This window comes from Panicum hallii, chromosome 9 (genome assembly GCF_002211085.1).
Source record: "Panicum hallii strain FIL2 chromosome 9, PHallii_v3.1, whole genome shotgun sequence".
Taxonomy (NCBI): domain Eukaryota; kingdom Viridiplantae; phylum Streptophyta; class Magnoliopsida; order Poales; family Poaceae; genus Panicum; species Panicum hallii.
The window spans coordinates 40,871,053-40,941,683 of record NC_038050.1 but is presented as its reverse complement, the minus strand read 5'-3'; the positions used below and the strand labels follow the sequence as shown (position 1 = coordinate 40,941,683).

Genomic DNA, 70,631 nt, shown 5'->3' with positions numbered 1-70,631 from the left:
GCTAAAGTTTATAATTAATTAGCCAAGACCAGAGCCATGTAGTTTTTTGGTTTCACTATTTTCCTAGGTGGTTCTCCATGTTCCAATTAATGCGATGATCTTGCAGTTATTACCAATAAAGTATTCCAGAATATGAAGTTAAACAAGTGTAGCATGATTTTCAATTTATCCAACCAAAGTCTAAGTAAAAGCAACTAGCGTAGCTACAACATAAATATAACAACCCAGGTGTAATCAAGGAAGTTCAAAAGAAACTAGGCACATCCTTAGTTTAGGATCCATCATATTATAGACACATGCATGCATATAAAATAAATGTGTGTATTTATAATGTTATTAGGACTGAAATATGATCAAGAACCACTTGCCTTCCTCAAGGAACTGCTGCTGCTCGGGAATGTTATCGGAGGATTTCTCCAGCCGGGTGGCGGAGTGCACCCGGCTAATCCTAATTTAGGATGAGTTTGGGGCGAGTCAAAGAATGCTCGATCTAAAGGCAAATGATCACGAGAAGCACACAAGGATTTAGAGTGGTTCAGGCCACCGGAGCGTAAAACGCTACATCCACTGTGTGATGTATTGCTCGTTTTGGTGAGGAACGACTAACCCTTTATGAGTGTCAACTTCCTTGTGGGTGTGAACTCTTCCGAGTGTCTGTGAAACTTGTGGTGTGTGTGTAAGCTTGTGAGTTCGTGGACTCATGAAAACTTGTTTTCTAACGTGTGCGCTCTCCCTTTTATAGGATCAAGGGGAGCGCGTACACTGAGCGGGGTCCCAACAGGTGGACCCGGCGACATATTAAATAACGTATACATTGGAGCCTTAAATGCCTCAAATCCTGAGATCTTTCTCATCAGCCTCCATGTGTATCCTCCATCTGGATATGGTCTTGTGCCGTCTTGTTAGCATAGGGTCCGCTGCCGCTGACATGCGTAGAGGGAGTCATGCTGTCGCTGTAGTGTCAGCTCCCGCTGACTGGTGAAGGGGCTATACTGACCTGCCGTGCTATAGCCTCCGGGCATTGTAGCAATGCATGCCGTGGCCTTCCTGTTGCAGGTCATAATAACCCTTCGCCCATGCACGCGGCGCTGTGATGTGACCATTCGTCCCTCACCCGCTCACACGGCGCTGTGACATGACGAGCCGCCTATGTAACTGGCGGGCTTACCTGATGTCGGCCATACCTGCCCAACGTATCAGAGGGCAGCCCATGCCCTGTCTCAGACCCGCGCACCCCAACCACCCGCATTTAATGCGGTAGTTGGGCTGAGCTTCCCGCAGAAGACTAGAATCCTCCGGACACGTGGCAACGCTGGTTTAGCGGCTGCTTCCTCAGGGGCACGTGGCGGCACCGGATCTCCTCCCCGGAGGGATGGGAGGTCCGGGCCCCCCTGGCTGGCCCAGGCGCTCAGGCCCCCTGGGGGTCCGGCTTCCACACGCGGGAGCCTGTGGTAGCCATTCCTGAGCACCTTATCCTTGCGGGCACGTGGAGGCGCCAGACCTGCTAGTGCGTGGGGGGAGGTCTGGAGACCGTGCCCCCAGCTATCAGGCCCGGGCCGTACGCCCTGTCGCCCAGAAGCTTAGTGTGAGGTTATGGATAACCTCGCGCCCCTCGGGCTGGACATAGTAGTAGGAGGTACCCCTGTCTGTACGTACCGATAGAGGCCCCCGGGCCCACATCGGGTGAGGTACGAACCTGCAGGTGGGGCCATAATCTTATCTTGCGCTGGGTGGACAGCTTGCTCCTATTGCGAAGGGGCAAGAAGGACTTTCCCCTCCGGCGAGATCTCCGAGGCATCGTCCTCTACCCGTGTTCCGTGCGCCTGACGGTTCAGTTTTTGTCTTATTCGTGCACGTCCCGCAGTGCTGGCGGTTCAGATTCCACCTTTTCCTCCCGCCTTCAGCGATTGCGCCTTTGACTGGCGGGCCCAGGCCCACCGGTCAGAGGGGGTTAGAGGCGGGCGCTTGGTGCGTACGACTCTTCGGATTCCCCTCGGTCTCCATGGAAGCCAAAGGGGGAACATCCTTATTTAAAGGCATGTGCTGCAGTGATTAGCTACCTTTTCGCACTTGCTTTCTCCAGACATTGCAGCACCCTTTCATCTTCTCCTGCTCTTTGCGATTTGCTCTTTGCGCCCGGCGCCTTTCCTCTTCCTGCTTCCACACGATCCTTTCCCTTGCATCCGCGGCAATCTCCACCATGTCTTCTCTTAGCCATCCTCGCCACTTCCAGCGTCAGGAGCAGCTCGACTTGGTGCGCCGCCTACTGGGTTGGACCGCGCCGGACCTTGCCGGGAAGATCCGGGTAGGCTCGAGCTCCCTCAATGACCTGGTCGCGGGGGAATTCATCCTCTTCAATGTGTACATCTCCTGCGGGCTAGCCCCTCCGATCTCCTCCTCCTTCCTTTTGCTCCTGGAGGAGTTCGGTCTTAAACTGTAGCACCTCACCCCCCACTCCATCCTCCTCGTGTCTGTGTTCGTCCACTTCATGGAGATGCTCATGGGGGTCCACCCCTGCATCACCATCTTCAAGCACTTCTACGCCCTGATCACTAATATTGAATTGAAGGGAGGGACTGGAATCTTACAAATTCTTACAAATTTCTAAAGATCACTGATTTTGAATTGAAGGGAGGGACTGGAATCTTGCAGCCAGGCCCTCAGAAAGATTTAAATCAATGCAATCAAGTCCTTGGCTCATCAGGGAAGAGAGCCGAGACTCGCCGGCCAAATTTCGGCGACGGTGGTCGCCGGCGGCGAGGGGGAACCGGCCAAGGAGGATTAGGGGACTAGGGGGAACCTTGCTGGGGGTGATGTGATGGTCGGGGTTGACCGGAGGGGTGGAACGACGGTGACCCGAGGCGGCGGCGATGGAGCTTGACTACAGCGGTGGTGTTCCGGCGTGGGGGCTCACCGGCGTTGGATCGGAGGTGGGGGGATAGCTCCAGGGGGTCAAGGCGGTTCTTCCGAGCTACTGGGCGGGAGCTAAGACGGCCGGAAGGACGGGTCCCCACAGCGACCCGGGACGGCGGCGAGGGGGGGAGCTCTTCGGCGAGGTGGATGCGGTGCTCAAGGGCGGTGATGGAGGGGCTGGCGAGCTTCACGGGATCACGGCGAAGCTGCTGGAGGTGATGGTGTGGCTTGAGAAGGGGCGGGGCGAGCTGATGACAGCGGACAGGGGCTGCGGCGGAGGTCCGGTGAAGTAGTCGAACAGATGAAGAAGAAAGCAATAGCGGGCGCGTGAGGGGTAAAAGAAGTCGAGGAGTGTCCTCGAGCATGCTTTAAGACCAGGAGAGGGCACGGCGAGCAGTAGCAGCTACTGGCGGCCGACAGCGTGCGTGGCGGCCGCGGGCGATGCTCGGGCAGAGGCAGGGCGGCGTGGCACGCGCAGGAGAAGGTCAGAGAAGAGGAGCTAGGGCGGCGGCCGGCCTCGGGGCAACGCGTGGGAGCTGCCAGAGCAGGAGGTGGCATCAACAGAGCTGTAGCGGCGGTGAGCGGCGGCGGCGGCCTGCGACGGCAAGGTGTCGGCTCGGTCAGGCGGCAGAACGGTGTGGCGTGCTCGGGGAAAGACAGCAGGAAGGAGGTGAGGCGGTGGGCGAGCTCGGGGACGACGCGTGGAGGCCAGGAGAGGCAGGGGGCCTCGGGCAGCACGGCACGGCGGCCAGCAGCGGCGCTGCTGCGCGGTAGAGGGGGAGCAGAGGAAGAAGAAAGGGGGGCGCCAGGGGCTGAGCTGTAAACTTCAAAAACTCCAGGGACCTCATGGTAACACAAAATTTCCCACTATTCTAAAACTCAAATGAGAAAATGGTCAAAATAAAAGTTGTAGAACTTTTCAAACCCTACAACTTTTATTTAGGGTGCAAATTCAAAAACTCAAAGGATAGTGCTTTATTTTAAAACCTTGGACTTAATTCAAACTTTTAAAGTTTTTGTCCTTATTAAGGTAAATTTCATGTATTTTTGGATTGAATTGCAAGTTTTATGTACTGCAATGATGACTAACACTCTTACACTTTAACCCTTAGTAAAAATTGGAAGTTATATTTGTAATTCAACTATTTGCATAAAAGGTCTCATATTTTTGAAAAATCACACATAAGTCCTTATTTCCACATATTCACTCAATTTCACTCAATTCAATACATACATTACACACTCTTTCTTAATATTTTACAATTTTGACACCTAGTAATCTTGGGTGTTGCATTTATATTTCCGCAGGGAAGGCTGCAGTTATAAAATAAGTTCATGATCAAATCTTGATTGAGTATTCGATTATATAAATAGGGGTAAGATATATATTGATAATGAGATAGTATGACACACAAGTTACTCAAGCTCAAACTCAAGCATAGGCATAGGCTGGGAGAAAGGAAAAAGAAAGCTACTCGGAACTTATGTACTTCTATCTAGATATACAGCTTCTACTATACATTCATACACATGATTATCCTTAGCTCTAGGCTCCCAGGCTTTACCAGGAGAACCGCACATGACTGGCAGTGGAGCCACCAGACAACTCGGCTACTTTATGGACCTCCTACAGCCACTATCCAAATGGGGAGGGTTACGCTTAACGGATAGGGTTGTCACCACCTGCCACCTACCTCATCAAACCATGGGATAGGACCGCATCCAGCAACACTGACTAGCCCAGACAATCTACGCTAATGATCGATACTCTAGCATCCCGCGTGGAGCCCCCATCCTTCGGATGGACAAACATCACACTAGAGCAACATATGAATATCGAAACTGTTATCGTGGCACTAGATTTACTCTTCTAACTATGCAAGGCATAAGGTATGAATACAAACTAATTATAGCATACATATCTGACACTGCAGTATATAAACTATGCAAGTATATAAATTTAGAAGATAACTCTATTAAAGATATCTGAGAATTACAAAGGCGAGGAAGAGACAAACCCATACCGAACACTCCTAGGCACCCTCGGGAACCCGAAGAGAGCTACTTCAGCCTAAACTCCACTAACTTATGGACTAAGCAACAGAGGAACTTGAGAGAGTGCAACTTAAGGTGTGTCTTAATTCTAAACCCCCCCCTCCCATCATATTTATAGGTGTGCACAAGGGTGTTCTGAGCGTACAAATAGCTGAATGGAGAACCGACGTTAGGGGTCAATGGGGAGGCGCCACATTGAAGAACTAAGTCGGTGGAGTTGGTCCTAGTTTGGCCGACCCAAGCCTAGCTCCAACCGGCCTGATTTGATGAGCCCTCATGCCAATGGTGCACGGCTTGGTGCTGTTCTAAGGCGGTTGCATGTTCTGGTGAGCCCTTTGATCCATGTGAAGCTGAACAGTGCGTTCTGATTGGTCGATAGCTTTTGCCTTAGATTTAAGGGTGTGTTTTGCCTCCATTTTTGCTCAAATCCCTGCATAGCAATATTTTCCAATGGACATGTGGAAATGACATTATTCTAGATAAATATGCGTGTAAGAAATGCTAGTGCTCTCAATTTTCTGATCAAATTGATGGTCAAAATTGAGCCGTAACGAGCGTCAACACCGTTGTTGCATTCTATCTCTTTAAAACCCACTCGCGCACGCTTCATCTCTTTCCTCTCGCCATTCTATCTCTCTGCCAAGAAACCTCCACCGGCGGTTCTTGTTCGAGCTCCTCGTCGCCGAGCGTCTCCACATTCATTCCCCCTGCTTGCCGCTTGTCAACCCAGCCCCCACAAATGAGCACTAGTGGTAGGCTGATCAAGTATTGCCCAATAACCAAGAAGCCCTGATCGGCCACAAAGCTCCACCCGTGCGGAAGTTTCTAAAAGAGAAATGACCAGTCACCACCAAGACCACCTCCAGAAAGGAGAGACAAAGAACAATTGATAATTCTACATCGGCCAGCACAGCCCCTGCCCCGGACATATCTGTCATAGCCTCTAGCTTGATTCAAGTTGTCCAGGTATCCCTCTGACTAATTTCAATAATCTTTACTCACTTGAAGTGATACATCGTCTTCTCATTCTCATAGGAATCAGACATTTCACTTCCTCAACCAAGTTTGGCCATCAATCCACTGGAGCAACTTCCACTAATCTCGGAAGAGCATGTTCCATCCCCAGCCCCGGCACTCAACGCAGAGAGAGAGAGGTATTCATAGCAACTGAACTCGAGAAGTCCCAAGAAAGATTAAACCAAGGGTTTGCAAAATACCTCTATGCTAAGCCAACTGAACAGGCGTCGGCATCGGCATCGGCACTTCGCAACATCCCCTCTACTGATCAAGATGTGCCATCGAATATGGAGGATGACGTCACACAACCCCGCCCCCAAAATATTTTTCTATTTTATTCTGAAAATTTATTTAAATCTTTAAATATAGTGAAACAAATCAAAACGTGAAACTTCAACACTATGGTTATTGTGAACTATAGATACTGAAAAAAAATATGGCAAGTATATTTTAGTGTATATAAAGGTTAAGATTGTGGAAACCTCAAAGTATGATTTGAGTTGTATGAGATACCACGTAGTTATAGCCATGTGTAAGGCACAACTATTAAATGATCTTATGATTCTAAAAGATCTTAAATGAATAATATATAAACTATAACAATTTAGATCTTACCACTGCAACTTTAATATGAAGCTACTCTACAACCGTGGGTGTTTAGAAAAATCAAAACTTCTAGATTTTAAAATTAAAGAAATTATAATAATATTATGGACTACTAAATAACCTTAAATGAAAACGTTATCAACTACAAACTTTTAGGTCTCATCAACCTCTATAATTTTGATATAAAGTTTAACTTCATCTAAGATCATATGAAAAAGTTATAAATTTTTTTGCGTGGGACCATTTTTAGGGGCGGGTCATGACATCACCCATCCCTAAAAATGCATTTTTAGGGGGCGGGTGATGGCATGACCCACCCCTGAAAATGGTGGCGTTTCTAGGGGCGGGTGACGCCATCACCCTTCCCTAAAAATGCATTTCCAGAGGCGGGTCGGATGCTACACTAATCCTGCTACATTTGTAGGAGCGGATTACCTTTTGGACCACTCTAGAAAAAACTAGGCGTTCCTAAAAATTATTTTTGTAGTAGTGGGATCAATGACGTAAGAAAAAAAAGATTGTAGGGAGAGAGGGGTCAATGGCTATATGGCTGAAAAGGGGTTACCCACCCCAGTCAGAGTATTGATTCATCGAGTACTATTGTAGTTTTCATATACGTTGGAGCAACGGCTTCTTTAAGTTGGTGGGTTATTTATATACCCTCTACTCGCCTATTTGAGATTGTTGGAGCCCAGAGGAAGCTCGTAATCATGGAAGAAGAGATCCAAACCACCATAGTGCTAAGTAATCACATCAAATGGCTTTAGCATATGCTTAGTGAGTGTTAGTGCTACGTTAGGTGAAGGGAAAGTGAGAGAGCAAGTTGTAGCTGCTTTGTGTTTGGTTCTTGAGTAAACCATCACTATAATCTTGGTGTGTCGGTCCCTTGAAGTCTTAGATAGCGTTTGCTTAAAGAGTGAGATAGGATAGACCGGCTCATTTCAGATTTTAGGAAGAAGATGATTCTATATTGTATGTTTGGTTGGAGAGATGGAGTAGTTCTATTTGTTGTTTAGTTCTAGGGATGGCATGGAATAGGTACATGGTCCGCTAGCAACCGTTTAATATGGGACCCATCCTGTCGGTCAAAGCATCAACTTCTTCCTTCCCTGGTCCCTCATTGATCGGCAGCACCCCGCATGTTGGTGCCAGTGCCACCGCTGCTGCCCCTCACGGAGCTTGGGCCATCGCTGCTCGCACCTGCGTTGCTACTCCGCACGCTCACACGCCAAACTTGTGGCGCTGCTCCCGCTGCTGCAGCAAGCCCCCACGCCGAACTCGCGCTGCGGCCCCGCGCCTCGCCGGCGTGCACCGCTGCCGCCCGCCGCATGAGGAGTTCGCGCCGCCCCGCCCCCATGCGGAACTCGTGCTGCTATCCCGCGCCCCGGCAGCGTGCGCTGCTGCCGCCCCTGCGTCCCATGTGGCGCTCGCGCCGCTGCTGCTCGCCCCCGCGTCGCGCTTGCGCTACTGCTCCGCAAGCTCCGGCTGTTGTAGGCTTCAGTGAGCCGCCGCGCCGAACTCGTGCCGCCACTCCACCCTGCTTGCTCTCACCGCTCTCTCCTGCCCCCATGCGGGGTTCGCGCCGCCGCCGAGACGCTCGCTCATCACGATGCAAGACGCCATCAAACTGGGACAGCTTGGTTCACTCTATTTTGCAAAATCGAGCCATCCCGAATATAGAGCAAATATTCTCTCGAAGGAATCATGTTGTTCCTATGCTTGCGAAGCAAACACGGCGCCCCTCCTAAACCAAACACCACCTTAGTGTCTCATCGGTAAGTTATCGACCCTCTAAGTTATCGACCCTCTAGCTTGGTGTGCAGCGTGATGACAGCCGTGTTAGAGGATGAGGAGACCTCTTCGTTGATAAAAAGCTTCACAGTGAAGATGACATCAAGGTGACCGGTGAAAGGAAGTGGTTAGCCTTGCCTTAGCAACGAACTTCTCATCCAGCATGGTGCGAACTTTAGTGGCAAGTCTAAGATCTTGTCCAGGAGAGACTTGGTGACCGGGAGCATATCTTTGGTGGAGCTCCAACATAGACTAGTGGTAGTATTTCCTACCGATACCACGGGAAAAAATCGTCGTGATGAGTTTGCATCTCTCTAACCCACTGCTTTACGTTTTCGCATTTCATATTTGGAATTTGTGTACTTTTACATTCATAGAGCAGTTTTGCTAGGATTGACTCTAGGTTACAAAACTCCTTTTTTGGTGGGTTAACATATTAGTTGAATCTTACTTGCACATCTAGATAGCATATTTTAATTTATATTTTGTGCAATTTAGGAGACCATAGGTTACGGTTTTAAGTTGACTAATTCACCACCTCCTCCTCTTTGGCTAAGAGCAGCGACTCCTTTTCACGGTTCTTGTGCAGCGAAAACTCCACACCCATCTGCTGGGGTCCTTGACCTTCCATGGGTACACGGAAGCCTCCTGCTTCTCCATTGTTTCATACACTTCTTGAACTTGGATGATACTGGTTGTTGGCCATTGCCGTAGTTTGATGAGTGTTCTCCATTTGGCGCCTGTGCTCCGACAGCGCTCTTCCTGTTGTTGGTGTCATCAAATCTTATGCCAGGCGGTGTTTCTACTTCTTCCACCGTTCCTCTTCAAGGCTCCATCCCCCTGTATGGTGTTGGACGGCGGGACGTGGAGCCTGGATATGTTTTGAAAGGTGTTACCATCAGTTTCAAAGGGGAGATCATAGTATCCGGTGAGCTTTGATTTGCATGCCTCTCGCCAGCTTTAGTCCCCATTCCATTGGCCTGACCCTTAGATGGATATGCAATGGCCGAAAGCATAATTGGTGAGTATGTTGTTCGGTGGTGGCTCTCATCAACGATCGCGTATTTCTAGCTTGTATTATGACCGTCTATCTGTCTTTTGAATTGTACGCATGTTGTTCTATTCCTATTCTAAGTGTTGTGTTGGGTTATTGTAGAATTGTTGAACCATATATATGTTTTTTGAGCTTGCAAGAAGCTCCATGCTGAATGACAAGGTGGCATGCTCTCCCCCCGTTCTCCTCAAAAGTTTAAGTGTCATGCATACCAGTACCAAGGATGAGGGGGAAAGATAGAGAAACCTCCTGAAATTTTATCATACCTGTTCTTTAGCTGTTTTATGCCATAATGTTCTAGCACATTATACAGATGGTGTCGAATTTACAATAGGCTCCACATTCTTGTGTTGAGACTTTTGTTGATTTAGTTTTTAAGTACATAATAGCGTAGGAACATGTCGCTGTTAAGTATCGGTGATGTCATTTTTGACAGGCTACAGATTGGTCATATCTTTGAGAGAGAGTTGCTTTACACTGGTATGTCCGAAGTTATTTTTTCTACCATTTCCTCTTCTTTTTTATAAACTCAATATATATTTTGTGCATCGTTCATCAATATAATATAAAAGCAACAATTTGTTCGACTAAGTGAGCTATTATCTGACTAGGTGCCAGACATTCCGGTCTCTAAAGTGTAACCCCTAGAATGATTAGCCATGATGCCCTATGTATATATTCTTTTTTGATGATGCCCTATGTATATATTCTTGTTCGACTAAGCAAGGGTTTGGAATGAGTTCTGGGTACTTTTTTATCATAACTTGTCTAATTTGTATAACTACTATCTATTTGATTCATTTATAAGTTGTCTAACAAATTTATTTTCCTTTTTTAGGAGAGGTATTGTTTGCCGGAGGGGGAGGAGCAGTGCCTACAAGATAGGGCTCGTTCTGTGTTCGACAAGGCAGCGACGAAGGTGGTAAGGGACATGATGTCCAATACTCGTATACAGTGCGTTTGTTTGTACTATAAGAAAATAAAGCTGCAAGACATGAACAAGAAACTGGACGCTTCTGAGATATATCTCCGAGAGGATGAGTACCTTCAAGTTGATATTAGCGGTTTGCCTTGGTTGAGAAAGTGTCCAGATGCTTGGCGAGCACTTTGTGCTTATTGAGCTTCACCTAGCTTTGTGGAAAAATCCAGGATGAAGAGAGCTAATCGTCAAGCAGGACCACGGGTTACACAAAGACATGGGGCTGATGGACACCTTCGTTTGGCTCGTCGAATGGTAGGTGTTTATTATTTCAATTTGATTATTATGTACGTACTTGCAATATCACAATTTCTTCTTTACCAGGAGGCACAAAGTGGGGTGGCCCCAAGACATACATTCGAGGCCACCATGGCGCAAATCCTACACAGCCATAGTTGCTTTGTAATGAGAATGCCACACAGACTCTGGTTAGTAAAATAATTTGATTTCAATTAAGCGATGGTCTGAATATTATTTTATTATTGGTTGCCTGAATGGTAGGCGAGATATGGTGATGAAATGGTGGCACGTCATGGGGAGGAGTACGATTGGAGGAGTGATGCGGATGTCGGTGCCTTATACTCAAGCGGGGGAGGGAAGAAACATGGCAGGTTCAGCATGTTGAATGGTGTTATTGATACAAGTGGTGCTTTGAGTGAGGCAAGGTGTTCTCAGTCCTCTCAGAATTCTCGGAGCTACCAACGGGAAAGTGAAAGGGAAAGTGACTGCAGAAGGAGATAAGGCAGCATAGAGAGGCGATGCAGAGGCAAGAGGAGTGGGCAAGGCAACAACACGAGTACATGCAAGATTTTTTCGCTCAGCAACGACAGATTCAGGTACTATGCAAGTTTGATATTTTTTCAAGTCCTTGTGCACTTTTCATTGCTATAAGATACTTGATCTACTATCAATTTTTAGAAAATGCTAGCGGCTACCCTTGGCTCACAATTTAATTTGCCACCTCTTCCTTCGCCTCCTCCTCCACCGCCGACTTTTGTACCATATGTGCATCTGTCGTCTCCACAAGTGGTAATTCTATCGTATAACTAGCAATGCTCAAATTTTCTTATATATACGTATTAAATAGATTTAATTTTGTCTATAATCAGGATTCGACGAGTACTCATCCTCGAGGAGTTTCTGACAGCCCGTCCACGCCACCATCGACAGCGCGTAATATTTCTAGAGGTGACTGCGGCAGCGGACATAATATTACCCCTCCTTGATTTGTGTTTTCGCGTTTCATTGACATATATATGTCATTTAGACTATGGATTTTATGATTGTACATATTGGATGTATTTGATGATTTGGTGATGATGTATTTCATAATTCTGCTTATGGATATGTTAATTAAGTGCTTATGGATGATTGTGTTTCGTAATTGCTATTATATGCAGCTGTTTTTTTAGCAGGGCCCACGAAAATACTACAGCGTGTCCAGTATGAGCCGACGAAAAAAACGAAAATGATTTTCGTCGGCCTGGTGAGCCGATGAAAATACTGGACAGGTTTTCGTCGGCCTGCATAGTCAACGAAAATATTACCATTATTTTCGTCGGCTACACGGGCCAACGAAAATGTGAACATATTTTCATCGGCCGTGCTGGCCGACGAAAATAGCTTTATTTTCGTTGGTTGACGATGAAAAAGCGCTTATTTTCGTCTACTTTATTCCGTCGGCCTAATTTTGACGGCCGACCGACGAAAATAGCTATTTTCGACGGCTTTCGGGCTATTTTTGTCGGTTTCTGGCCGACGAAATTACACTTTTTTCCTGTAGTATAAGTTGCAAGATTGTTGCACCTGAAAGATGGCATATTTACCCATTCTTTCCGTACTGTCACTGTTGGGCATGTTAGTGAATTCTCTGCACTACTAAGATGGAAGAAGAAATCTTCTCTACGGGTGAAGCGTACCAAGTGATCAAGAACAAAGTCAATATATAACTTCAGAAAATCCATTTCTTGTTTTGCATTGGAAATTAAGAGTATTTTTTTCATATATTTTAATTATATGCCACTGTTTGTCTAGGAGTTGTGCAGTAAGGGTCTCCTTTGAACATAAGTTAGCGTGATAGGGAGAACACCTACGCAACAAGTTTGGAATCATTTCAGCAGCATGGCTACTTTACAAAAGCTCTTGCAAATCTATATGCTCCGAGTCCCAAGCCAAGCAAAGCACGCAGTAGCAGTTAACCAGATTGTTCCTTTCAGGCGTCTCTCTTTATATATACTGGATGTGCCCGGATTAGAGCTACTCATCAGTTGCACCAGAGAAGTAAGCTAGTCACTAGTGAAATTATTGAACTGGAAAAAATGTCGACAGTTACTTCTCACACCCTACTGAGCCGGCCGGCAAGATCTTCAGCTGGTTTATCCTTTGGTTGTGTGAAACCAGCAGTGGTAGGCCTCCCTTGTGCCTCTGCTGGGAAGAACAGGCCTCGTTCCATCTGTTACTCTGTGGATACCAAGAGCACCGACCATCAATTTAACATCTCACCTGTCGGTAAGTTCTTGCCAGTTTACATTTATCGATTGTGCTTCATTTGTTTCACGTATTATTAGTGCATAACTTTAATGAGCAAAACGTAAGACTAATTATCAGTGGAAATTCCTATTCAGTCTGTTATCTGTTGAGTAAACTGTGAGTTGAAATGTGGCAAGTAAACTTTATTCTCTCTTTATCATGGACCGAAGCCCTTGTGCATCCATACATGCCGCCCACGTCGACCCCGCGATGGGAGATCAAGGATGACAGCAAGAATGTCAAGCTGACATTATTCAACATGCCGGAGGGTGCCATGCCGGGCGATTTCCAGGTCGCCATTGAGGACGACGTACTCGTGATCAAGACAAAGCCTAAGCTGCCAGTGGAGCAGCAAGCAGTACCCGACGGCAGCATCTCGTTCCACATCCGGCTGCTGGTGCCCAAGGGGTATGACAAGGAAAACGTCCGCGCCGAACTCCAGCTCCGGGCACTAGTCGTCACCATCCCCAAGATTAATCCTGCGTTCACCAAGGAGGTTGCTATCGACGGAAAATAGGAATGCAAGAACCCTGTTTTCTGGCAATGATGTCACGTCCATTTTCATTGCAACAGGTGTGTCAGTATGTGGTTCATCTATTATTATGAGGCAGGTCGATAAATGAAATATCAGCATGTTTCTGTTGCTGCAATGACATTGAAAATACGGGCTTACTAGCGCAATGTCATTGCTCTATTTTCAATGTCGTATCTGATGGAAACTTTCTCATCAGATGCTCTATTACAATATCAAAACAATATCAAAACAAGATATCTGCAACATCGAAAATATACAGGTGCAACACTGAAAATATGCGGAAAAACTAATTAAGTCGTTTGACTCTCGGATACGAAAATTTCCACCGCAATATGTACACTATATTTCATGTAACATAGACACTATATTTCATGCAACATTCACCATGAAACATGCGGAAATAATAGTTGCAATATCGAAGATCAACTATTGAAACATATGTCGAAGCGTCTGATTTTTATTTCCTATCCGGACGTCTGTGTCTTAGCATTTCCATTAAAAATATCAGCATGTACTGTTTGGGTCAAGATGGGAATGGGCTGACCCAGACCCAGCCCTATGGCCTCAGGGCCAATTTCTCTGAGGTCCCGGGTAGACCTGGCTTACAGCAACAACAGAATGATATTATGTTATTGGCACGTAAACACCATTTAATTCAGTTACGGGTCATCAACGTTATTACAGCAACAATTAGGATGGTACTGATACATAAATAAGATTCGATTCAGTGTTTTCACTACTTTATTACTGCTGGACGTACTGAATCGCTTGCTGGATGGATGCTACCGAATCAAGCAGCTCCTCACCGCCTGCTCTATGAGCATGCCTTAGCAGCCTCCTCACCTGCATGTTCATTATTAGAAGATCAGATCAGAGAAGGCTAATCTTAAGCGCCATGAAAGCTGCTATATACCGGTCATGATATTATCTAAGGGCCAAAAGCAGTTCACGGGCTACAGCACGAACCTTAGCGTAATCCCATATGTTAATGATGCATACTACCCAACGTGTTAGGCTACAGATCATGCTAGATCGTAACACCCTAATTTTCAAATTAGCAATCTAAATAAATTTTTGCTTGATTATAGGGCGTTGAATGAGGTTACCATCAAGAACAAGTATCCGTTGCCTCGTATAGAAGACCTGTTTGATCAGTTGAAGGGAGCCACAGTACTTTCCAAGATTGATTTGAGGTCAGGATATCATCAGCTGAGGATACGACCCTCAGATATTGTCAAGACAGCTTTTACTACCAGATATGGGCTTTATGAATATACAATAATATCATTTGGGTTGACTAGTGCTCCAGCTTATTTCATATATCTGATGAATAAAGTGTCCATGGAGTATCTTGACAAGTTCGTGGTAGTATTCATTGATGATATTTTGGTGTACTCCAGGAATGAGGAGGAACACAAGGAACATTGTGAATTCTAGTTAAAAGAGGTCTCGTTCCTTGGTCATATTATCATAGGCGGAGGTATTGCAGTGGATCCAAGGAAGGTCAGAGATGTGTTGAATTGGGAATCGCCAACGAGAGTGTCAGAGATCCGGAGTTTCTTAGGACTCGCGGGATATTACAGGAGGTTTATAGAAGACTTCTCTAAGATAGTGAAACCCCTTACATCACTATTAGAGAAAGAAAAGAAGTTTATATGGTCAGAGGCATGTCAGAACAGCTTTGATGAGTTGAGAAAAAGGTTGACTACCGCACCAGTATTGGTTATGCCTGATATTCACAAGAGTTTCAACATCTACTGTGATGCTTCTAAACAAGATCTTGGGTGTGTATTGATGCGCTAGAATGTAATTAAACCTTAGATCTAGGGTTTAGATTGAAAAATAGAGGAGCTAAGGACGGTGGGTTCTATTTTAGAAAAAGATAGGGGCTTAAACAGAAGAAAAAGGATCTACTCGTGAATACTTTAAACTATCGTGGACTGCGGGTTAATTTTGATAGAACTTAGGGGCTAAAGTGCAAAATATCCTAGGGTTGACCGGTATCGGGTTATTTGACTCCGGTCTAGATCTAATCTAGACCGTCGGATCTGGATTGTAAGATTGCGCGGGGTTGAGGCGGCACAGGCGGCGAAGCTGGCGACGGCGGTGAGGGTTTGTGCTGGCTAGGGCTACGAGGCAAGAGGCGGCGGCTGCGGGTCTTGCGGATCTGAGGAAACAGTGCAACCACAATACTAGATGGCTCTGGTCTTGACTAATTAATTAGAAACTTTAGCTTGTAATGGTCTTACCGAAAGGGCAAGAGCAGAGTGCGTTGGTGGGGTATAGCTCAGTCCTCTTGAGGCGTAGATATGTTCATGGTTAAGGCGTCTTCCTCGTTAGGGAGGATTATGACCACTGCGGCCTGAAACCTTAGCGGACCGTTGCAAGTTAGGGCATCTTTGTAAAGGCCTCGTAGTGAATCCCTGCCACTCAACTTGGAAGTGTCTAAGGGCCTTGCAAACCCCGACATTAAGGGAAACACGAGTTGTGGGTAAAGTGTACAACCTCTACAAAGTGAAAATTGATATATCAGCCGTGTTCACGGTTAAGAGCGGCTTGGACCCTCATATGATAATTGAACTTAAAGATGATCTAAATTAATATTCTTTATTCATGATGTTGTTACTTATCTCTTTTATTTATTTAAGGGTTGGTATATACTTACATTTAGTTAATGCTTGCTAAATAAAATTTGGTCAACTAAAATGCTTATCGCAGTCAAACCATATCAGCTTTTCCTTGATTTTAGCCTTGCATGTCATATAATTTACTCCACTTGCTGAGTACCAACCATAAATGTACTCACGCTTGCTTTATTAAACCAATGCCGCTCAGAACAAGATAATTGTCCGGAGTTTCCTGAAGATCTTGAAGAGTTCTAGGCGTATGTCTCCCAGTCATCTGCCTGTAAAGTTGAAGTCCGATGCTAGTTATAAATATTTATTTATTCATTTAAGATTAAGACTTTCGGTCACATAATAAAGTACTATGATACTCTCTTTTATTATGATATTGTTTTGGGTATACACTTGTATCGTCTATTATATATGTGGAACTTGATCCTGCCGCACATATGAGATACATTCGGTTTTCTTTCTAAAACCGGGTGTCATATAGCTACTACTGCCATGCATGTATACTAATTTCACACATTAACGAATCAATACTACAATAACCTGAAAAGAGACCAGCACTACTGCACAGACCCTAACACCGTCGGGTCAAAGATACCGTCACTGCCGGCTCAAATATCCATTGGATCAAGATCGGCAATGATATTTGGGTCATCAATGCGGTGATGCCATTTTCAAAAAATAAAAATACATGATACCGCTGAGCCACCCCGCTCGTGCCATGGCTCTGCGTCGACGCCGCCCGTCACCGTGGTTGTGCGTCCCCGCGCGAACGGTAGCAGGGGAGGGGAGGGGCGGTGGGAGAGGGGAGGAACGACGGAGGAGGGACGGCGGGGGAGGGGAGGTGGCAGCAGGAGAGGGGAGGGAGAGCAGCGAGGGAGAGAGAAGGAGATGGGAGACGAGGGAGAGGGTGAAGAAAAAATAATACGAGGGTAGTGTTTGTATTACTGCCGGATCGTAATATAAAACGGCCGTGATAGATTCGATGAGCATAATACCATCCAGTGGTGATGGGGCGTTTGAGATGTATTGTTCTATGGCAATGTAGGATAGATAGAGCTAATGTGGCAACCAAGAGCAAGCTCAAATGTGAATGTTAAAACTGACATAGTGGCATTACCGAAATGATACCAGCTTAACCCACCTGTCGCCCTCAGTGCCGCTCCACCGGCCATTTCCTTAGCCAGGGCCGCGAGTTGATTAGGAATAGATAATTGCACGTAGGTATTTCATTAAAAAGACAAATTTTCTTTCAAAAATTGAAACAAAAATCTTGAAAAGATGTCTTTCAATAAGGGAGACTAAAATTGGCACATCTATACTATAAAGAACGAATACTTTTGAGTACACGTTCTACCGGTCAAAAACAAAGTTACCCCTCTAAACGGATCCACCTGACAGCTCCGGGATCGGCCTGGCGGAGTGCACACCGATAAAAATTGATCGTTCTAAAATGATTCCGCCAAAAGTTAAAAATTTTCCTCTCCACGTGCGATGGCTTACCCGCCCACATGTACCTGCATTCGTCTTTCCCAAATCTCGCAAAAATCACGGCTCCTCAATACTCAATCCCATCTCTTTCCTTCTGCACGCCACCCTTTCCCTCATCCATCCATCCTCACCGCCGCTCCCTGCCTAGCCCAGCAAGGCGGCGCCCCCCTTTCCATGGTAGATGCAGTGGCGGCAACAGCTCACCCCGATGCTTTCGTTCCATCGACGACATCCTGCCCCCTGGAGTCGTGGGTGGCCGCCGCTGCTGGCATGTGGAAAATGAAGCCCAAGGCACGCCCTTCCCCTTAATTGCCTTCGAGCAAGAATGGTTCATTCTCGACTCTCCTAGCCAATTGCATCTCAGCAACGGGCAGCCGCTGCCCTATCTACCCACGTACTGATCCCTTCGTCCATGCCTCGAACGCCGCCGCAGCGCCCGCCGGCGAGGGCGGAGGCTGGGGGTGGGGACATGGAGTCAGCCTCCGCTAGGTGGCCGCAGTCAATCGTGCTATCTGGGGTGGAGCTCCAAGCGCGGGGCCGTGTGGTGGAGCTCTCCCTGCAGACGCCGCACGCGTCACGACCGTGGTGCCCAACAAGGTCCCCGCATCCACGGGCGGCGCCTACATCATGCTTCTCGACATCCAGCGGGACTAACTCACCCGTGTCGCTGCTGAGCACTGGGGCACACCTGCCGCCGCCTCGGCCTTCAATGTGGACCTCATCAGGGAGATCTACGCCACGGAGCTCCGGATCGAGGGCTGTGGCCGGAAGACCGTGCCGCTGCACCGCGTCATGATCCTTGAGGTCAGCCAGTACCTCAAGAACTACCTGTGGCCGCACTTCGACCTGGCGGACACCTCCTTGGAGCACGTCATGTCCATCATCCTAACGAGAAGGTCAGCCTCTGCTCTAAATTAGATTGGAGCTCTTGCTGCTAGCTCGGGCGATTTCTAGGGTTTCTGACATGATTTGGGCCTTATGTGCAGTTTCAGGAGAATGTGGCGGCATGGACATGCTTCTATGACCGTAAGGATGCTTTCAAGGGGTTGCTGTGGCGAGTTCTCAAGCTCAATGAAGAGGTTTGTGTTGATTTTTCTAGACTTATGTATGTGATTTTTCCCAGTAAAACAAATCATCATGCGAGATCTTACTTAGGATACAATTGATTTTGAAGCTGGCTATTTATATGTCCACTTTGAAGTTTATGTTATTCAGTGGAGCTATTTGGGATGTAACATCTGGGGTGGATGTTAATTGTTTTAAAGCATCATTGGCTCTGTTTAATTAGGATGCACTGCAGCGATTAGGATCTACAAATGTACGCATCTCACTTTAGCCAAAATGTAATAGGTAGTGACTACTGAGATGTAGTTACTGGCCTGTAGCCACTATTGTTGGTGGTATAGTTGAGAACTCAGATCGTATTACAGAAGCTTGAGAAGTTTGGTGGTTTATATAGATTATATTGTGACAATGATAGTTTGCTCAGTTTGCAGTTTAGTTGTTTTGAGCTCCAGTTATAATCATGGTGGCATGCTTTGAAGTTGGAGGTTCAGGTGGTACTCCCAGACATAATTCAACTGAGCCAAACTCCTCGAAAGAATCATTGGCAAGGGTACACTGTTGAAGAGTATAAGTGAATTGCCCACCTCTCCTCGTCAGCTTAAACTTTTGGGTTGAATTGATTGGTGCATGCAACTCAATATGGTATCAAAGCTAGAGGCCTCGAGTTCAAATCCTGGTAGGCGCAATTAATTAAAATAATTGCAGCCAACTCCTAATTTCCACTTGAGGCCGGAGGGAGCCTACACGTGAGGGGGAGTGTTGAAATATAAGTGAATTGCCCACCTCTCCCCGTCACCTCAAACATGCATGCAACTCAATATACACGTCTGCCTATCAGATTTCATTTTCTTGGTTCTCCCCCCTTATCATACCGGGGAACTCATTGGCTTTCTACCAATCATTTATTTTAGGCTTGCCATTTCTTTTCTTTCTAGCAATGGATTAGATCATATTTCATAAATAAATGACTGGAAAAAGAATCCGCTTGCCAAACATAATTAGGACACTGTTTTATACTTCAGAGCAAAAATTCTTAAACTGGTCTTAATAGAAGGGTTTTCTATTTTTGTTCCCCTCATGAATTCTTTTGAGAAAAAAAGGAAATGAAATTTTTTGCCACTTACTTTTGGCATATGTTTTTTTATTTTGTGAATTCTCTAGAACATTTCATTAAGTGCCAACATGTTCTTCAGAGATTGTATTATCGTTGTCACAAGGAATTAGTATCCATACAATGTTGATTTTGATACACTTTCTTCTTAGGCCTTGGAATTCACTTTAGTGTTGTGCTTGAGATGCGTATTTGCCACATCTAAAGATTTTTTTCCTCCTCTTAGAAGTTTGAATATTCTGTTGAATATCCTACAGCCTGCTTGGTGAATTGTACCACTGATGTATTGAGTGATGTTTGCATCTGTGTGTGTGGATGCATAGCCATGAAGAGTTGATAGGAGAATGTGTTGCTCTACAATTGCAGGTACATGTGAGTAGAAGAAACAAGCAGGTGCCATCATCGGCAGCTGCACCGCATGTGACAGGAATCATAACTGTTGTAGTCCATTGCAGCCCCTGAAGTTGTGTGCACCCTTCAAATTGTGTTTTTTCATAGACCTGACAAATTGTGGATTTTTCTACAACAATTCAAAGGAAGCACAAATCCAAGTTCATTGTTTTGTTTACTTAATTTCTCACCTTATCGTTTTCTTCTTTCAGGTGATTTTTACCATTCATCTAGAAATTGCTCAATAATTGTAGTCATGGGCACCGAAGAATGCTATAACAATGGAAGTTACGTAGCAAAATGTTAGCATATGGATCTAAGCGTCAATGATTCTGTCACTAATACCTTTTTATTGATTCGCCAGGTGCACTGATGCAAGATTCGTTGACATGCACATCCTGCTCCACAACCCATAAGGTAATAATTAATCTGATATCCCTGTATGTTGTTCTCATGTCCTCTTATGCTACAACTTGCATCATGTAAATAAACATGACAAAGTAGACATGGCAAGATCCATTATCCATTTTTTATTTATAGAATTTTAAAATATTTACTTTGCAGCACGGCTAGCATTACTTATGTCATCTATAGAATTGTGAATATGTTCATCTTATCGGTGTCAAGTGGTAATGGAAAAACACTTAAATTATTGTGTGCCAAATGAGAGGTTTTAGATGAACAAAGTTTTATGCTAACCAAGTAAATGGTATCTAGGTTCCCACCATACTTACAAGCTATATGCAGGATAGTTGGTACATTCGTTTTTGTTGAGAGGCTATTTAAAAAAAATGATTCATTTCTGATGCAAGTAGGATTGAGGAATGCTAGAATAATGAAAATAACATAGAAAATGTGGAGAACTCGTTGATTTAGCGACGACGGCGATGGCTGCTCGAGCACAGAGAACTCAACGGCGGTAGGCGCTGCTCGAGAACGGAAATATCATTCGCTGCTCACCGGAAAGTTTGCCGGTGGTGCCACCGCGCTGGGGTGCCATCGACCAGAGGAAAATCTAAAAAGAACTAAGAGAGGGAGGGAGAGAGATAACTCAACGGCGGTGACGGCAGCAAGCACGGGGGCGATGGCTGCTCGAGCACAGAGGACTCGACAGCGGCGGGCGCTCGCACACGGCAACCTAGGAAGCGATGGAGAGAGAGGCACGGACAGCCGAAAATGGCGGGGGCTGCTCGACGCAAAGTTCGCTGGCGATGGCCATCGCCGCCGGTGATGGTCGTGCCGAGAGAGAAGCAGAGCATGATGAAAAGATAACAAAAACGTTGTTCGCTGCTCGCCGGAAAGTTCGCCGGCGGTGGCAGTACCATCGGCCAGATGGAAGTCGAAAAGGACACGCCGCGCCGCGCCCATGTGGGCCAAAGATTCCGTGGGCCCGCAAAACAACAAATACGCGCGGCCGGAAAAATAGAATACCAGGGAATACAAACGTTGGAAAAACAACGCACGAATCACGGCGCACAAACGTGCGGTCCGGGATAAAGAACGCCCAGCGCACGTACGCTGTGTGGTATTTTCGCTATCTATCCGTTTTCGTCGTTCTCTTCGGGCACGGCCGCGAAAACAGAACAAAATTGCCCAGCCGGCCGCCGACCGTTTCGCGTCCTGCTAGAGCGCCGCCTCACCTTTGACGCCGGCAGTCAACGCCGGGATCTCCTCGCTGCCACCCAATCGCCCCAAGCGTACAAGCTCCACCGCCGGTCGCATCCGCATTCTCACCGCTGCTCAAGCGCCATGGGCGAGCCCTGTCTGCTTGCGTTCCGCCATGTGCAAGCACGGCTGGCCAACGCCTCGGGCCGTGGGCGACCTTCGACCGACGGCCGCCGATGCAGCCTTTTTGTCTAGAAATAGCTTCTAATCAGATTGATCTCTAGCCTTTTTTCTAGAAATAGCTGCTATCTAGATTGATCCCTAGCTGCTATCTAGAAAACTCCTAACGAGTAAACATGCCCTCACTCTGAACACTTGTTTCGATCTGAAATTCTAGCAAAACTGAGAAGCCATGACATGCATTTTGCGGAAGAACACATTTGAAATTAGATCTTGAATTTTGCTCCATGTCCCGTCCTGCTGCCTCTCTACGTCACGGCCGCTGCCGAGCCGGTGGTGATGACGGTGGCCGCGGTCAACGTGGTGCCCGTGCCGCCGGTGCCCCAGTGAGATGTCACTTCCGCCGTACCACAGTCCTGCCGACGCGCCCATCTCGCCCTCGAGCTCGCCGCGCTGCACTACTTAAAAATGCATTTCTAAGAATGGATAAAAATATATTTTTTAAAAACGGGTAGCGTAGTTGTTGCTAGTTTTCGCAGCTTAAAGTAGAAAAAAATAAGCATCCGTCCTTTTTTTTATTATGTCCTATCCATATCTGAAAAGATAAAAAAATTAAATTAAATTATTTTCTCGCAATAAATATATACTTCTATATATATATATATATGTATATAGGTGTTGGAAAAAGTCAATTTAACTAATACTAAATAAAAAAATCGATTTTAAATCTATTATTGTACCACTAAATATTAGAAAAAAATATAACATGTATGTATATAAATATAGTAAAAAAATCAAATCTTTTTCTCAAAAGAAATAGTGCCCTGAATTGATATAAATGTACTTCTATATATTCATAGGGAAAAAATCAATTTAACTTGTACTAGATAAAAATAAAAAAAAACTCAACATATTATTTTACCACTGAATGTTAGGAAAAACCTAACATGCATCTTTGAAAAATAGGAAAAAACAAATCTTCTTCTCTCTCCTCCATAGATCTAGGGCATTATTTATTTAAAAATGATGCTAAAAACTATAGATCGAGTTAAAATGATTATATAATCATGTTTCTTCTACTAAAATAGCACAACTTCATCCAAAAGTTCGAGATAAATAGTTTAGAGGCAAAGAGAGCTCCATTTAATTTATAAATCTAACAAAAGAGCTTAGAAATGATAAGGAATTAGCGTGAATTTAACTTTTAGAACCCCGACTCGAAAAAAATCAAGTTGAAAAGTTTCCCCCTTTTTCTTTTTTTCGGCTCTTGGAGGGCTCTTCTCCCAAGCAAACAATAAGAGGTTGGGAGGAGGAACAAGGTGCCCAGATACTAGATTTTTATAGATATTTTTAAATACAGGTTAGGGGTGAGCCACCCCTATAGATCCATTTGTAGGGGCAGCTCAGCCGTCCCTACAAATTGGCGCCTTTTGTAGGGGCTGCCAAGGGGCGAGTCACCCCTACAAATATATTATAGAGATGATTCGGTTGCTACAATACCCGCGTCTTATAACAGATGACATTTTTATCCGCCCTTAAAAAAAGTTCGAGGTATTGGCGCAAATGTTTTTTTGCAGTAGTGTTGGGTGTGCCCGCCCGACCATGAGTAGGACGAGTCCCCGCCGCCCGGCAGGAAGCGCCTCATGATGCCGACAAGCTCGGCAACCCGGCCTCTCTCCGCACTGCAGAGTGCCAGCTTCGTAGTGGAGACGAGGATGTGACCGTTGTTGCGGCGGCCGTCGCTGCGAGGTAGAGAAGCATCCAGAAGCAAAGAGCCTACGCTGCTCCATTTGCAGGAACCGCTACTCGACGGCTCGCATTGGCAGCTGCTTTATGCGCCTCTCCCAAATCAATTCCTGATGCTGGACGGAGGAGCTAACTCGGCTTCGTGCGTGTTCTTATCCCTAGCTGCAACACGCCAGCAGCTCGTCATGGCGGCAGATATAAGGATGCCTGGGAGCAGCAACTGGACGTAGGAGATGAACATCCGCTCTTTGGATGGAAGGTAATATGTGGCCAAGCAGAAAATGACAAAAACTACTATATGGCCCGTGAGCATGCTTTTGCATGCGGGAGATGCTTTTGCATTTTGACGCCGTTAGTCTCCACTAAAAAATCCGAATGTATCTCCGCCGCTCGTGTGCATCCAAAGGGAAGCTATGTGGGTGGGCAAGTGCCCACGTGGGCACAGAATCCACGCTCATGATGTATTCGAGAGACAGAATGACAAAAAAACACACGAAATGATTAAATTGTTTCTTTTTTATGTGCTTACAATATTTTGGGTTCTTGATGCGTGGCACCAAGAAGTTACTATTAAATGGTGCGATGAGCCACATGTCTTCTGTAACATGACGGATTTCATCTAAATAATGCCATTATTGGCTATAGGCAATAGCAATGCCTTGTGTTTGTTTTGTAGACAATAAATATATAATCTGGAGGATCTAGACAAAATACTCAAACCAATGGGTAAACCAATGGGTGTAAGTAACAAGCAGGTTGTGCTGAAACTGAGATATAGTGTTGTGAACCAGCATTTCCAATATTCCTAGAAGGACTAATATACTTTAATTTGGTAGGATCACCCTTTCAATCAAGAGGATTTTTCAAACATTTTAGGATGGGTATGCACCCTATCTTTTGGTGCATATGTTGATCACTGTAAAATCATAAATACAATATTATTAATAATCTTAATTATTACCGTATCAAAGAACATCTAGCTACGCGCGGGCACGGGCCACCTCGCTAGTACCCTATAAAGGTAATACAATGGCCTGGTAATACAATGTCCACACAGTAATCCTAATAACTATCGCTAAAAGATAAAGCTGATGATGTCCAGTGCTCCATCTATTGAGTAAAGGAAAAAAGAACAAAATATACACAGAAAAATAGCAGTGGTATGTTTTTCAAACCGAGCAGAAAGGACTGTTGGAAAAATTAACTCGGTGCATGATTCATATACAATTGATAAACAGATAATCAACAGTAAATTGTGTTCTCCACACTTGAACTCTGGAATCTAATTCTGATCTTTGAGCAGACTGATCTGATTCTTGTGAATGAACGAGAATGGTTTCAATGTGTGAAGTACAACAAGAGATCCTATGGGTCATGTATCGCTACCTACATCAAACCCAGCACCCGTCCATCCTGACCCAGAACTCAATCTTCCCTTGGGAAGGATCATCACACCACCCCTCCCTCTTGTGTTTGATGGTCTTCTCTTCTTTTCTGACTCTGCAGGTCTTTGCTGCTGTCCAATAGAGGCGAGCTCTGTACCATTATTCAGAGGGCCAGTTGGAGTGGCAGAATTTTGTGGCATGGGCAGCTGGGGTACTGAAGTTGTTGTAGCATGCTGTATAGTATTAACACCCTGATATAATAATAAAGCGGTGAGCCAAGCATTAAACCATGCAAGTATGCACTCAGTCGAGACCAAAAATAAACATAATCTGCCTCCACAGCACCAAAACAAAGCTACTGTCTACTGAAAATCGGGAAGCTTGTAACCAAATGGGACTGATCCTTATTGACAACGCTAAAACAGAAATACTGACAGTGAGGAAATAATGATTTCACAGGGACTGATTAATGAGTTGACTTACTGAAACATCGACAGAAGCCCTGCTGGGATTTAAAGATTCTAAACGCTTCTTCAGTTCCTCTAATCTTGTATATTGGGTAGCAGCACTCTCCTGGACCTAGTAGTCAAATAAATCAAACAAGATCTCAACAACATATATTGCAATGGTGAACATATCTTCATAAAAGAAAATCTGGAAATTTTAAAAGCATACCAGATGGTTCAGATCATCACATAGTTTCTGCTTAGCATCTTCTTCATCTTTAACAACTTGTGCAGCAGCTTCCCAGGCCTAGAATACCAAATACAACTTAAGATATCAATATAGCATATAAAACATGACATTGTTAAATTAAGAGAAGAATGAAAGAGAAGCACGAGAATTTACAAAGAAAATAGGGAAAGAACAGTAGAGGTCTGATCATCTACACATGAGAATGACATTATAACTGCGGTTTCCAAAATAACAGAAAGTGCAGTACAATAATTGTGGATATAGGAAATGGAAACACAAATATAGAGACATGCGGTTAATTGTTAAAGACACAATGTCCATTATTCATCTCAAAATGTGCCTTCTTCTTAATACAAAGATATGTAGTTCTTGCGTGTTCGAGGAAAAAAAACTGGTCGCAATGGTTTGTAATTCAACCTAGCAAAAATATGAGCTTACATAATTTTGTAGCAATAGTAACTTTAGAATGTGCTCCATGTATGTTTGATATTGCTTCAGATGAACATAAATTCGACATACGAGATTTATTGAAACCTCCATACAGGCACTAATATTACAGTTTGCCTTACGGTGCTATTACAGCACTGAGAAATTTGCTTATGTCCTTGGAAAGAGAATTGCACCTTTATATTCAGAACATGGGCAGCCAGTAAATAGACATGTTAAAGAACAGAGACTTTATGAACAAGGAGCAAGTAAACTGTATCAGATAATGCTAAAATAATTAAACATTAATATCAAATTCCAACTTAAAATGTCCAACCTTCTTTGCCTGTTCCTCTTTCACCTTGGCTAAACGTATTTTCTCTGTTGACATTTCAATCTTTTTCCTCAAATGCTCAAGTGCTGAAGAATAAGAACAAACGAAAAGCAGGAACAAGAAATAGGTGAGAGTACACAGTACATAGATTGTAGAAGGTGAATCAAAGGCACTAAAGGTAAGAATATTCTGTGTATAGAGGTCAAATATATTTGCCATGTGAAAACCCGTCAGATACCTGCTTTCTTTGGTCCAGCTGTTAGTTTCATTTCAAAAGTCAGGTTCTCTAACTCCTTTTCTACTTCACGAATTTTGGAATAGTTCTCCTGAATGTATCTGAGACATAGAAATAAGCTTCATTACAAAAAGAAAATTGCATGTGCACATATGCACCATATAATGCATTACTAAACATACATTGGCCAATATGCTACAGTTATCAGTTCCTGGTTTTCCAAAGTAAATGGTCCCTAGAGATTATTACATTGCCAATAAACACTTCCCTGTGAACCTGGCTGTGACAAAGATGTGGCTCTAAAGACTGAAGTAACACATTACAGGGCTCCAAAGACCGATAAAGCTTCCAAGGTAAGCACCTTAGTGGACAACGAAAATAGATATTACACTATAAGACATATACAGAAGCAAAAATTTGGGCATGCGCCTAATATAATCATTATATTCATGTGCGATACATTGCAAGCATAGCACTTAACAATAATTGGAGGCTAGGGAACTCCATATATGTAAAATAAAGCAAATTAAAAAACAGTGTGAATAATTTTATATCAGACAGTCACACAGCAGTGATGCCAAATGTACAGAAGATGAGAACATAACTGAACATATCAAGCAAAACAGAGTAATACAAAATGAGTGATTGGTGTCACATGGAATAGAGTAGCAAGTTCAGGCACACCTCCGTTCCCATGATTATGATGCAGGTATTGAGTATGATCCCACGTGTTCAAGGAAATGCAACATTGATAACCTTTTTTCGGTGAAAAGAAAGAATAACTGAACTTCTTAACAATCATTAATTTGTTGAAGGGCATGAGCTGGCACTCACTTATCATGAATGGCATGTCTCATTCTTTCATGGAATAGCAATAGTGTAAGTTTGTACTAGTAAAGCTACTAAAACCCTCAACGAATAAAAATTGTACTCCCTCTATTCCAAAATATAAGAGTTTTTAGTTTTGTCTTATGTCAAACTTATCTAACTTTGACTAACTTTATAGGAAAATACACCGACATCAAGAACATCAAATGAGTTTCACTAAATTCACCATGCAATATGTCTTGATAGTGCATTTATTAATTATTAGGTAATGTAGATGTTAATATATTTTCCTATAAAGTTGGTAAAAGAGAAAGTATATCAGGATTAGCAAATACTCCCTCCTTTCCAAAATAAGTGTTCATTTAGCCTTCAAATTTTATCCCACAAAGAGTGTTCTTTTATATTGTAGTGAAGTTCATCTAATTAAAGCAATGTCAAATATTAAGAAAAAATTATCTAGAGAAGAGCATGGAGCCAATCAAATGCTTACGTAGATGCTACTTTTCTGGTTCCAATGCATTTGCATTCATTGAGGATATAGGGAACCAAATAAACAGCGCGGTTTTCAATCACAATTGCTATAGTTAATTAGGGGTAACATGGTCATTTCTCACTACTAGTAATGCGTCTGAAATTTTCTAAATGAACACTTATTTTGGGACGGAGGAAGTAAACAACATTGGAAAACAGATGTCAGCGAGGCACTGATAACTTTACATGAAATCTTTTATTGGACTATAGACTGTACAGAGAACATTAGCATTAACAGTACTTCAGTGCCCCCATTGTGCTTTTTTTTGTCTAATTGAGTCGCAAGGTAGTGGCAGTTCTAGTAATTCGAACAGTTCAACATGTTAATTTCAATTCCTAAGCTGACTCCTTTCCTGCAATGCAAACATCTATCTCATTTTCCTCTTATCCTGAAGGACTGAGGAGCAAATGCTTCGTAATGGGCTGCCCCCTCATGAGTTGAAGGTCAAGAAGAATTGTCCTGTTACATTGCTTCGTAATCTCGATCCTCATAATGGCCTCTGCAACGGTACTCGGCTGGTGGTACGGGGTTTTCAGAATAATTCAATTGATGCTGAGATTGTTAATGGCCAGCATGCTGGAAAAAGGGTGTTCATACCGAGGATACCAATATCTCCTTCCGAAGACCTCACTCTTCCGTTCAAGTTCAAGAGGAAGCAATTCCCCATTCGGTTGAGTTTTGCGATGAAATTAACAAGGCGCAGGGTCAGGCAATACCTAATGTAGGTATCTACCTCCCCGAGCCTGTGTTTTCACACGGACAGCTGTATGTGGTGTTGTCAAGAGGTGTATCTCGTGAGAGTATGTGGGTTCTTGCAAAGAGAAACATGAACATCGATCCTACCGGAAAGAGTACGAAGAATATTGTATACAGAGATGTCTTGGAATGGTGAGGTGGGTTTGTGCTGCAGCTTTATATAACTATCATGTGTAGTAATATGCATTTATGCACTCATAGAGTCATGTGCTTTCGTGCTCTTCTAATCACATATGCTGTTCCTGCAGGTCAGGCCCATGGAGATTGTGAGTGCTTATAGCTTATCGGAATGTTTTCAGATGCTAAGAATTCATGATGATTGAATAGAAGTTTGATGTAAATACGTGTAAACATACTTGTTGTATCTTGATATGTGACATGTCTATTCTTGGATTAGTCCTATATATATTCTTTTCTAAAATTTTGGGGAGTATGAATAAGATTATGTATATATGGTGAATTTGTAAATTTTTTACACGGATGTATCATGTGAGGTCCCCAATGCATATATATACTCAACATTTCACGAATATTTATTCAGTTATCTAGGAACCACCTTTTTTTTCCTATAAGGAAAATGTTGTGGCCGATGCGCTAATGTTGATGCCCCATGGCTGTACATGTTTAAATTGGGGCGCACAAAAAAGAAGGATAGGGACAAGTTCTGATCATTGAGTCCAATGATCAATTGGGTGAGTACTATAATAGAAGTATAAATATATGCATGTGTGGTCCACCAAATGGAGGCCGAAAAAATAATGTAATTATCTTCCAGTGGTGGAGTATTAGTTTTAAAAACAAAAGTAAAAAAAAAAATTGGCCTTTAGGGGGTAAGGGCCCATCGGGCTTGACCCATAGGGAGCCTAGTAACGGGCTCGACCCAGAACAAGCCCAACTGGCCCAAACCCGCACCCAAGAGGCGAGTCAACAGTGTAACAGAGGCAGCGCACGGAGTTCTCGGAATTTCAATAGCTGTGGCGAAACTGTTGGTTGTAAAGCTTGTATTAGCTAGTATTATACTAGGTTCCTTAGTGACTAAGGTAGGCAGGTTGCTAGAAGGGTCTTTTGGCTTCTAGGTGATTAGGAGTTAGAAGTCAATTAGGAATTGGCTTGGTATCAGATTGAGCTGTAAAAGGGCACTGTAGCAGGTCGGTTACTGTAGCACCGACCTGCTAAGTCCTATACAAGGACATGTATACTCCTATGTAAGGGATAGCTTCATTTTTTCTTACTCATATCTGAGTTGAAACCCCTCTCCTTGCCTCCTTTTGCTAACAATTGGCATCAGAGCCGTGTTTAGGATCCATGGCAAGCAGAGAGTCAGCCCCGGGAAGGCAGCAGGGGGGAGGAGGGAGGACGCCGTCTCCTCGGCACAAGAGATCGCCATCTCCACCACCGCGTCGACATCATGGCCGACCTTCTGGTGCGGCGCGTGAGGTGATCTTTGAGCGAGTGGTGGAGAGGGCGGGGTCGGCATCATTGACCTATCCTGTACTCACACGCACCAAGTACACCGAGTGGTCGTTGGTGATGCGTGTGAACCTACAAGCAGCTGGGTTGTGGGAAATTGTCAGCACCGGTGAAGGGGAATACCGGGACGACCGCAGCGCGCTTGCAGCAATTCTCCGCGCGGTGCCGGTGGAGATGCAGGCAGGTCTTGCCGTCAAGGAAACCGCCAAGGAGGCTTGGGAGGCGATCAGGTCAGTGCGTGTTGGGGTGGACCGTGTGAAGGAGGCCAACGCAGAGAAGCTGCGAAAGGAGTTCAATGAGCTCCGTTTCAAGGCAGGAGAAGGTGTGGAGGACTTCTCGCTGCGACTGAACACGTTGGCTAATCAGCTGCGTGTTTTGGGAGAAGATGTGTCTGAAAAGGATGTTGTGAAGCGCCTGCTGCATTCCGTGCCAGAAAATCTGGAGCAGATTGCTCTCTCGATGGAGACTCTGCTTGATTTGAGCACGATCTCTATTGAGGAAGCTACAGGCCGTCTGCGTGCTGTGGAGCAGAGGAAGAAAACTGCACAAGCCCAGGTGAAGGATGATGCTGGCCGGCTTCTTCTCACAGAGGAAGAGTGGCTGGCGCGTCTAAAGAACCAGGGTGCAAGTGGTGACTCAAGCCACGGCAGGCGAGGTGGCGGTGGCGGTAGGGGAAGAGGTCGTGGACGATCCAGAGGCCGTGGCGGTGGAGAGGTAGGATCGCATGAGGGGAGGGACGATTCTGAAAATAAGTTTGGTCCCAAACCAGGCGATGTTTGCAACCGCTGCGGGAAGAAAGGGCACTGGGCATGGGAGTGTCGGCAGAGGGAGAAGGCGAAGGCAAACCTCGTCCAAGAGGAAGAAGGCGCCCTGAATATGGTGACGGCCGTCAAGATCACGGCGCGCTCATCAGGCTGCTCAAAGGGGAAGAAGACGGTGGTGAAGCACATACAACTCGAAGAAGAGAAGGTCTTCGTCCAGCTCAAGGATGAGGGAGTCCGTGAGAGCAGGTAGTGGGTCCTCGACACCGGAGCCACGAATCACATGTCTGGATGCAGGGAGGCTTTTGCTGAACTGGACACGGATGTGTGTGGCATCGTGCGCTTCGGTGACAACTCAGTGACCCGGATTGAAGGCTGCGGCACGGTTCTTTTCATCTGCAAGAAAAGCGAGCACAAGGTACTTGCCAACGTCTATTACATCCCACGCCTTACAGCTAACATCGTAAGCGTGGGCCAATTGGATGAGGCTGGGCACGAGATCGTGATCAAGGAGGGTGTGATGAAGGTGATCGATCCATGCGGGCGGCTGTTGGCTCAGGTGCCGCGCATGGCAAACCGGCTCTTTGTGCTCAACATCGTCATTGCACAACCGGTGTGTCTAAGTGCGCGGGCAGAGGAGGAGGCTTGGAAGTGGCATGCACGCCTGGGCCATCTAAATTTCCAGGCACTGCGGACCATGGCGCGCAAGGAGATGGTGCGCGGTCTGCCGGAGCTGACTCAATTGAACCAGCTGTGCGAGGGATGCATGGCGGGAAAGCAACGGCGAACGCCGTTTCCGGCAAAGACGGAGTACAGGGCAGAGAAGGTGATGGAGCTTGTATATGGGGATCTATGCGGGCCCATCTCGCCGCAGACGTCGGGTGGGAGCAAGTACTTCTTGCTGCTGGTTGATGATTACAGCAGGTACATGTGGGTGAAGACCTTGCGGTCCAAAGATGAAGCAGCGGAGGAAATCAAGCTGTTTCAAGCAGCTGTTGAAGCTGAGATAGGAAGGAAACTAGGTGCCTTGCGCACTGACAGAGGAGGAGAGTTCACCTCTGTTGATTTCATGAAGTATTGTGCTGAAAGTGGCGTGAGGAGGCAGCTAACAGCTCCCTATTCGCCGCAGCAGAATGGTGTTGTGGAGCGACGAAATGGGACAATAGTGGCGACGGCACGGAGCTTGTTGAAGGCGAAGGGGATGCCTGCGTACTTTTGGGGAGAAGCGGTGGCTACAGCAGTATATCTGCTGAACCGGTCACCGACAAAGGGTGTTCATGGCATGACGCCGTTTGAAGCGTGGTACGGCAAGAAACCGGCTGTGCATCACTTACGCACTTTCGGTTGCGTCGTATACGTGAAGAACACCAAGCCCAATCTAAAAAAGTTGGAGGACAGGGGGCAGAAGATGGTGTTCATTGGGTATGAGAAGGGATCAAAAGCATACCGGGCATATAATCCAGCCACAGGGAGAGTGGTGATCACCCGTGACTGTGTTTTTGATGAAGGGGATCAGTGGGACTGGTCAGATTTGGAGAAGGCGGAGATAGCAGGCGATAACAGCGGCGGCAGTACCTTTACTGTTGAGTATCCGGTGGTGGGAAACAGGGGAGCTGGAGCAGAGGAGAGTGAGGAGAGCGCTCCAAGTGTTCAATTTGAACCTGAAACAGAAGGGGGCGCCAATATTGAAGCAGAGGAGCCGGCCACTCCATTGGCAGCTCAATCTGCCCCTGTTCCAGAGCCATCCCGGTGCAGTTCGTCTCTCCATCAAGCAGTATCAATGAAGACCACTTAGATGCAACACATGGTGAGTCTCCTGTGAGGTTTCGCACCTTAGACAATATTATTGGAGTTGCTACTCCACCAGGACTGGCGACACGACATCTGGATGGAGGGGAATTACTTGCAATCAGTGCAGATGAGCCTGCATCTCTTGATGAAGCACTGAAGCAGAATTGCTGGAGGAAAGCAATGGCAGAGGAGCTAGCTGCCATTGAGGAAAACAAGACATGGAGTCTTACCACTCTCCCTGCAGACCGGCAGGCAATAGGTCTGAAATGGGTATTTAAAGTGAAGAGAGATGAACAGGGAGCTGTAGTAAGACATAAAGCAAGGCTGGTGGTGAAGGGGTATGCTCAGAGGCAAGGAATTGATTTCGAAGAAGTATATGCTCCTGTAGCACGCATGGAGGCTATTAGACTTTTGCTGGCACTTGCAGCTCATCAGGGCTGGCAAGTACATCACATGGATGTGAAGTCAGCCTTCTTGAATAGGGATCTACAGGAGGAAGTATATGTAGATCAACCACCAGGTTTCTTTGATCAAGAGAACCGGCACAAGGTGTATAGGCTGAAAAAGGCATTATATGGATTGCATTAGGCTCCAAGGGCGTGGAACCAGAAGCTGAATGAAAGCTTGATCTCACTAGGTTTCAAGAAGAGCCCTTCTAAACATGCCATGTACTGCAAGGGTGATGATGCTGGGAGGCTGGTAGTGGGGGTGTATGTGGATGACTTGGTGATCACAGGAACTAGCAGTCAAGAAATTCAGAAGTTCAAGAAGGAAATGGCTCATTTGTTTAAAATGAGTGATCTTGGTCTGCTACACTACTACCTGGGAATAGAAGTGAAGCAGCTAGAAAAGGGAATATCACTGAGTCAAAAAGCATATGCTGGAAAAGTTCTAGAAAAGTCAGGAATGGCTGGGTGCAATCCCTGCAAAATCCCCATGGTAACCAGGCTTAAGTTAAGCAAAGGGAGTGAAAGCCCTCAAGTTGATGCAACCAAGTATAGAAGCCTTGTGGGAAGCCTCAGGTACTTGGTTCATACCAGGCCTGATCTTGCTTTTGCTGTAGGATATGTGAGCAGATTTATGCAGGAACCCCATGAGGAACATATGGCTGCTGTGAAGCAAATTCTGAGATATGTAGCTGGGACATTGAACATGGGACTGTTCTACTGCAGGGAGAAAGGGGAGAAGCCACTGTTAACTGGGTTTAGTGACAGTGACCATGCAGGTGATGTGGATGAGAGGAAAAGCACATCAGGGATCATCTTCTTCCTAGGCAGAGCTGCAATATCTTGGCAATCAGTAAAACAAAAGGTGGTGGCAAATTCTAGCTGTGAAGCTGAATATATAGCAGCAGCCACTGCAGCTTGTCAGGCAATTTGGCTGGTCAGAGTGCTAGCTGATATCATGGGGACTGAAGTTCAGAAGCCAACGCTGAGGATTGACAACAAGTCTGCAATCTCTCTCATCAAGAATCTGTGCTAAATGATAGGAGCAAGCACATTGATGTTAAATTCCATGTGGTGAGGGAGTATGAAAATACTGGGAAGCTAGAGGTCGAGTTCATTGACACTACTGAGCAACTGGGAGATATCTTGACAAAACCACTTGGAAGGCTGAAATTTCAGGAGTTAAGCGACAAGATTGGGATTTGTCAAGTGAAGTAACCATACAAGGTTTAGGGGGAGAATGTTGGTTGTAAACCTTGTATTAGCTAGTATTATACTAGGTTCCTTAGTGACTAAGGTAGGCAGGTTGCTAGAAGGGGTCTTTAGGCTTCTAGGTGATTAGAAGTTAGAAGTCAATTAGGAATTGGCTTGGTATCAGATTGAGCTATAAAAGGGCACTGTAGCAACCGACCTGCTAAGTCCTATAAAAGGACATGTATACTCCTATGTAAGGGATAGCTTCATTTTTTCTTACTCATATCTGAGTTGAAACCCCTCTCCTTGCCTCCTTTTGCTAACAGAAACCCTGCTATTTAATCTAGCTTTTCAAATAATTTTTCGTTAATACTATATAAATGTTATAAACGTGTAACATAGCAGTTGGCAAGGTGGGACTAATCCAACGCTGCAGTAGGTCTCATTCGATCGTTACTATGTGATCCAACTTTTTAAATAATTTTTCTTTAATACTATATATATGTTATAAACGCCGATTTCTTTGTTCGCACCATGGTTATTTATGAAACCTAAAGGATTCCCTTCCCATCTTGTAGACACGCAAAGCTCCTATATATGGAATTATTTGGTGTAACGAAACTTTGTTATTTATTAATGAGATTTTTTTAGTAGTAGTTCGATGCAATCCAATCAGTTTTAAACACTTTGACTTTTAAACACGTGCCTGCAGGTCAGCGATCCACTAGTTTTCTAAACGAACACTTATTTTAGGAAGGAGGGAGTAAACAACATTGGAAAACAGATGTCAGCGAGGCACTGGTAACTTTACATGAAATCTTCTATTGGACTATAGACTGTTACAGAGAACATTAACATTAACAGTACTGCAGTGCCCCCATTGTGCTTTCTTTTGTCTAATTGAGTCGCAAGGTAGTGGCAGTTCTAGTAATTCGAACAGTTCAGCATGTTAATTTCAGTTCCTAAGCTGACTCCTTTCCTGCAATGCAAACGTCTATCTATTTTCCTCTTAGCCTGAAGGACTGAGGAGCAAATGCTTTGGATTTACCACTTAATACATAGGACACATGGGAAACAAATAATTCAAACAGAGGTTTGTGCATTAGGATTGCTCCATTCCTCTTCATGCAGCTGCATTCTCACACATACAGCCGCAATTTCTACTCATGTACACCCATCGATTTGCAAATGCATAAAATTTATATCCCCATAAATTATGAAGGCTAATGTAGATCCACGGTTTCGGATGAAAGATTCAAGATTAGAGGAGCAGAGGAATGGCTTACTTCTTCAGCTGCAGCTGCTCCTCCAAAATGACCTGTGAAAAAGCCACCCGACTCGCAATCAAGAACCGCGGAACCCAGTAAACACTGGACCATTTACGAACCAAGAACGCGTCGGGGAGGATGAGAGGAGGCGTGCGGGATGCCGACCTTTTCGGTGTAGGCGATTACGGGAGAATCTTGGGCAAGACCGTCGGGGCCGATCTCCGGCTTCAAGGTCAGCGCTGGTGCCGGCGGCGGCGCCGCCATTCCGCCGGGATCTGCTATCTGCCCTTTTACCTTCTGCTCTTTTTTCCTTTTCTTGTTATTGGCCTCAACTTTTTTTCCTCTGCCGCGAGCTCGATTGTGCACTGCCATGTTAAGGCGGTGTCCGGTGGACTAAACACTCTGGTTGTATAAAACATCGAATGTTTGTTAATAATTAGAAGTATTAAATTTAGACTAATATAAAATTAATTGCATAAATAGAAACTAATTTGCGAGACAAATTTATTAAGTTTGATTAGTTCATTTTAACAATATGGTGCTGCATTTTGGATTAATTAGGTTTAATAAATTTATCTCGCGAATTAGCCTCTATCTATATAGTTAGTTTTATAAATAATTTATTTTTTATACTTCTAGTTAACAACAAAACGTTCCATAAGTGCTTTGGGCCTGATTGGTTGCTCGTATGAGCTTGGCCTGGGTCGCATCATTGAGCCAGGCTCACACGAGGCAACCTTGATGCATGCAAAGTTACCTGTGTGTACTATAAGTAGAGAAATTGTTTGGTTGCTCGTATCAGTCGCCAAGTACAGAAAGCAAATGCAAAAGAGTTTGTTTTGTTGACCGCATGCATAGATGTTACGGTAATCTCCTAGGCGATATGGTGAGAATACCTCCACTACATCTCAATGTTGCTAATTCCTGGTTCAAGCAGATCATATCAGCTTTAATTAAAAAAAAGCAGATCATATCATATAATTCTTTGCCAAATCGTCATTAGTTTGGTGCCTTATGTCGCATCAAATAGAGGAGAGAGAAAAATAAGGGCAGAAAGGAGCATGGGCAATGACACCGGTGAACTCCCATTGCGCTCTCCAGCATCGGCTTCTATTAATTACGGAAAAGTATATATTAAAAAATACTGAAGGTATGAATTAATTATAGAAAAATATATATCTAAAACTACAACAAAATATTTTTACTAAATTATATCGTATCATATGATCATTGCACAGTGGAGTTTAACAAAATTGAATTTTTCATTTTATAATTTTTTATAATTTACTATAATTTTTAAAAATTCAGCTAAAATAAATATTGAATAAAATAAATATAGGAAAAGAGAAAAACCACCTGGAGTGGACTCGTCCCAAATTCAGGAAGATAAAAAAAACTTTTTTCTTTTCATTTTCCTCACTTGGCTTTTCACCGAGTCTCCATCTTGGGCTGGATCGGACCCAACTCTGTTTCCCGGCCCAACTGCACTGCCTTCTCCTTTATCTCTCTTTTTTCCCGTTCGCTGCGAGCTGCGCCGCTGTAGAAACCCGCCGCCGCCGCCTGCCGCCTGATGCAGTGCAGCCCCACCACCTCAGCTTCGGAACTTGCGGCGACCATCCATGACCAACATCTGCGCTCCACGGGCTCCCTATCCCCAGCCACTTCACTCGTGCCGCGCTCCGTGCTTGCCCCTCTATCAATGGAAGTAACCTTTCAGGCTTTGAGCTCTGTTTTCTTTAAGATAATGTGAGCTCAGTTAAAGTAGATCCACGTCAGAAAGAGAGTCTTTTACCGTCACTAAGGAGTGCGCACCGAAGGATAGGTGCATCCTCATTTCAGTAACTGGCCAAACTTCTAATTTGGTAAGTGAATCTAAATAATTTTGGATATTCTGTAGTACTCTCTCTGCCTATATATTTTGCCTGTTACTTTACTGAAGATCTGTTTTGTTTTCTTCGGTCCTGTAGACTGCAACTCAGATAAGCAGAATGCACTAGAGAAACAAACAAACAAACAATAAATAACACTAAATCATCTAGCAGAACATTCTTTTTCTTAAAGAGCTGGTCATTCTGACATTGTCAGAACTCATAACCGAGTTTACTCACGCCGAAGAGAAAAAAAAACAGTAGTTTCGATGTTTCAAAATGCTCCAACATGTCATAATAAGAATGGAACCCTTTCCTCTTATTTAGAGATGGTAGGACTGCTTCAATAGTTTAATTGGTCAACCAGTCAGCTAAAGCCTTTAGTAGAGTGAGGTATTAGCTCTGGTTCTTGCAGATAGAGACAGAGTAGTGCCTTGAACTGAACACACGTCTGAAAAATAAATAATTCATATTATGAAGATGTAATACTGCTGACGTGGAAAAGATCAGGAACAAAGCACTGTAACCTTAACTCGTTTCGAAATAAGACTTCACAGTACAGCACAAAACCACCATTTGTTACTCAAATAGTGGACTGCTATGATTCATTCAAGAGGCATCCGTTGCTACAACAAATGTATACATAATTTTCTTTATGCTACTATATGCTCCAGTACATGCAACGCCTTCTTCAATGACTAATAGATTTTTATTGCCAGCAAGAAAGGACCCAATTTTATGCTGCAACTCTTGCAAAAAGTGCAATGCAGCGAAACATTTTCTGAATGACCAATGACCATTATTTTGGCTCACTTTATCTAGGCCGTGTAAATTCCTCGAACTGTACAATTCCATCGAAAGACAAGCATGTCATAACACTGCTGGAAACTTCTCCATTTACTCATTTTTCTATTTTCATCAACATGTTCACCACCTCTCTCATGGAAGGTCTAGACTGGCAAGCCACCTGCGAGCATGAAACTGCAAGATCCAGTAAGTCCAGAGCCTTTTCTTGCTCATCTTCAGGCCAATACATGATTTCCTCATCCATGAGGCTTATGATGCTGCTGTGATCTGCTTGCTTCAGTTTTGTTCTCATCCATGTTGCAATGTCAACGCCATCTCCAAATGAAGGATCCACAGGCATCTTCCTGCATAAAAGCTCAAGTAGCACCACTCCATAGCTGTAGACATCGCTCTTCTCAGTTAATCTTGTAGAGTATCCATGCTCTAGATACATAGTAGAGAACATTTCAACCCTGAAGTTTTTCAAGGCACCAAGGTGGTGTGATAAAACAAACATAAATTAAAGAAGTTACCTGGAGCAATATAGCCAAGGGTACCAACAATAACAGAAACTGTTGCATCAGCATCTTCATCATGTACAATTTTTCCCATGCCGAAGTCTGTGAGCTTGGGAACTAGCTCGGAATCCATCAGTATGTTGCTTGATTTGACATCCCTATGAACAATCATGGGTACACAGTCATGGTGCAGATATGAGAGGCCTTGTGCTATACCAAGGGCAATCTGATGCCGGGTCATCCAGTCAAGGGCTACTTGAGGCTTCCTTTGATGAAATAGGTCGAAGAGTGTTCCCTCAGGCATATATTCACATAAGATAAGGCCAATGCTTCCACGGATGCAGTAGCCATCCATCCTGATGATGTTCCGGTGCTTCACCGTGTTGAGGATCTTCATCTCAATGGGGAACTTGTATTGGGATAGATCAACGGTCTTTACAGCCCACTGTTTTCCAAGCTTGCACTCTGTCCGGTAGACTGTGCCGTGCCGGCCTCTTCCAATGACATATTTCTCACTCCAGTTATCTGTTGCCCGAAGGATATCTTCATAGGTCAGGTCTTCTGGCAATTCCTCGGTTGTGTCCATGCTACGGACAGAGCTACGACTTGCTGATAAGCCTTGTGACCTCTTCACAATGTAGTAAATAGCACACAAGATAGCAACCATGACGGCAAGAGTCGACATTAGCAATGCCACAATAATTCTTCTGTTCCTGTATTGTAATTTCCCAGGTTGATCCTTTGGGGGATGCACACAATCAGACTGTAAGCACAATTGAGGATTGTCTAAAAACCCATCAGGTGACTTTGCTGCAAGCTTAGCCCAGCTACCAGGGAGCTGACCAGAGAGCTCATTGAATGAAATGTTCACAACCAAAAGTGAGACCATGTTGCTCAGTTGTGATGGGATTGAGCCGGACAATGAGTTCTTGGACAAGTCAAGCACTTCCAAATCTTGAAGTTTGCCTAGGCTACTTGGAATTATGCTGGTCAATCTGTTGTGGCTAATGTTAAGAGCTTTGGACAGGTACTGAAGGTTGCCGAGGCTAATAGGGATTGCTCCTTCCAAACAATTTTCACCAAGCTGCAGCTCAGTTAGACTCTGTGTTGCAGTGAAGGAGTCAGGTATCGTTTCAGTAAGGTTGTTTGTGCCAAGTAGAAGATTTTGCAGGCTACCAAGTGTTGTGATTTCTGCAGGTATACTTCCACTGAGAAGGTTATATCCAAGATCCAAACGGAGAAGATGCTTGCAGTTACCTAATTCACGTGGTATCTGTCCTGTAAGCCTGTTTGACGACATGCGTAGAGTTTCAAGCTTGCTTAAAGCACCAAACTCATGGGGTATTGGTCCTGAGAAGTGGTTATTGGAGAAATCAAGCATTGTCAGATTGTGCCATGAACCAATCACACCCGGTATCATACCTTCGAACAGATTGCCACTAATGTCCATGTATGACAGTCCTTTGTTTGTGCCCATATTTGCTGGTATGTTCCCACTGATTATGTTGTTCTTCAGAATGAACCTCCAGAGAGACTCACATTTAACAATTTCAATGGGGAAGCTTCCATTGAACTGGTTGCCTCCAAGATCAAGAACACTGAGCTGGCCTCCAGTACAAAGACCAGGTGGAATTTCCCCATGAAAGTGGTTGCCAGTGAGGTCGACCTGAACAAGTCCAGGTGTTGTGTTCAACCCCAGGGCCTGTGGCAGCACGCCGGTGAACCTATTGCTGAACAAGGAGATCTCTCGTAGCTTCCTTATTTGAGTGATCTCTGTGGGCAGCTCGCCGCTAAGGTTATTGGTGTGGAGATAAAGCCTCTGCAGTTGGCTAAGCTTGCCAATCTCCGGTGGTATTGTCCCGGAGAGGCTGTTGTTCTGGAGCTGGAGCTCAACCAACTCCTGGCACTTGGCAATTTCTGGCGGAATTCTTCCAGAAATGCCATTATGAGCAACAGAGAACATTTGTAATCTGCTAAAATTACCTATGAACACCGGAATTGAGCTGGTGAAGTTGTTGCCGTCCAAGTAGAGCAACGTCAGTGACTGACACTTCCCAATTGCATCTGGTACAGTTCCCGTGAACCCATTATTCGACACCACCAGTTCTTCCAGACTTGCAAGCTCACCTATGCTCTCTGGCAGCTCCCCGAGGAACTTGTTGTCGTCAAGGTAAAGCACCTGCAAATTCGGAAAGGATGCAAAGAAATCTGGCATCTTGCCGCCAATCCCATTGTAGGATAGGTAGAAGGTGGTGAGGTTGCCGCAGTTGGAGAGGCTCCGGGGAAGCTCGTCGGCCAGCTGGTTGGTGTAGAGGCTGAGGTAGACGAGCCGGCACCGCGCCGGGAACTCTGGCATTGGCCCGGACAGATTGTTGCAGCTCAGGTCCAGGTAGCAGAGCGCCGGGAGGGCGGCGAGCTCTGGCGGTATGATGCCGGAGAGGGCATTGACGCTGAGGTCGACGTACTCGAGAACCGGCGAGACAGAGGGCACGGTGGTGGAGATGTTCCCGGTGAGTGAGTTGTAGCTGAGGTCGATCTTCCGGAGCCGGCTCGAGGAGAGGAGCTCCGGCGGGACCGCGCCGGTGAGGTTGTTCCAGCCGAGGTGGAGCGCGGTGACCCCGGAGCACGCGGCGAGCGCGGCGGGGACGGGGCCCGTGAACCGGTTCCGGCTGAGGTCAAGCGTGGCTAGCGCCGGGAGCGCGCAGAGCTGGGGCGCTGACACCGCGAGCGCTCCGGACAGCCCCGCTCCGGAGAGGTTGACTGCAGCGACGGCGCCGGCTGCAGAGCACTCAACGCCGCGAAACGCGCAGTGGGTCGATGCGACGCCGCGGCAGCGGCCCCTGCTGGTGGTGATGTTGGTGGCCTTCCACGACGGGCGGAGGACGCGCCGGGAGGCTGGCGGCAAGGAGGCGTAGAAGGCAAGCAGGACGGAGGATTCACTGGCGCCCGCGGACGACGCCTCCAACGACGGCGCGATGGAGGCGGCGAGCGAGACAAGGAACAAGAAGGCCGCGGCAGCGGCACGAGACATGGGAGGGAGCCGTACCATGCTAGCTGCCTTGCTGAATTTGGTGCAGGAGGAGGGTGCAGGGTCCTTTCTTTGGCGTGCAGGGCTTTGAAGGGTGGCAGAGGCTGAGAGGGAGAGACAGAGAGAGCGATGGCCATGGTGGCGGCAACGTCGGCAAGTGGGAGTGGGGTGGACCCTGCCGCATCAGGTGCTGCACTACACGGGTGGGGGATCAGCGGACGCTCGAAAAAGCTTGACGGGTTTGTGCCGCAATCTATAGAGTTTTTCAACTTTTTTGATAACTTGTTCACGCTCAAAAAAGGTTATTTCAACCACATGACAGCAGTTGTGATGAGCTAAGTAGAGTCATTTCTTAATGAAAGCCCGAGTCAAACGTAGATTTGACATGCACCAGCACCGCCCTTACAAAACAATAATCTTGCAATGGAGCACGACGCTAAACTTTTAAAAGAATGATTCGATGGGATCAATCATATTGTTCATTCAACATATGTGTCAAATATTCGACATGTGTGAGATTCCCCTCAACATATTTGAGACTATAATAACCACGAGTGCTTCCTGAAAGATTAGCAATACCAGTAGCACTTTGGAAACAATTATCTGTGGTGAATTTTTCAGTACAGCGACATCCACCATACATCCTGCATAACTTAGTTCGCTGTGGAATTGCTAGAGTGCTGCAGCAGGGCATTTTAGGTGTTTTTTTATGCATCATAGAGTACCATTGTCATCGCTAGTTACAATCTGTATAGGGAAAATTGATTCTGTGGCATTGAAAGATGACGGCTTCCGTAAAATACCAACGAAAGCATTCGCCCTCGTAAAATAACACTGAAAGCTGCAAACCGGGAAGTCGCATTCCATTACATTTTGCCATAAAAATCTATCTTTAATCGGTTTTCAGCGCATAACATGGATATGAAATGACTTATCTACCCCTGCCTACTGAATCCTAAAAAAATCGCTTCCGGCCGGCCTTGTCCGCACGCGCGACCCCTCTCCCGAGCTCCTCCCCTCCTGAGCACTTCCCCCACCGGCGATGGGCATGCTGCACCGCCCTCCCACCAGCGACGCCGCCCTGGGCGGCCCTCCCCTCACCGGCGATGGCCGGCCTTCCCCCCCCCCCTGCGGTGCCGCCCCTGCGGGCCAACAAGGACGCGCGGGGTCCCCAAGGCGGGTGCCCTCTAGGCGCGCGTCTGCAGGGCCGGCCCCCTCTAGGGGCGGCGCACGGGCTCTGGCCACCGCCTGCCCTCCGGTATCCACCTGCTTCACCCCGAGCACCATCCCCTCTTGCTGCTCCTCCATTCCGGTGCTCTCTCATGCATCCACTTGAGATCCCCGAAGGGTAAGAATGAAACCCTAGGTCGCTCTATCTATGTTATTGCAAATGGTTCCTGTATGGTTGATAGTAGATTAGCTGTATTATTGGAATTAGATGCAAAATGAATCGAAATCTGATTGTGTACCGATTTTGGTATGCATATGGTCGGTAATGATTTTTTGGGAATTGCAGCAAATAAGACAAATGGGTAAGTGTTGTTGATTTATGCCCTGCTACTATTTCAGGATCAATGAGAACAATGCTGGTAAAGTAGTGGTTGATGTTAGCTCCTTCTCAACTATTGAGGATGGTCGATCTGTGTACCGGAAGGGCAGACCTTTGGAATGGTGGGTAGATTCAGAGGAGTACTCCATCATTGACATGGAGAAAGATGTTTCCGAACACTTTAGTTGGGCAACTAATCAGGAGGCAAATTTTTGGTTCACGGATCATAATGGGCAAACAAGTCGCCTTGCTACTGATCATCAACTTCTAGCCTTGTTGCAGGCTTCAAAAGACGTCAAGTTCGTCATGACTGTTGATAGATGTATTGAAGTCACTTGACTGAAATGGAGGATCAAAGCCAAGTGATAAATGGTGATGTGCAGGTTCAAGGCATAAGTGAGGGGAATGAGATGTTTGACTCAAATCGAGGTGCGATTGTTGAATACCATGGCAAACAATGGGCAAAGGACCCAGAACTTGGGGTTACAGCAGCTGGTCCTGCTAGAGTAGAGAGGGAGGAGCAGGAGCACTATATGGAGCATGGTTTTGACCCTGAGGGAGATGATCCAATTGGAGCAGATGAAGAATGGAGATATTTCAAGAAGCAAGAAAGGGTAGTAGAAGGAGGAAGTAATGAGAAAGTGCAGCAGCAGCAGGAAGGGATTAGGGTGGAGAAGAAAGGGATGATATTTGAAGGTACAGATCCTGATGGTATTTGAAGGGAGTAGAATGAAGAGTAGAAACTTGAAGTACACGATCAGAGGGAGTGGTGGACTAAAGGCTGAGGTATCTGGATTGACTAAGAACAATTATCCTTGGAGACATGCTGTGGATCTTGAAATGAGAACATGCTCATGTGGCCAGTGGCAGATTTCTGGTAAACCTTGCACCCATGCTATCTCTTTCATAGGTTCGCTAAGAAAGGTTAAACTAGAGGACTATGTGCATAATTACTACTCACTTGAGCATTTCAAGGCTACATATCAGTTTGTGGTAAACCCAATGGTTGACAAGTCAGAGTGGCGTGTGGCTGATCCCGGGTTTCAGATGTTGCCTCCAAAGCTAGAAAGGTCTGCAGGTAGGCCAAGAGTGAAAAGGATCAAGAGTAGAGGTGAGCCAGGTAAAAGGGGACCTTACCAATGCAAAAGATGCTTCCAGTTTGGGCATATTGAGAAAGGATGCCGCAAGCCACCTACTGAACTTGGTGCTGAATTACCACCTTCACTTCCAGCCAAATCTGGGTAATCTAAAACTCCCTTTAATTTTGTTACTATGATATCTATGTATGGCTGCATAATGTCTAGTTTAAATTTTTATTTTCCAGGAAGAGGAAAGGAGAGACTTCAAAATCCAGGAAGGGATCCAAGAATACTTCAAAGAAGTCCAAGAAGGCTGGTGCAGCAACCACCTCCACTTCCTTGGTCACTCAAGCACCAGTTAGTCCGGGGCCAACAACAAGAAGGATGACAGCTTCTACTTCTACTCCAACAAGACCTCTAGATTCACCATTGAGTCCAGGACCTACAACTAGAAGAATGGCTGCACAATTAGACATATCACCAGGAGGCATTGCTTGAAAAAGGCTGCTGCTGTGTTGTATTGTCTAGTGCAAAATAGTCTGATCCTAAATTAGATCTTGTTGGAACCGTTGATGTACTGTAATAATCATGTATTGCACTGCTGGTATGCTGAAACTAGACTAGGTTCTTGCTATTTCTTTAAGACATGAAGCACCTGTTGCTGTTGGTAATATTCAGTGATTGTGTTGCTGTGTAGAGTGTTTTTGTGTTGAAATGGTGCAAGTTTGAGCCATGTGCTTGTTTCTTTTGTGCTATTCCTGTTTCATATTTCTTATAACGGTTTGAGGATATTTGGTCCAAGTTAGTAGAGTAGCAGGCCAAACCTAACAGATTGGCATGCTCAGGTAACGTTTGCAGCTTTCAGTGGTATTTTACTGGGGTGAACGCTTTTGGTGGTATTTTACGGAAGTCGTCATCTTTCAGTGCTACAGAACCAATTTTCCCTCTGTATATTTGAGAAGGTCTGAAAGTTCATCCTATCAAATGGTCAGTGCTTGCCGGTTGATTAGCAGAGTAGATCGGAGTGCAAGAATATTTGAGAAGCATTCCTGTTCAAGTCACGATTGCCTTGCGCTATTAATATGTTCAGCGGTGTGTGAAAATATTATGGTACTGTTTAGGGTAAAACGAACACTGATCGATATTCAATGAAACACAAAACTGCATGGGGGAAAAAATAAAAAGTTGCTCCCAGAGAATGGTAAGAACAAAAAGACCCGTCGTTTTGTGATAGCATATAGTAGCATACTAGCATATATGTATGTACTATGTAGGGTGATCATTGATAACATGAATGAAAAAGAAAGCTGATCAATCTCCAGCTCAAACTGGGAAATTTTGCATTGTCAGTGTGTCCTATTCTCGCCTTTATTGTCATGGCCGTGTTCCTGACGCCAAAGGGAGAACAACAAAAAGAATTGCAGGGTAACAAACGAAGGGAAACGATACTAACAGCAGGAGGGTATTCTACCGCGAATATATATTTCTTGATAGCTAAATAACTTTCTGCCACCAATATTCTTCACTGACAATAAAAATAATTTGTTCTGCAAGCCTGTTCATTGCAGTTTCTGGGACCAGTTTGTCAATGTCTCGCTCAGTCTTGAAGAAATAATCAGAGCACACTTAAAACAAACTGTACAACTGTGTTATCCATTTTACTTCTATAGTTGTACTCATTATTTAAAGACAACCCATCTCACAGAACTATATTGAGAACATCTCTTCATTTGTTATATTCATCTTCTATTCTCATCAGGGTGCTTACCACCTCCCTCATGGATGGCCTGGACTGGAAAGCTACTTGTGTGCAGGACATCGCCAGATCTAATAAGTCCAGTGCCTTTGCCTGCTCATCTCCGGGCCAGTACATGATCTCCTCATCCAGACAGTTCATCACGCTGCAGTGATCTGCAGACTTCAGCTTCAGAGTCATCCATGACACAATGTCCACACCGTCGCCAAATGCAGGATCCACAGGCATCTTCCTGCACAGGAGTTCGAGTAGCACGACACCATAACTGTAGACATCGCTCTTCTCGGTCAATCTTGTGTTGTATCCATGCTCTGGGAATAAATGAAAACATAAGTTAACTTAAGAAAATGTGATGCTAGAATGTGAATTTGAAAGAAGGAATGTTACCTGGAGCAATGTAGCCGAGGGTGCCAACAACAACGGACACTGTTGCATCTGCATCCTCATCATCTACAATCTTCCCCATGCCAAAATCTGTGATCTTAGGCACCAAATCGGCATCCATCAGTATGTTGCTTGATTTGACATCCCTATGAACAATCATCGGCTCACAATCATGGTGCAGATAGGATAACCCCTGCGCTGCACCAAGGGCGATCTGATGTCGGACATTCCAGTCGAGGGCCACTTGAGGTTTCCTTCCATGCAATAGCTCAAAAAGCGTTCCCTGAGGCATGTATTCCGAGAGAATGATGCCAAAGTTGCCACGGATGCAGTACCCCTCCATCTTGACGATGTTTCGGTGCTTTACCATGTTAAGAATCTTCATCTCAACAGGGAATTTGAATTGGGACAGATCAACTGTCTTGACTGCCCATTGCCTTCCAGGAGAAAACTCTGTCCGGTAGACCGTGCCATGCCGGCCTCTTCCAATCACATACTTCTCGCTCCAGTTATCAGTGGCACGAAGGATGTCATCATAGGTCAAGTCTTCAGGTAACTCCTCCGTTGTGTCGAGGCCGCGCACTGAGACACAGTTCGCCAATAGGCGCCGCGATCTCTTCACCATGTAGTGAATAGCACACAGCCCAGAAGCCATGACTGCAAGAGCTGACACTAGCAATGCTACAATAATTCGTATATTCTTCCTTGTACGTTTCCCAGATTGAATCTTGGAGCAGGGTGCCTTCTCAGACTGTACGCACAATTGAGGATTCCCCAGAAACCCTTCAAGTGATCGTTCTGCAAACTTAACCCAGCCATCAGGGAGCTGACCAGATAGATCATTGAACGACACGTTCACAAAAGTAAGTGCAGCCATACTGCCTAGCTGTGATGGAATTGGACCAGACAAACAGTTCTTCGACAGGTCAAGCATTTCCAGCATCTGAAGGTTGCCGAGGCTACTTGGGATTTCGTTGCTCAACCTGTTGCTGCTAATGTTTACAATTTTGGAGATGGACTGAAGTTTACCTAAGCTGTCAGGGATGGGTCCTTCCAAATAATTGCCACCAAGCTGCAACTCAAGAAGGCCCTGCGCTGCGGTGAAGGAGTCTGGGATTTTTCCACTGAGCTTATTTCCAGAAAGCAGAAGATTTTGCAGACTATCAAGTGCTATGATCTCTGAAGGTATACTCCCATTGAGAAGGTTATTTTGAAGATCCAAACGGACAAGCCTCTTACAATTTCCCAACTCATGCGGTATTGGTCCAGACAGCATGTTCGATGACAAGTTCAGATTCCCAAGAATGCTTAGAGCACCGAGCTCACGTGGTATTGGGCCAGAGAATTTGTTGCTAGATAGATCAAGCACTGTGAGGTTGCGCCATGAACCAAAAACACTTGGTATCCTTCCCTCAAAAAGATTGCCACTCAATTCCACAAATGACCACCCTGTGTTTGTCCCGAAATCTGAATGTAATAAGCTCCCGCCGAATAAATTGTTCCCCAGGCGGACCCTCCAGAGAGACTGGCACTTCAAAATCTCACTGGGAATAGCCCCAGTGAGTTGGTTGTGCCCAAGATCAAGAACAGCGAGCTGGCCTCCAGTGCAAAGACCAGGCGGGATTGCACCATGGAAGCGGTTACCAGTGAGATCAACCCGCACAAGTCCTTGCGTTGTGTTCAACCCCAGGGCTTGTGGGATCTCACCAGTGAAGTTGTTAGATGCCAAGATGAGCTCCCTCAGGTTCCTCATAAGAGTAATCTCTGCAGGAACCTCTCCAGTCAGGTTGTTGTAGGAGAGCGCCAGCTCCTCCATGTAAGGCATTCGCCACAATGCCGCCGGCACCTGCCCGTGGAGCCTGTTGCCAAACAGGGATAGCACTTGTAACTTTGTAAGCTTGGTGATCTCTGGTTGTATAATCCCGGAAAGGCTATTGTTGTGGAGCTCAAGATGGGTCAATTCCTGGCATTCTCCTATCTCCGGTGGGATTGTGCCAGTGATGAAATTGTCCTTTAAAGTGAACCACTGTAAGCTGACGAGATTGCCTATGGCTGCCGGAATTGAGCCGGTGAACCTGTTGGAATGCATCCATAGCATTGTCAGAGACTTGCACTTCCAAATTGACTCAGGGACTGGTCCGGCGAACTCATTTGTTGACACCATCAGCCTCTCCAAATCGACAAGCTCACCAATGCTGGCCGGCAACTCGCCTGTGAAGGAATTGTTGCTGAGGAACAACTTTTGCAGGCCTGGCATGGAGGCAAAAAAGTCGGGAAGGGAACCCGAAATCTTGTTGTTGGATAGATACAATTTAGTCAGGTTGCCGCAGTTGCCGAGGCTGCGCGGAAGCTCGCCGGCAATCTGGTTGCTGTCGAAGTTGAGGAATTTGAGCACGCAATGCGCCGGGAAGTCCGGAATTGGCCCGGTGAGTTTGTTCGTGCTCAAGTCCAAGAGAGAGAGCTCCGGCAGCGCGGCGAGCTCGGGAGGGATGGCGCCGGAGAAGGAGTTGTTGCTGAGGTCGAGGTACTGCAGAGGCGACAAGCCACCAGCCGAGGGCGCTGGGATCTCTCCAGCGAGCGCGTTGGAGCTGAGGTCGATGTGTTGAAGCTGGCGCGAGGAGAGAAGCTCCGGTGGAAGGGCGCCTGAGAGTCCGTTGCAGCCGAGGTGAAGCGCGGACAGGGCGGAGCACGCCGCGAGCGCGGGGGGAACAGACCCCGTGAAGTTGTTCCCGCTCAGGTCGAGCGCGGCAAGCTCCGGGAGCGAGCAGAGATGCGGCGCGGACGCCGCGAGCTCCCCTGATAGCCCCACACTGGAGAGGTTGAGCGCGGCCACGTCACCGGCGGAGGAGCAGGTAACTCCAAGAAACGCGCAATGCGGTCCTGCGGTCGAGTTGCCGCCGCGGCCATCGCTGGCGCTGGTATTCCACGACGGGAGGAGGAGGCGCTGGGAGGCCGGCGACAGGGCGGCGAGGAAGGATAGTAGGATGTCGCCGGAGGTGTTCGAAGCCGGCGGCGTAGCCGAGGTTGCGGGTGGGATTGCAATTGCAATCAGTAGGAGGATGAGGAGAGTGAGGGAGGACACGCGCGACATGTGTCAGGAGGGAGCCGTGGCTTGACAGCCTTTTCGTTTGACGGGTGCTTGGGTCGGCGTGCGAGTGGGATGCAGGTGGATGGCTGGTGAACCGGTGATCTCAATGGAGGAAGGAGGAAGAAGAAGGCCACGCTTTTCAAAAAAAAAAAAGAGGCCATCCCGTCGGATTATGCTGCCATCAGGTTGTCAAATTAGTTAACAAGGTCTTTTATTTTTTATTGAAATGGATAACATTTTTTCTTGAGAAAGAGTAAGCTAGGCTTACGTTAACAAGTCGGGCTTTCGGTAATTATACAGCAATCAACTCTGGTGCCTACAGGCAGGTTAAATACTAGTGATTTAAAGATCAGGTTTAGGGCGAAAAAAAGTCCACCGCTCTCATTTTAGGATTTATTATGCTCAGAATATTTAAGCCTGTTTGGTAGGGCTCCAGCACAACTTCAGCAGAAGTCCTACCAAAAGATGAAAAGCAAAATAGTTCCGATGGATATGCTTCTCAAATCCCGCTGAGAAGAGTCTTTGGGTGGAGCGGGAGCAAAAAAAAAATAGCTCCCATGGCTCCACCCCATTGCTTCCCATTTTTTACCATCGGAAGGGCTCACGGGTCGCATGAGGCGCCAGGCAGCGACCAGCGCTGGGAGTTGGGAGGTGCGAGCCGAGGCGGCCGGCGGCGGGAGGTAGTGTGGCGGACGAGGGGAAGAAGCATATTGGGAGGAGAGAGAATAATAGGAAGGAAAAATAAGAACGAAAAGAAATATGAAGAAAACTAAAAAAATGAAAAAATAAGAGTATTATGGATATTTGATATTATTTTATATATTTTAAATAATTTGGAAAAGCTATTTTACCAAATATTTCCAACCAGATAATAAAAAATCGCTTCACCAGAAAAGCCGGCCAAAGACCTGCTAAATTAGTTGTGCAAAGAGTTGCAAGTACGGCTAGTTTACCTGAGGTCTTGCAAATATACATGGCACAGGCAGTAGCCCCTAGTGCATGATTTTGGCAGCCTCCGGTGAAGATTGTTGCTTGGTCACGTACTGCTCATGTAGCTTCCTTCCAGGCTCCATCCAAACAACCCCGTAACATGATATGATGGGATCTAAACCCAAAGTAACTTGGCAAAAAAAGAGAAGGGCATTTTTTTTCAAACTACTGTCATTTCAAGTATAGCTGGAATCCCATAAAAAAAAGTATAGCTGGAACAGGAAGTACTATCCCTAGCTACATCATAAATACACAGTTTAACTTGTTACTATCCAGGATACGTTCCTCTCCAATTTATAATAGAAGACATGTGCATCAGCATTAACGTATGACCAATTCAAAAAAGTAGTATGTCGAGAAGAAGCTGCTAAGGGCTAAATAGAACATGTAAAAGTAAATAAATACAACCAGAGTCATGCAAGAAGCAAGAAAAGCTATCACTATCATTTCTGTTAGAAATTTATGAAAATAAAAAAAATATTATACTCTTTACAAATATGAGAAATGCCATGATTTCTGGTCATTATTTGTACTATTCCCACGGTTTCACTCTGAAAAATTTACCTCAATCTATATCCAACAGGGACATCATCCGTACGCTTGCGTGGTGGAGCTGGTAGTGATGAAACCAAACATAACTAACTCACAAAAGGACTTTGGCCAAGAACTAGATTTAAACACATTCTTACAAATTCTAGCATAAATCCGAACATAAATATTCACACACATTATACATCATCATTTGGTTGTAGGAGCCAAAAGATATATGGTTTTTTTTTGCACTGCATCATGCTAAAGATATTACTTTCCGGAGATAGGAAAAGTTAAAGTTGTGCTCATCATTTGCATTGCCATATTCTTTTTGAAATGAACTAAACATGAGAGCTACTGATTATATTAAAAGAAGAAGAAATCTAAACTAGATACAACAACATAGCAACAACAACCACCCCCAAGGAGTGGAGCAGCAGCAGCAACAACACCTAAAACCAAGAAAACTCACAATCGACATCCTGAATACACTAAAGCAACTATGATTGGATTGGAACCTCATCAATGCACCGCCATGAAACCTTCATATCGCACAATCCTCAAATAATTGCAACTAAAAACAAGCCTAAAGAAGAGGCAATGAAATCCCTACCACAAGGTCTCAAAAAACATGACCTTTGGACTGTATGAGTGAGATAAGGAGGTCCATTAGTAATAGTTCCTATTGGCGGTTTGCATAACTTTGAACTGCATCCCCATTGCAACTTCTCGTCATTTCCAATAATGCCCAAGTTCCTTAGTGTATTAAGATTGGCAAGGCTGGCACTGTGGTGGAGCGACGATTGATCTGTCATAAGACTTGCGCCCACTAGTAAAAGTGATTTTCACTACTGGTTCCAAAACCCCATCATTGCCGGTTTTGGACACTGGTGGTGATATATTGACAGTGAAAATCATGCCTATCATAGTCGGTTTTAGACCTGGTGGTGTAAATAGAACATCACCGGCGGTGCAAGCCACCACCTGGCTATGATATCGATTCTGGAGGAAATGAAAATTACAGATGATACGCCCTAACCCTGCCACCGCCGTGGCTCCTCGCTCCTCCATCGTGGCTCCTTGCCCCGCCACTAGTGTTGCTCCTCACCGCGCCACTCCTCTCCCTACCGCCGTTGTGGCTCCTTGCCCCCGCTACCGCTACTGCTCCTCGTTCTGCCATGGCCCGTCGCCCTATGCGTTGTCGCCACTCCTCGCCCCACGACCACTCCTCATTGCCGTCATGAGGGGCTCTATGCTAGTGAGGGTCGAGTGGAAGGGGGAGGGGAGGGACAATAGAGGGAGAGAGATCTGGGAGAGGGAATGAGAGAGATCTAGAGAGGGTGAGAAAGAAGGAGATGCGCATGCGCAAGATAGAGAGAATAAGAGGAGAGGGGGAGACGAAAGGAGAGAAGGGTAGAGGACTAGTGCTGGCGGATTCAAGATGATTTAGGTGGATTTGATATCTTTTTCGGGTCCGGATCTCTTATCATTGTCGGCCCATGGCACGGGCTGGCGGTGAAAATCATTTTTGTTGTCGGCTCCAACCATGGACCGGCGGTGAAATGTTTCACCATTGATTTTTATAAAATCGGCGGTGAAAATAGTGGTGGTAAAAATACTTTCCGTAGTAGTGGCTCATGTCTTCCGTTATTGTCATGGTTGCATCCTCAGTGAGGAGACAATGGTGCCATCCTGAGGGTGCACCTCTAGTAGTTTGATCATTTGGGGACCAGGGCTCTTTCGTCTTGTCATCAATAAGGAACAAAGTAAGGCAATCAATAGCCGCAACCGTTCCTGGTTGTTCCTCATCATTGGAAGCATCTTCCATGATACAACATTCTCGATAGGGGTGACAACTTGCAGTTCCTCGATCTTTGTAGCGGTGACATCCATAGGAAATGTTGTCTCCATTGGTTGGTCATCTAGCGGTTCCATCTCAAATGTAGATTTGGTGGAGATTTGTATTTTCATATTCTATTTCTTATTACTGCATAAAATTTTCCTCAAAATCTATTTTCAAAAGGATTTACTGTCTAGAACCACATAGGTTAAATATTTACAATAACCATAAAAATAGGCTCGAGCAAGGAGAGGTCTCTCTAGTTCAGCTCATTCCATTCAAAGCTCAGGCAAGGTCAAACTAGAGAACAGAAATGTATTCCAATTTTCATAAGCTCGTGCCTGAAATTAAGCTAGCCAAAAAATCAATCTTGATATCAAAAGCTTGGTACTGTTGGCTGGAGTCTAATCGTACTGATCAAACTCACCTAATTGTTTATTAACATGCTTAATTTGTTGCAAGTGCGCTGCATACTCTCATTTCCTATTCGAGGCAATAGGCAAGCTCGAATCGAGCCAAGACATATCCGAGGAGGTCTTTTATGGTGCACAGTACTGGTACAGTACTGGTCTATACTCTGTGCTAGTGTTTGAAAAGGACTAGTATAGAAAACACCGGACGGTTCAGATTATTTGTATACTACTCAAGAGTTCAGTAGTGGTATAGGTAGTATACGTAAGTAGTATAGAAAGTATACTCAAGAGTTCAGTAGTGGTATAGGTAGTATACGTAAGTACTATAGAAAGTATAAGGGTAGTTGTGAAGAAAATATAATATTAATAATATTATGATACATTTCATTTGGAGTATCTTTCAAATTCCATCTCTTCATTTTTATTTATAACTGGAAAATATTACAAAATTACCTTTACTGATAAAGTGTTAGATCTTCTCTAAATTATATATCACTAAATGGTGGTACTGTGCACCATAAAAGATTGTCCACCCTAGAACGAAGTTGCTCGGTGCGGTTGATAAGCTTTTGGACGTACAGCACTACCGGGCGTGCAAATGCAACAAACTAGCTGCCGCACGAGATGATATTCCAAGCACAGATGCTAGGGAACAAAGACAGGTGAGGGTGCAGATGCGTTTTGTTATAGGCAGGAGGTTTGTATGCGAGTGGGATTTTCTAGGTCTCAGAATCTTTGTCGTGCCTTTGTGCCATCTGCTGATCTGTGGAGGCAGCTAAATTTAGTGGTGGGTTTAGGTGCAAGATATATATATCCTCATGCGGCAACTTGTGATTATTCTATTATCTGGGTCATTCTCTGTGTCAGCAGTGTTTGATTGCTTGTTTGACAGTATTATAGAGTGGTGATCATCTAGTATTTGCTTGATGGTCCTAGACCAAATAAGGGAATTGAAGTGTGCCAGCCAAAAATCCATTTGTGCGCAAAAGGGTGCGCACTCAATTCAATGCCCCCTTCAGGACAGTCTTAACTATTTGAAGCACTTTTTCTATGCGAGTGCTTACAATTTTGCCGAATAGTACAGCGCCAGAACATCTCCGGTGCTACCTCTTAGGCAGCACCAGAGGTGTATCCAGTAGTTCTCTACCAACAGATTGAGCTCTATCAATCAATAATGTTCCATCCATTGAGTTATTGGTGATATTCTTGTGGATTGTTGGAGGACTACAATCATTTTCACAAGCTGAAAATTGTTTCACTCGGTCGCTTTGGACAGTTCACGTGAAGTTTCATGAAGTGTTGAAGTGTATGCTCAAGTTAGGTAAAGATAATATTGTTCCGAGAGATCTTACTTTTTTTACGGACCATGCAAGGGGTGAGAGAGAACCGTTTTTGGCCAAACTTCAAAAGTGCAATTGGAGCAATAGATGGTTCACATATGAAAGTGGCAGTGCCAGTGGACGAAATGGTTAACCACACATGTCATCACAGATATACATCTCAGAATGTTATAGCAAATTCTAACTTTGATACGAGGTTTACCTTTATTGTTGCTGGTTGGCCAGGTGCTCCACATGACACGCGTATCCTCAATCATGCATTGGCAAATTTTCCTTCATTTTCCGTGCCTCCTAAAGGTATGCATGGTACATCATTTCCTTCATTTTACGTTAGTTGTACTTGTATTATTTATTTTGCCTCACTTGATTACTTTTATTGGAAAATATTATCTCATGGATTCGGATTATCCAAACCGAAAAAGTATTTTGCACCTTACAAAGGAAGCACATATTACATATCCGAATTTCGGCATCATACAGGCCCCCCTCAAGGAAAGTATGAGGTGTTCAATTTCTTGCATTCGTCCCTTCGACATGTGATTGAAATGTCTTTTGGAGTTTTGAAGCAGAAGTTGTGTATTTTGAAGAGCATGCCAAGTTTCTCACCTCGTACTCAGAAGCATATAATCATGGCTTGTTTTGCGTTGCATAATTTTATCTGTGATAGCAATTTGCGTAATAAGTGTCAGATCCGAGACTACGGGACTTTGTACATAACGTAGTTCATACAGGGATAGAGGATAGGACATGTCCTATACCTTATCTATGTTGTACTCTACTCGCATGCGAAGTAGGACTAGCCGATACAGAAGGAAGCTACTCGAGTTGTACTCGAGTACGGTTCCTAGGCTAGTGTCGGACTAAGATTCATGTAACCCTGTCCTCCCAGATATATAAGGGCGGGCAGGGACCCCCTCAAAACACAACATCAACACCCAAGGCAATACAAACCACCAAACAGGACATAGGGTGTTATGCACATCGCGGCCCGAACCTGTCTAAACCTTGTGTTGCTTGCACCTTCGAGTTCCTGATCTCGGCATCACCCTACCTAAAACTAACCACCTCGGGTATACCCCTCGGTGGGCAGGCGGTAAAACACCGACAGCTGGCGCGCCAGGTAGGGGTGCGCATCGAAGATCCACCGGTAAACTCGATAGCATCGTTCAAGTTCACCAGTGCGGTGCCCCTCCAGGGCACGACGTTCATTTTTGGCTCGTGGGTCTGCGTCCCGGACGGCGCGGGCGATTTTCATCGGTTCACCATCGACGTCATGAAGCCGAAAACTCTCACAGCGTGTTTTCATAGTGACCTCGACGAGTTCGTCGATAATCTCGATGACTCGTCGACCCATGGCTCCGCTACAAAGACCGAGAAGGAGTCCGTTTTCAACGTGACTCTACCCCGTGCTGCAACGACCATGCTCAGATCGGACCCGCTCCAATCTGAGAACTTGCGTAACCGATCGCGCCTCGGTCTACGCAATTCGGCCACTGAACATCAGGAGGCCAACAACTCCGAGTCCCTCTCCGCATTGGAAAAGGACTTGGACTATTTTATTCAAATTAGAAAATCCGAAGCCACTCCACGTCGGGCGGCCGCGGGTTATCTTGGTGACAACGGTCTGATGATCACCTCCACACCAGAGGGCCGTTTCGTGCATTGGAAGGGCATGAAACTTTCTGATCTACTTGAGGACAAAGACCGACTTGTGGCACACCTCGAGCCCTTGCCTTTTCTGGAAGGCAAGCCATTAGCCACCATGGCAGAAGAATGGACTGAGCTAGTCGAAGCGAGCTCCGATGAGCTCATATCACATCAAGTGTTGATGGAGGAGGAGGGCGAGGATGATGGCATCTCACCCAACGACGCACTTGATATGATATCCGAAGACGAGGCCACAACAAATGACGGTGACGAAAATGACTTGAGCGTGAGGCACGAAGGGCCAGGAACAGAGCTCGCGCAGTCCGGTGAAGGAGGGTCAACGAGCGCATGCGATCTATGCATCGTGAGCTAGACGCCGAGTTCACCGTCATGAGCGAGTGGGCTTCAGAACTCCCGTGGCCAACATCGCCAGGGTAACTGCCATACTCGAACGCAGTAACGATCCAAACCTGCGCCAAGCACTTCGCTACGCGCAGAGGGTATGGATTCAGCTCGATCGACAAAACCCGACGTCCGCCATCGGAGAAGAACATGTGGGCGAAAGCCGCAGCCAGCCTAACAGTCGAATAGCAGGCGGCCGTCCTCGACCTCAGCGAAGCAACAACAACGACAACGCTCACGGGAGTCAGGCCACTGGCGGGAGGCAGCAACCACCTCCAGGAGGCAACCCACGATAGCCAATCATCGGAATCCTCCAGAAGACCTGCGCCAGAGAATCAATGAAGGACGCGATGCGCGATCCATAATTGATTCCAGACGTAGAGAACGTGAAGTAGCAGATACCGAAGGTACTGACTGCAGTGATCGCTTTCCTGTGTTCACAGCACGGTTTAGCAGTTACAAGTACCCTGATGGCTTCAAGCCGATTGGGATCACGAAATATGACGGCAAATGAGCTCCTCAGCAATGGCTACGATGCTACTCCACCGCCATAGAAGTCGCAGGGGGCTCCAACATCACCAAGGTCATCTACTTCCCGATGGCTTTGGATCCTGGGCTGCTCACATGGCTGGAGAGCCTCAACAACAACTTGATCAATTCCTGGGCGCAGCTCAAGAAAGTCTTCATCGACAACTTTCAGGGGGCGATCACCCGTGCAGGTACTCATCATGACCTTGCTCAATGTAAACAGGAACGCAACGAGCTCCTACGGTCCTACACATGCCGTTTCTTCGACGTCCGTGCCACCATTGCGAATATCTCGGAGGAGGACATTATTGACTGCTTCTACAATGGCATCACCGACCCAGGCATTTACAAAGACTTTGGGTGGAACAACCAAAAACTGTTGCAGGACTTTGTGACATGATGCACGACTGGTCCGAGCAAGAGGAAAAGATGCGGGAGCGGTTCCCGAGGTGCAATGACATCAACCTGAGGTGCACAAATGATAATCGTACCGACAAGAGCCAGCGGGACTACTCGGGTCCATCTCGAAAGTGCAAGCCAGACGACCTTATCGCGGCTGTGGATCGTCCTTCGTGAGGCAGGAAGACAACAACGCAGGAGGAGTTTGAAAAGCTCCTATAGCAGAAATGCCCATGGCATCCAGGTGCCAATCATGCGGCAATTGATTGCTACCACCTCCGGAGGATATTCAGCAATCCCAGCACAACACGAAGAATAAGTCAGCGGATAAAGAACCCGAAGAGGACGGCCAAGGGGACAAATCGCACAATGCGAAGTTCCAAGATGCTTCGAAAACCATCAACGTCATCTTCGGAGGTGATGAAGAGTTCAATTTCAGGAGGGAACAGAAACTGCTCCTCCGAGAAATCATGTCCATCGAGCCGGCGGTACGACGACCACTTCGGTGGTCGGAGGTCCCCATCTCGTTCTCACGTGACGATCAGTGGACAAGCTTCTCGGAACCCGGCAAATTCCCCCTTGTCCTGGACCAGTGGTAGCAGAAGTCAAGCTCACCAGAGTACTCATCGACGGCGGAAGTGGTCTCAACCTCATCTTTGCCAGCACTTTGAGAAAGATGGGTTTGGACTTAACGGACATGCTCGTCCCAAGCAAGGCTCCCTTCTTCGGTATTATCCCAGGCAATGCAGTGCATCCACTTGGCACGGTGGTTCTTCCAGTCATCTTTGGCACGAGGGAGAACTACCGCACCGAGTTCATCAAATTCGAAGTTGCCAACTTCAAATCTTCTTATCAGGCCATACTGGGCAGACCGGCACTGGCCAAATTCATGGCAGTGCCGCATTATGTTTATTTACTTCTCAAGATGCCAGGATGAAGTGGGGTACTCACTCTCCGAGATGACTTGAAGAAGTCGTATGACTGCAACCAGGAGGCCATCCAGCACGCTTCAACTATGCGTGTGCCAGATGCTTTAGGAGAAGTACTCTTGGCCGCGCAACAACTCTCCCAAGCCGGCTGGAAATCCCTGCAAGGAAGGCCAGCAAGTCGAGCATCCAGTCGACCGGCGACGTGGCCCTCAAGACGATCCAGCTCCAGGAGGGCGACTCATCTAAGACCGCCATCATCAGTGCAGGCTTAGATGAGAAATAGGAACTCGTGCTCGTCAGTTTCCTTCGGGCTATCCGAGACATATTCGCATGGAAACTAGTGGATATGCTAGGGGTGCCCAGGGAACTGATCGAGCATAGTCTAAATGTACACGCATAGACTGTGCCCAAAAGGCAACGCCTTCGAAGGTTTGCTCAAGACAAATGTGAGGCAATCAAACGGGAATTAGCTAAACTCCTCGCGGCTGGCTTCATTAAAGAAGTAATCCATCCAGAAAGGGTAGCTAATCCCGTCCTTGTAAAGAAAAAGAACAATGAATGGCGAATGTGCGTTGACTACACCGATCTCAATAAGCATTGCCCAAAGGATCACTTTGGGTTACCGCGCATTGATCAAGTTGTCGACTCGACGGCGGGTTGTGTACTCCTCTGCTTCCTTGACTGCTATTCGGGGTACCACCAGATCGCACTCAAGGAGGAAGATCAAATAAAAACCGCATTTATCACCCTGTTCAGGACATATGCCTACAAAACTATGTCTTCAAACCTATCAACGCGCAATTCAGATGTGCTTCGCTGATCAGCTGCATCGAAATATTGAGGCCTATGTGGATGACGTGGTCATCAAGACCAGGAATCCAGATGACCTAATTGCAGACTTGGAATAGATGTTTAGTAGCTTACGCAAGTTTCGGTGGAAACTCAACCCAACAAAGCGCGTTTTTGGAGTACCATCAGGGAAATTGTTTGGGTTCATCGTTAGCAACCGGTGAATTGAAGCCAATCCTGTGAAGATCATGGCCATCACTGACATGGAGGCTTCAGCCACAATCAAGGATGTGCAGAAGCTAACAGGATGTATGGCAGCCCTGAACAGGTTCATCTCCAGTCTCGGGGAGAGAGGACTACCCTTCTTCAAACTCCTGAAATGCCAAGATAAGTTCCAGTGGACGGAGGAGGCTGAGCGGGCCCTGCAGGATCTGAAACAACACCTACATTCACCTCCGATTCTTACAGCACCACTGCCGGAAGAAGATCTACTACTCTATATTGCGATGACAACTCATGTCGTCAGCAGTGCCATTGTAGTCGAGCGCAACGAGGAGGGCCATGCGTTTGGAGTGCAGAGGCCCGTGTACTTCGTCAGCGTGGTACTCTCCGAATCTAAGGTACGATACCCGGCAGTTCAGAACCTTTTATATGCAATACTGATCACATCAAGAAAGCTGCGTCATTACTTCGATGAGTACAAGATCACTGTGATTACGGATTTCCCATTGGCGGATATTCTACACAATCAGGATGCCACGGGACGTATATCAAAGTGGGCAGTGGAACTGGGGGCTTTGTCAATCAACTTCAAGCCACGCACTGCAATCAAGTCTCAAACTCTAGTCAATTTTATGGCCGAGTGGAGAGAGAACCAAATTCTAACACCAGCCGACAAGCCAGAGCACTGGACCATGTATTTCGATGGATCTCTTAAGCTCGATGGCTGAGGCGCTGGAGTCGTGTTTATCTCTCCAAATGGTGAACAACTGAAGTATGTCCTCCAATAACGAAGCTGAGTATGAAGCCTTACTTCACAGGCTACGTTTGGCGATATCACTAGGCATCAAGCGACTACTTGTATACTGCGATTCACTTCTGGTCGTTCAGCAAGTCAACAAAGAGTGGGACTGCAACAAGGAGACAATGGACGCCTACGTACAAGAAGTGCGCAAGCTGGAAAATAAATTTTCTGGCCTGGAGGTTCATCACGTGATACGGGAACACAATGTTGGTGTAGACATACTATCCAAGCTAGGATCCACCCGTGCACAAGTTCCGGTGGGAGTTTTCGTCCAGGAGCTGAAGCAGCCATCCATCAAGTCCTGACCTCAGATAACCACTGATTCTGGCCTTCATAAGCCCGATCAGGAGGTTATGATGCTTGGAGAGGACTAGAGAGAAACTTATATCAACTTCATCTGGGACCAAAGACTACCAGCGGGGATGGACGCAAGAAGCGCAGCGGCAGCTCGTGTCATGTGCAGAAGCAAAAATTTTTTCCTAGTCGTCAATAAACTCTTTCGGCGTGGTGCACGATCAGGTGTACTCATGAAATGTGTCATAGGAGAAGACAGCTACGACATACTGTGGGAGATACATGAGGGTGTATGCGGCAACCATGCAGCTTCAAGAACCCTAGTTGGGAAAGCATACAGAGCTGGTTTTTGGTGGCCCACCGCAGTGTCAGATGCTGAGGACCTGGTGCGGAGATGCCAGAACTGCCAATTCTTTGGCAAGCAATCTCATGTCCCAGCCCACAATCTTATCACCATACCGTCATCCTGGCCGTTTGCCTGTTTGTCGGTATTTTACCGACTGCCCACCGAAGGGTATACCCAAGGTGGTAAGTTTAGGTGAGGAGACGCCGAGATTAGGAACTCGAAGGTGCAAGGAACACAAGATTTAGATAGGTTTGGGCCGCGAGGTGCGTAATAGCCTACGTCCTGTGTGGTGGTTTGTATTTCCTTGGGTGTTGATATTTTGAATGGGTCCCTGCCCCCCCTTATATATCCGGGAGGTTAGGGTTACAAGAATCCTAGTCCAATACTAGATAAGGAATCGTAACCGAATACAACTCGAGTAGATTCCTTCTGTATCGACTAGCTTCATCTCCTATTCATACGAGATAAATAAGAGATAAATGAGATAAATAAGAGATAAGACAGGCTTTATCTCTTAAGCCTATTTAAACTACATTATGTACACATTCCCGTGGCCCCGGGTCTGACAAGCCCCCGAGCTCTTCGTAGCTAAGTACTGCAAGCTTCTCAAGTACTTTTGAAGTAGTCTTCGGCTTCTTTTGAAGCTCCGTCTTGAAGTTCTTCTTCGAGTACTTACTTGGCTGCATCGAAGCTATGAGGTGCTCATGCCCCGAATTATTTCTTTGGTATGGTGTGCGATTGAAAAATCGCACTCCATAGGGAGTAGCTCCCGAGCCTTAGGTTGAATCGGTGTGACACTCAGGTAATTAGCTTGGTCATGCCCTAGAGTTTTGGTATGCTTTTATGTCCAAAGTATGGCAAAAGGTGTGTTTATTATGTGCAAGGTTATGGTAAAAGTGATATTATGTAATTAATTTTAACAAGAGGTCCTTTTATGCAAAATGGGTGGAAATAGAGAGAAAAGTTTAAAAGTATGAGGATTGTTTTGCAAAAAGTGGTATCTGTGGTTAAAATTGTAAAAATATGTGAAATTACCCTTGGGTATATATGTAAAAGTAATTTTACCCATGGGATTTACATAAAATGTGAAAATTTTACTAAGTCTAAAATATCTTCAAAACGGTTACTCAACTATAGATGAACCTTAAAGAGAAGTTGTAGAGTTTGAAAAACCATGCACTTTTGCTTTTTGGACCATCTTCATTTGAGCACTGGTTTAAAAGTTGCAAGTTCTTTACAGTGAGGTCCCTGTTTTTCTCTGATTTTGCAAAACGGTCCCCGGCTTCATTCCTCCCCCTTCTTCCTCCCTGCGCCACTGCTCCCCTGCTCTGCCTGCTGGCACCCCTGCCGCTGGCGCAGTGCGCCGCTCCTGGCCGCCATCCACCCCCCCTGCTTCCCCCTCCCCCACGCGTCACCTCACCATCCCTCCACCGCTCTAACCCCCCCTTGCTGGTGCCCTGCCTGCGCCGCCGCCGGTGCCTCTGCCGCCCGCCGCGATTCACCGGTTCCTCCCCCGTAGCCGCTCAAATTGAAGCTCCGCTCGCCCGTGCTCCCTCCTCTCTTCTCAACCGCCTATAAAAGGCCGCCCGGACCTGCTCGCGCGCGCCAGTTTCCCCGCCGCCCCTCCATTAGCGCCGCCGTGAGCTCGGTCCGTAGTGGAGCTTTCCCCTCCGCCCTTGTCCTCCCCAAACCGACCGCACCATCAGCTCCCCCGTCCCCCACCGCACCTCCCCAGCCTGACCCTTTCCTCCTCCGCACGCCGGAACCCCATCGCCGCCGCACGCCCCCGGCCGCCGGCTCGGCCTCCCGTGGGCAGCACTCCTCCGGCCGCCTCGAGTCCCTCCAAGACCACCAATAGGTAGCCCGAAGTCTCCTCATGCTCTCCCTCCTCTTCCCCCTCACCGCCGGCGACCCCCACGGCCGGAATTTGGCCGGACCCGAGCTCCTCCCCGCCGGCCATGGCCGTGGATCCAATTGCTTTGTGTATTTTCTTTCCAGGGGGTTATCCGCTAAATGTAGGGGCTGATTTGTAATAGAAGTAGCTGTTATTTCATGTGAGTGTATTTCCTGTCTTGCAAAATTCATAGTAATTCACAGAAAAATCCAAAAATGGCAAAACTAGTTTTGTTAGAAACTAGATTTCAAACTCTATAACTTTTGTTAATGGAGTTTAGTTTGAAACAAAATACTTTTACCTCTATTTTAAACCTAAGGTTAAAGAGTAGTTTGAACTTAACCTCTACATTTCTTGTTGCTTTTGAATTTTTGGCATGTGTGCTCTTTGAACTATATGTAACCCTGTATTAGGATTTCAAACTCAAATTTGTTTTAAACTTAACTTCTTTTAATTTAGGCATTTCGAATTTGAAATATTATGTAAACATGTTGTATAACCCTTTCTAATTAAGCTCTATTGTCATTCTCTAATATATTAATGAGTAGTGTATAATTAAATTTTCAAAAACCTTATGATCTTTTACTTAAAGTTTTGAAATTAAGTTTGGGTTTAAATTCAAATTCAAATTTAAATATTTCAGTTCTTGTTTGCAACAAATTCAGCAATACCTTTATGATTCCTTTATAACTAGTGTTTCAAACCTAAACCCTCTTTATTTTATGAGCTTTTGTGTATTAACTTGGTGAATTATAACATTTGAAATATAAGATCTTAAATTTGAACATTACCTTACTTAATTTATTGCATCTCATATAGAATCAACGACACTCGACGACGGCGATTACGAGTTGGTCTTAGGACAAGACCAAGGGTTTTCTGAAGACCCAACGCAAATCGTCGAGGAACTAACTGAAGCCCCGAACCAAGGTTCGGGAGTCTCTGACATTTCTGCCCCCACTCCCACTCAAGAAGGCAAGCCCCGGACATATCCCATTACTTTATTTACACTGCAATCTATGTCTATCTATATTATATCTTGCATTAAGTCTAGGAATTGAAGTGAAACCCTAGATGCATGAATCCTAGGAATCCGATGTAATGCTCCCGAGTCCTTATCGGATAGATGCTCCGCTAATAGGACCTGTAGAAGTCGGGTGATTTCCTGTCACTCGCGCGATATAGGAGTTGCATGTTTACATTTCTGCAACCACTATAAGGATGACGGATAGGGTCATGTGTTGTATCATGACCTGAGGATTCACCCTGTCTGTTTTGCTAAAAGTTTTAAGGTCGAAATGTGTGGTAGTGGTGGCTAAGCATTTGAACAGTACTAGCCACATGCCGCGAAATATGGTAAAGCGGTAAGCCTAGTAACCGATCGGCCCGGTAAGTGGACATACTCCCACCACTCGATCTTTATGTTATGTTCACACGCACCGACCTGTGGGAGTACATTCTGCATGGCAGACAGGAATACGGGTTTTGTAGTCGCGCTACAGACGTATGTCCTGCACGAGTGATGTGCGTACGGTCCTGCAAGTGGCTTGTGGTGGCCTGTCCACGAGTCGGAATGAAAGGTAAACGGTTGCTTCGGAACGCTCTGTTGGTATTCCAAGCGTGTGTGTTAGGTTTACCTTGCAAGGTTGAATCTCGATTCAGGAATCGTCCGCCTCTCACGATGCATGAGACTGCTTATCCCTTCTGCCACATTGAGTAAAAAGTATAACTGATGATGAGATAATCTTGGTGAATGATAATATCTATCATGCTTGTTTAGTATAGGTGCTAATCTAGAATGGCTAATCAAGCTAGAATCTGAAAGCTAAAACTTGAAAATAGTTTATACTCTCTGTTGCTTTTCAGCTGAAAATAAACCCAGAGCCTCTACAATGCTTGCATGAGTCTAGTTACGGGCTAAGTATACCCAACCCCGGGTAAGCCTTGCTGAGTATTAGAATACTCAGCCTTGCCAATATCTGTTTCGGGTATGACCTTCGAAAATCCCACGGACAACCTTGTGTGGCCAACGTCCGTTCCTTTTGGCTGGTCCGTGGAGTGGGACCTGTCCCCGGCCGGCACTGACCCTCCGGAGTGACATCAGGCCCTGGGCTAAGCTTGGTGTTCGCCTTCGCGACGTGTGTAGTCGCGTAAAATTTTTTTTTCTTCCGCTGTGAGTTTGGACAAGCTGTCATGCTTGTCAGTTGAACATGGTTTGTATAAGTTTACTTATCTTTGAACTCGGTTTGTAATAATATATGTATGGCTGTAAATTAAAAGTTGATGAGCTATTCTGTGATGTGAACTCGCCTTCGTGCGAGGTAAACCTGCTTCGATCCTGCTGAACCGTGGTTGCATCGGGCGGAGACCCGACAGACCAAAGGATTGTTCCGTTTGAAGTGCGTTGGGCTGATTGCAGTTGTACGGCGATCAATAGCGCACTTGAGCCGGAATAATTCGAGCGGTTCTGCCACAATCGGAGAATCAGGCTGAGGGTCGCATTAGTCTTAAGTCTTCCTTACTTTTCAAATAAATTTGAAAAATAAGTAGTCGATGCCACGTATCCCGCAGCCCCCGAGCCTTGAATCCAAATCTCTCAGGTTTGGAGATAAGGATCCAAAATTCGTGGCATGCAATGTAAAAAATGTCCACATAGTAAATAACTGGTGTGATGGTACAAATAATAGAAGTTAGATCTGGGATTTGAAAAACCCCTTTTTTCGGGACAATTAACCCTGAAAAATGATTAATCGAATACTTTATCTAAACAATCCACCAAATGACCCCTCAACTTCCGAATATTCTCTGAAATGACTCTTCGACTTTAAAGCAGTAAAACTGTACCCAACCGCTGGTTATTTAACCCCGAGGTAACGCCGAGTAAAAACTATGCTTTCAATCTGTAATCCGCCAAGAACTTCCAAAATCCCCCAAATAGAGCCGCATCCCGCCTTCTCCCTCTTAAAGAACTCTAATCCACTCAAATCTCCCCGCCCCTTTCCCCACAGCCCCAGAGCAACTCACGGCGAGCGGATCTGGAAATGGCGCCCAAGAGATCGGAGAAGGATGGGAAGAAGAAGGAGGCGCAGCCGCCGTCCGGAGAGTGGACGCACAGTAAGTGCTCCCTCAACAACCTCAATAAGCTTGTTTCTGAGGGATTGCTTCAAGACAAGAACCTTGTCAATTGGCGCCCCTCCTTTTGCGAACCTTTCCCTTTGGAAAATGTAGACGAAATCGTCACATTTTACCATTTTGCCGAACGGGGTCGGGCCCTCCCCTCTTGTTCCTTTTTCCGGGGTCTTCTTTACTACTACGGGCTTGAGCTCCATCATCTCAACCCAAATTCCATTTGCCATATCGTAATCTTTATCCATTTCTGTGAAGCCTTCCTAGGAATCGAACCCCATTGGGATCTTTTCCGCTTTCTTTTCTGAGTAAAACCACAACCCACCTCCAAAAATCCATCTGTTGTAGGGGGCACCGGCATCCAACTTAGACAACAAGCCGGCAACAAGTACCTTTCATACAAATTCCCCTCCAACATTCCCGGATGGAAGAATTATTGGTTCTACATCAAAAATCATGCCCCCCAACTCCCAGAAAAGTCAAATAAACCACCTGTTGTAAGGCCGGAGTGGAATATCAAACTTCCCAGGGGGGGCATGGATCAAGTCGATGAGTTGCTAGACACCATAGCAGCTCATAAGGAAATGGGAGTGACCGGCACATCCGTGATGTTTTCCTTCTTCAAGCGCCGAGTCCAGCCAATCCAGCAACGCCATATACTTGGATTTGAGTACAAGGGCGCTGAAGATCCATCTCGCATGTGTGCAAAGGAGCTGGCGGACGAAGCTACACTCACCCGGGTCAGGCGAGTGCTACTGGATGTGGATGCAGTTCCCTACGTCCCGCAGCTGTTTGCTGCACAAAATCCTCCAAAGCTGGTAAGTGTTCGACTACTTTATGTTGAAAACAAATTCTGTTCTGCCACTGCTAACTGAAAACCTTCTGTAGGGGCACACAGAGTTGTACCGCAGCTAACCTCCGCAACCCGACATCCCTCGACCGGACCACCTTCTCCCCAGCGCTGCAGCCGAAGCGAAGAGGGCTCGAGTGGCCGAGGCTCTGCTCGGCAGCGAGTCCACTGAAGGCGGGAGCCTCCTGGCGGAAAGGGAAGCTGAGGGGGAGGCGAGAAGGGGCAACTCCCCCGGACCATCCGTGCAGTTGGCCGAAACTCTACCTTCGGTCCCGCAGGGTCGTCGGGTAGCGCGCAAACGGAAAGCGCAAGAAGTCGAATGTTCCAGGTATGAATATGCTGCCTTGTTGAATCATCAAATACCTGTATTGTTGCACGCTAACAGTATCCATTTGTAGTCCACCTGCTTCTCGTGAGCCCAGGCGTGAAGAAATGGCAACAGAGCCATCAGCTTCTGCGACAGGAGCGGTGACCATTGCTGTGGTGGGCACCACGCCACCAGCTGGTGTGACCCCGCCGCTAGCAACGGGTATCGCGATTAAGCTGCGACGGGCTATGAGGGTGAAGAAGGCTGTCATGAAGAAGTCTCCGCTGTAAGTTTACATCTTGTTGGATAAAGAACATTCTGCTCCTTTCGACTTGTAATGATATAACTGACTCTGCTTCATTAGGTCTGCAAGCACCGTGAGGCACAAGCCAAAACCAGCCGTAGCTACCCCAGCCCCCGAGCCATCAACCCTAGAGGAGCCCACGCCCACGGAGCCAGCCCCCGAGGCAGACACGACGCTGCCCGACCTGCCACCCCCCGAGCCCCAACAAGCCGAAGCCAGAGCTGGTGGTGAGGAACAAGTCGACGCCCCTGAAGTCGCTCCTGCGGATGGCACAGGTAAGTGTCTGACCGCCCATGGCTGGCTGCTTAGACCCCAGGCATTGTGTACTAAATGCATCTTGACTTGCAAGTGCCCAGCAACCACCTTCTGAAGAAGCCGCAGGGACCTCAAGGAGTCCTGGAGATCTGCTGATGGCCGGGCCCGGGTACCAGAACATCATCACCACCGATCTGGTGAATGATCCAATGCTGACAGACAATAACATAAAAACCTTCAAGCAGGCCTACAAGGAGTTGTACAATTTTGCCATGGTAAGATGTGATTACTCTTCTGCTTGTATACGCTGTCGAGTTGCTTGGCTTATTCTCCCCCTTTATGCAGAACATGATTACGCACTCACAAAAGAAGTCTGAGAAGTTGAAAACAGTCGTGAGTGGTCACCAGGAGCTTGCTGCCAAGGAAAAGCACATATCCGAAGAGCGGACGAAGAACATCTATCTGCAGAGAGAGCTTGACAAGCTGAAACAAGAGCGGACTCAAGAGATGTGGCTCCTCAAGAACGACCTCCGCAACCTCGAGAAGGCCCACTCCAAGCTCCAGGAGCAACTCAAAGAGCCGAAGAAAGCGCACCAAGGTAGGCCCCTTTATTCTCTCGAGTACTTTCCCTTAATAATTTTCCTTGGACTCTGAAAATATCTTCACCGCAGAGCTTAGGAAAATCTTAACATACAAAGAAGAGCTACTTACTGATGTGAAGAATATGTTGTATCGCCGTACAGATGACGTCAAAAAGCTACAGAAGGTAATCGTCGACACTGAACAATAGTTCGCCGATTGCCTTCGGCAGATCAAGACGCTAGGCGAGAAGGATGAGTGGCGGCAAAAGGAGCTGGAGGACCTCAAGGGGGCCACCCAGGAGCTTGTGGACATGGTGGATCAACAAGAAGAAGGCGAAGCAGGCGAGCGGCCCTTGCTGGAGCGACTTCTCGGAGCACCGCAGAAGGTCGTCAAGTTCCTCACAGAGGCCCCGGTCGCGTGTGTCAGCCACGCACTCGCCTTTTTAAAATCCTTTTGGCCAGAAGCACAACTAGAGATGTTCATGCAGGGAGTGGCTGTGGAGTGCACTGAAGATCAATTCAATGAGTACCTCCAAGAAGCTCAACCTATAGTGGAACAGATAGTGAAAAATATACTGCAGGATTAGAATGTAAAAAACAAGTACTCGTTTTCCTTGTATATATTTTTATTTGATATCTCTACTTGTATGTGCCTTAGCTGAATTGTCATCCAGATTGGAAGGCGAAGTAGTTGACGCTACCCCGGGTGCAACGACCCTGGAAGTAGTCGTAGTGGCTCCGAGTAGGAACCCATCCAACAAGTTAGACATATCCCGATCGAGCGGGTCTAACCAGTAAGGAAAGAACGCGAGCATCGGCGCAAGACTGCCGTGCTTATGGCAAGGAAAATGAAACTACCCCGAGTGCAACGACTCTAGGCGTAGTCAAAAATTGCTCCTCATATGAGCACATCCAACAAGTTAGGTATGAACCAATCGAATGGATCGAACTTGTTGGGAATGAACAGCGAGCACCGCCGCGAGACTGCCGTGTTTATGGTAGAAAACGAAACTACCCCAAGTGCAACGACTCTGGATGTAGTCGAAATAGCTCCTCATGCGAGCCCATCCAACAAGTTAGGTATAAACCTAATCGAACGGATCGAATTTGTTGGGAAAAATGCGAGCATTGCCACGAGACTGCCGTGCTTATGGTAGAAAAAGAAACTACCCCGAGTGCAACGACTCTGGATGTAGTCAAAATAGCTCCTCATGCGAGCCCATCCAACAAGTTAGGTATAAACCTAATCGAACGGATTGAATTTGTTGGAAAAAATGCGATCATCATCGCAAGCGACCGTCAAAGGTCACGGCGGAAGTCGATTCATATAAAGCATGAACGTAGCCGAAGCCTCTGTCAAAACTTATAATACGAAGTTGACAAAACAAGAACGTGGCCGTAGCCTCTGTCACAACTTATGGCAAGAAGTCAATTTATAAAACATGAATGTGGCCGGAGCCTCCATCTGTTAACAGAAAAATTTACATTCCGAATTTTGTGGCACGCAACCTCGAAATTGATTCGGAAGAAAAAAGGCCGCATAGGCGTCCGGAGAATAGCTATCCACACGTGCTTCTTTATGGGTAGAACTTGCGCAGGTTCTGAATGTTCCAGGAATTTGGGACATCTTGACCCTCGGGGTATTGTAGTCGATACGACCCCGGTCTTGTAGCCTGCTTGACGACGAATGGACCTTCCCACCTTGAGTTGAGCTTGTGTAAGCCAGACTCGTCTTGGATGCAGCGTAGGACCAGATCGCCTATATTGAACGATCGTTCCTTCACGTTGCAATCATGATATCGCCGAATCCCCTGCAGGTATCGAGCTGACCGAACAAGAGCGGTGCAGCGAGCCTCTTTGATAGAATTGAGCTCTAACTGCCTCGCTTCATCCGCCTCGCCTTCATTGTAAATTTCAACCCTTGGGGATTTTCACATGATGTCGGTCGGCAAGATAGCTTCAGA

The 70,631-nt window shown here is 46.0% G+C and overlaps 5 protein-coding genes and 1 long non-coding RNA gene across 7 annotated transcripts; 3 read left to right on the top strand and 3 right to left on the bottom strand.

Annotated features, from left to right (window-relative positions):
• Positions 1–12,687: 12,687 nt before the first annotated feature.
• On the top strand, positions 12,688–13,594 carry LOC112877411 (26.7 kDa heat shock protein, chloroplastic-like). Its single transcript, XM_025941710.1, has 2 exons — positions 12,688–12,923; positions 13,115–13,594. The coding sequence occupies exons 1-2, from the start codon at positions 12,734–12,736 to the stop codon at positions 13,459–13,461; spliced, it is 537 nt and encodes a 178-aa protein (XP_025797495.1). The 5' UTR covers positions 12,688–12,733; the 3' UTR covers positions 13,462–13,594.
• An 11,258-nt stretch (positions 13,595–24,852) lies between these two features.
• Positions 24,853–36,190, bottom strand: LOC112874653. Its single transcript, XM_025938102.1, has 7 exons — positions 35,988–36,190; positions 35,841–35,872; positions 26,780–26,877; positions 26,545–26,627; positions 25,761–25,838; positions 25,569–25,664; positions 24,853–25,336 (listed from the first exon to the last, which is right to left on the bottom strand). The coding sequence occupies exons 1-7, from the start codon at positions 36,084–36,086 to the stop codon at positions 25,073–25,075; spliced, it is 750 nt and encodes a 249-aa protein (XP_025793887.1). The 5' UTR covers positions 36,087–36,190; the 3' UTR covers positions 24,853–25,072.
• A 1,074-nt stretch (positions 36,191–37,264) lies between these two features.
• On the top strand, positions 37,265–38,917 carry LOC112877478. The gene is made up of 3 exons (XR_003225495.1): positions 37,265–37,684; positions 38,639–38,683; positions 38,778–38,917. It is a non-coding gene; the product is annotated as an uncharacterized LOC112877478 (long non-coding RNA).
• LOC112877477 (leucine-rich repeat receptor-like protein kinase PEPR1) lies at positions 38,248–42,409 on the bottom strand. Of its 2 annotated transcripts, none has more exons than XM_025941787.1 (2): positions 39,010–42,405; positions 38,248–38,920 (listed from the first exon to the last, which is right to left on the bottom strand). In XM_025941787.1, exons 1-2 carry the CDS (start codon positions 42,041–42,043, stop codon positions 38,592–38,594), a joined length of 3,363 nt encoding a protein of 1,120 aa, XP_025797572.1. In that variant the 5' UTR covers positions 42,044–42,405; the 3' UTR covers positions 38,248–38,591. The 2 variants fall into 2 exon arrangements, with proteins under 2 accessions (XP_025797572.1, XP_025797573.1); XM_025941788.1 differs by having other exon boundaries at positions 38,645–38,874; positions 39,010–42,409.
• A 608-nt stretch (positions 42,410–43,017) lies between these two features.
• Positions 43,018–45,383, top strand: LOC112877723. Its single transcript, XM_025942078.1, has 3 exons — positions 43,018–43,370; positions 43,592–44,812; positions 44,896–45,383. Exons 2-3 carry the CDS (start codon positions 44,280–44,282, stop codon positions 45,146–45,148), a joined length of 786 nt encoding a protein of 261 aa, XP_025797863.1. The 5' UTR covers positions 43,018–43,370; positions 43,592–44,279; the 3' UTR covers positions 45,149–45,383.
• Positions 45,384–46,176: 793 nt separating this feature from the next.
• On the bottom strand, positions 46,177–49,951 carry LOC112873044 (leucine-rich repeat receptor-like protein kinase PEPR2). The gene is made up of 2 exons (XM_025936074.1): positions 46,794–49,951; positions 46,177–46,717 (listed from the first exon to the last, which is right to left on the bottom strand). Exons 1-2 carry the CDS (start codon positions 49,879–49,881, stop codon positions 46,377–46,379), a joined length of 3,429 nt encoding a protein of 1,142 aa, XP_025791859.1. The 5' UTR covers positions 49,882–49,951; the 3' UTR covers positions 46,177–46,376.
• Positions 49,952–70,631: the final 20,680 nt, after the last annotated feature.

Coding starts and splice junctions, on each gene's coding strand:
- LOC112877411 (XM_025941710.1), top strand. CDS start 12,734: ATGTCGACAGTTACTTCTCACACCCTACTGAGCCGGCCGGCAAGATCT. Junction 12,924..13,114: donor ATTTAACATCTCACCTGTCG/GTAAGTTCTTGC, acceptor CATGGACCGAAG/CCCTTGTGCATCCATACATG.
- LOC112874653 (XM_025938102.1), bottom strand. CDS start 36,086: ATGGCGGCGCCGCCGCCGGCACCAGCGCTGACCTTGAAGCCGGAGATC. Junction 25,839..26,544: donor AAGAGGAACAGGCAAAGAAG/GTTGGACATTTT, acceptor TTGGTATTCTAG/GCCTGGGAAGCTGCTGCACA. Junction 25,665..25,760: donor GTGATGATCTGAACCATCTG/GTATGCTTTTAA, acceptor TTTGACTACTAG/GTCCAGGAGAGTGCTGCTAC.
- LOC112877477 (XM_025941787.1), bottom strand. CDS start 42,043: ATGGTACGGCTCCCTCCCATGTCTCGTGCCGCTGCCGCGGCCTTCTTG. Junction 38,921..39,009: donor CCTTGGCTATATTGCTCCAG/GTAACTTCTTTA, acceptor CTATGTATCTAG/AGCATGGATACTCTACAAGA.
- LOC112877723 (XM_025942078.1), top strand. CDS start 44,280: ATGGTATTTGAAGGGAGTAGAATGAAGAGTAGAAACTTGAAGTACACG. Junction 44,813..44,895: donor TCACTTCCAGCCAAATCTGG/GTAATCTAAAAC, acceptor TTTATTTTCCAG/GAAGAGGAAAGGAGAGACTT.
- LOC112873044 (XM_025936074.1), bottom strand. CDS start 49,881: ATGTCGCGCGTGTCCTCCCTCACTCTCCTCATCCTCCTACTGATTGCA. Junction 46,718..46,793: donor CCTCGGCTACATTGCTCCAG/GTAACATTCCTT, acceptor ATTTATTCCCAG/AGCATGGATACAACACAAGA.